At 45.4% G+C, this 72,089-nt stretch overlaps 1 protein-coding gene across 1 annotated transcript; it reads right to left on the minus strand.

Annotated features, from left to right (window-relative positions):
- Nucleotides 1-34,506: 34,506 nt before the first annotated feature.
- Nucleotides 34,507-49,967, minus strand: LOC142195689 (glycoprotein-N-acetylgalactosamine 3-beta-galactosyltransferase 1-like). Its single transcript, XM_075265685.1, has 3 exons — nt 49,760-49,967; nt 43,243-43,901; nt 34,507-34,736 (listed from the first exon to the last, which is right to left on the minus strand). The coding sequence occupies exons 1-3, from the start codon at nt 49,965-49,967 to the stop codon at nt 34,575-34,577; spliced, it is 1,029 nt and encodes a 342-aa protein (XP_075121786.1). The 3' UTR covers nt 34,507-34,574.
- Between the last annotated feature and the right edge of the window lie 22,122 nt (nt 49,968-72,089).

A 72,089-nucleotide genomic window follows, 5' to 3' on the forward strand; every position in this document is an offset into this window, starting at 1 on the left:
AGAAAAGCTGTGAAAAATGCAACATTTTTAGCTGCTTATTTTTGTGCTGTTTTCACTGTGTTCTTGTCCAAGGCATTTTTTAGCTGCAGTTTACTATGTGTGGCCTTAGCCTAAAGCTACATTCACACCACTCGGTACACAGCTGTCTGATGGATATGTTTTTTTTAACGGCTGTCAAACAGCTGCATTAAAATCCATTCATGGCTATTCACATGACTGTTTTTCATGAAAGTTTGTGTCCTATTTTTACCCATTTTCATGAATCCCTGAGTAGTGTCAAATCTACAAGGAGTCTGTAAAAACAGGTGTCTCAGGAGCAAAACATTAGACTACAGGGACACATTCTGGGTATGTACAGTGGGTTTGTTGCTGAAAAATAAGTGGTCACTAACTTGCTCCAAAGTACAGTAGTAGTGTAGAGGATGAGACGTAAAGAAATCCCATCCAGGCACTGCAGAAACAAACCTACTGCAAATTATGGATCTCAATCATGATCATGTTACTTATTGCTGAGTGTTCGCCTGTGGTTGCTAACAGTGGCGTAATTAAAGTCTTGTGGGCCCCGATGCAATCTTTTGTCTGGGGCCCCTACTTCATCTCCACAGAGAATTCTTGATAGTGATGGTTACAGGTGCTAAGGAGTTTAATCACCCTTGGTGTGGTTAGGGTAATCTGTGGGTCTCCTTGGTTTATTGGCCAGATGGAAGCTGCAATCTCAATACTGATGCTGGTGCTTATGGGCCCCCTAAGGCCAGGGCCGCTGATAGGCCAGTACTACTGCTACTGGCGTCAGGGGCCCGGCCAAATTGAAAAATGGGGGGGCCCGGTTATGGCCCGCCACTGTGTGCCGGCCCCCTGGCGCCCGTAGCAGTCATTGTATGTCCTATTTCAACTCAGATCTGCATCCAGAGGATGCAGATCTGAGTTGAAGACATACGCGGCTGAAGCAAGGAGCTGACACAGGTCAGCTCCTCGCTTCGCGCCTCTCTCGCGCCTCTCTCGCTGACACATATGCGGCTGAAGCGAGGAGCTGACCTGGGGGCAGATGTGATGACGTCACATCGCGTCTACAACTGTGCGCCAGTGAGAGAGAGGCGCGCAGAGAGCAGCGTGGGAACGAGGAAAAGGTAAGTGTAATGTCGTGTACACTGAGGTGGAACGTGAAACTGGGAGCAGATGAAGGAGAGGACGGCATGACACTGGGGGCAGAGATGGAGAGGACGGCATGACACTGGGGGCAGAGATAGAGAGGACGGCATGACACTGGGGGCAGAGATGGAGAGGACGGCATGACACTGGGGGCAGAGATAGAGAGGACGGCATGACACTGGGGGCAGAGATGGGGGGATATGACACTGGGGGCAGAGATGTGGGGACGTGAATCTGAGGGCAGAGATGTGGAGACATGAATCTGGGGGCAGAGATGTGGAGACATTAATCTGGGGGCAGAGATGGAGAGGACGGCATGACACTGGGGGCAGAGATGGAGGGGACATGAATCTGGGGGCAGAGATGGAGGGGACATGGATCTGGGGGCAGAGATGGAGGGGACATGAATCTGGGGGCAGAGATGGAGGGGACATGAATCTGGGGGCAGAGATGGAGGGACATGACACTAGGGGCAGAGATGGAGGGACATGAATCTGGGGGCAGAGATGGAGGGACATGACACTGGGGGCAGAGATGGAGGGACATGACACTGGGGGCAGAGATGGAGGGGACATGAATCTGGGGGCAGAGATGGTAGGGACATGAATCTGGGGGAAGAGATGGAGGGAACATGAAACTGGGGGCAGAGATGGAGGGGGGGACATGAAACTGGGGGCAGACATGAATCTGGGGGCAGAGATGGAGGGGGAGACATGAAACTGGGGGCAGATGAAGGGTGTATATGAAGCTGGGGGAGAGATAGAGGGGGGACATATAATGTACGGGTGTAATAGGTATATATTTATCCAGCTCACCATCAAATATACTTGAAATCCCTCCAGGAAGCACGGAAAAACCTCATAGGACTCAAAGGTTGTTGAATAGTAGATGTATTTGAATAAAATTCCAGCTTCATCCGAAGTTCAAATCGTACGGGTGACTGTAGGAGGATTATACTGTGTGCGGACACATGAAAAATTAATGAGAATGGGCGGAGTCAACATAACAGTGGGTGGGGCTAAATTTGCCGCGGCGCGCAAAGCGCGCCGCACATTTTGTCCCTCTTTCAGTTCTTCAAAAATTGGGAGGCATGGGTACAGGGGGCAATGGAAAGATGTTAGAAGGTGGACGGGGGGGGGGGGATTGTTGGGGCATCGGGTGTGCGGCACTGCGGAGAGGGAACTGGCGCAATAATATATAAGTTTTTAGCTGGAGAACTACAAAGCACACAATCCCTCCAAAGGTGTGTGTGCTTTGTATTAATAATGATGTAGGCTGCTATGTTACTAGCATAGCAGCCTGTTTGGGGGTGGGACTTTCACTTTAAAGGAGTGTTCACATTGTGTTTTTGGCCTCCCTTGCCGGGATACGTTGGTAACCAGTCACAATCAGCTTCCCACTTAAACCTGCACGGAGAACTGCAGGCCCCCCCTTTTTTTTTAATGGCCAGTTCTTCGTGCAGGGATAAGTTGACAGCTGATTCTGACTGGTTACCAACATATCCCGGCAAGGGAGGCCAAAAACGCAATGTGAAAAAGCCCTGAGAATTTATTAGGAGGGCTCTTATAGATGGTGTTGACTCTCTTTAGGCGCTGTCACACGTAGCAGATTTTACCTGCAAATAGAATCTGATTAAGCCTTGTAATGCTGCTAAATAAAGGTAAATGTAATACGTAATGGGTATGTCGCAAAATAAAGTAGTTTTAAAATGGCGGGGAGGGGGGGGCAGACACTTAGGCTGTATGGGGCCCAAAAATTCCTGATGGCGGCCCTGCCTAAGGCTCCTGGGCCCCGGTGAGACTGCACCCTCTACACCCCCTCAAGTTAAGCCCCTGGTTACTAAGGTTGAAAGCCAGAGCCAGCCACCCAGAAGCTGCGACTGAAAGTCCAAAATACAAAATGCCATACATTATTTGGTTCTCGATGTGCCCCTAATCAATTTAGTGCTTTTAAAATTTGTCTACCCATTCAAATTGCATTTTTCTGTACTTTTTATTTCACCTATTCAAAGTATAGAGAAAATGTTTGCGATTCCACAGCTAACATTAACATGCTATGCTTTTGAAATCGCAGCACTTCCATAGCTGTTTTTTTACGCAATGTGTGATCGAGGTTAAACAATATTTCCTTCACTTTGCTGGTACTGTAAAACAGCATTTTTTTTCCGCTACATTTCCGCAGCTACATTTTACAATATCTGCAAAGTGAATGAGATTCTGACTAATCCATTCTACACATTGCAGAAAAGCTGTGATTTGTAAAAGTATTTGTCCTATAGATCCGCTTCAGGAATTAGGAAATGGTATCAAAACATTACAAATACTACATAAATTTGGTATTGTCGTGTTCATACTGACCTACAGAATACAGGTAACATCATTTTTACCACACAGTGAACGCAGTAAAAATTAAACCCATATGAAATAGGTGCAAATGCATTTTTTTCTCCAATTGCAACTCATTCTGAATTTTTTTCCAGCTTCCCAGTTCATTGCACAGGATATTGAATGGGGCCATTACAAAGTACAATTTGTTTCACAATCAGTAAGCCATCATGTGAAAAATGAAAAAGTTAATGCTTTTGGAATGTGGGGAGGGAAAAAATGAAAATGCAAAAACAAAAATTGGATTGGTCTTTAAGCGGTCAATTAATTAAGTTTAAGAGTCTGCATAAAATGTCAGATTCTCATATTGTATACTGTGTGTGTATACAAATATATATATATATATATATATATATATATATATATATATATATACACTCACCGGCCACTTTATTAGGTACACCATGCTAGTAACGGGTTGGACCCCCTTTTGCCTTCAGAACTGCCTCAATTCTTCGTGGCATAGATACAACAAGGTGCTGGAAGCATTCCTCAGAGATTTTGGTCCATATTGACATGATGGCATCACACAGTTGCCGCAGATTTGTCGGCTGCACATCCATGATGCGAATCTCCCGTTCCACCACATCCCAAAGATGCTCTATTGGATTGAGATCTGGTGACTGTGGAGGCCATTGGAGTACAGTGAACTCATTGTCATGTTCAAGAAACCAGTCTGAGATGATTCCAGCTTTATGACATGGCGCATTATCCTGCTGAAAGTAGCCATCAGATGTTGGGTACATTGTGGTCATAAAGGGATGGACATGGTCAGCAACAATACTCAGGTAGGCTTTGGCGTTGCAACGATGCTCAACTGGTACCAAGTGGCCCAAAGAGTGCCAAGAAAATATTCCCCACACCATGACACCACCACCACCAGCCTGAACCGTTGATACAAGGCAGGATGGATCCTTGCTTTCATGTTGTTGACGCCAAATTCTGACCCTACCATCCGAATGTCGCAGCAGAAATCGAGACTCATCAGACCAGGCAACGTTTTTCCAATCTTCAATTGTCCAATTTCGATGAGCTTGTGCAAATTGTAGCCTCAGTTTCCTGTTCTTAGCTGAAAGGAGTGGCACCCGGTGTGGTCTTCTGCTGCTGTAGCCCATCTGCCTCAAAGTTCGACGTACTGTGCATTCAGAGATGCTCTTCTGGCTACCTTGGTTGTAACGGGTGGCTATTTGAGTCACTGTTGCCTTTCTATCAGCTCGAACCAGTCTGGCCATTCTCCTCTGACCTCTGGCATCAACAACGCATTTCCGCCCACAGAACTGCCGCTCACTGGATGTTTTTTCTTTTTCGGACCATTCTCTGTAAACCCTAGAGATGGTTGTGTGTGAAAATCCCAGTAGATCAGCAGTTTCTGAAATACTCAGACCAGCCCTTCTGGCACCAACAACCTTGCCACGTTCAAAGGCACTCAAATCACCTTTCTTCCCCATACTGATGCTCGGTTTGAACTGCAGGAAATTGTCTTGACCACGTCTACATGCCTAAATGCACTGAGTTGCCGCCATGTGATTGGCTGATTAGAAATTAAGTGTTAACAAGCAGTTGGACAGGTGTACCTAATAAAGTGGCCGGTGAGTGTATATATATATATATATATATATATATATATATATATATATATATATATATATATATAATCCGGCATGTGGAACTGTGTATAGACACGCGTATCTAATCCTGTGATCTGTGTAAATGTGTGCAGACACGCATATTTAATCCTCTGCCGTGTGGTACTGTCTGCGGATGCGCATATTTAATCCTCTGCCATGTGGTACTGTCTGCGGATGCGCATATTTAATCTCTGCTGTGTGGTACTGTCTGCAGATGCACGTATTTAATCCTCCAGCATGTGGGACTGTGTGCAGATACGGGTATCTAATCCTCTGGCGTGTGGTACTGTGTGCAGACATGCATATCTAATCTTCCGGCATGTGGTACGGTCTGCAGATGCATGCATCTAATCCTCAGGCATGTCGAACTGTGTGCAGATGTGCGTATCTAATACTCCGGCGTGTGAGTACTGTGCACAGAGGTGCGTATCTAATCCTTCCCATGTGGTATTGTGTGCAGTGGCACGTATCTAATCCTCCGGCGTGTGCTATTGTTTGAAGACGCGCATATGTAATCCTCCTGTGTGTGGTACTGTGTGCAGATTTATGTATCTGATCCCCCGACATGTGGTACTGTCTGCAGACGCACGTATATAATCCTCTGGCGTGTGGTACTGTGTGAAGATGCGCATATCTAATCTTCCAGTGTGTGGTACTGTGTTATGATACGCGTATCTAATCCTCTGGCATGTGGAACTGTGTGTAGACGCAGGTATCTAATCCTCCAGCGTGTAGAACTGTGTGCAGATGCGCTTATCTAATCCTTCAGTGTGTGGAATGGTGTGCAGACGTGCGTATCTAATCCTTTGGCATGTGGAACTGTGTGCAGATGCGCGTATTTAATCCTCTGACGTGTGGAACTGTGTACAGACGTGCGTATCTAATTCTCCTTTTGTGTGCTGACCTGTGTACCTAATCCTTTGATGTGTGTATCTGAATTTGGATATCAGTGTTGGATTGTACATGTGGAGTGACCATGTGTATGGTAGTTTGAATATGAGTAAAAGACTTGCAAGTTTGTATTGGCTAAGGGGGTCATTGTTTTGGGAAAGTTGTATCTCAGCAACGGTACGTCTGAGTGAATTGCGGCCTTGTCTTAAACCTTCCCGGACACCTGACGTATCTGTGTGCCAAATTTGGTGAAGATTGGTCCAGTCGTTTGGTCATGCATAAAGAACAGACAGACAGAATATATATACACACACATATATACATAAATACATACATAACCCAACACACCCTCACTTGCTTCTAGAGGAATAACCTTTAAAAAGAAAATAAACAGATTTTTAGTAACAGAAGCATTTAGCAAATAAATTCTGCCCATTATCAATGATCACACTTTCAGTATAAGATCATTGTGAATAGATCTACTTGATGCTCTGTTGCTTCATTACTGTAATTTGGCTCCATCTGCTGGTTATAATGTAAAAAATCTCCATGTGATCCTAAGGCTTGTCAGTACTATTTGTAAATTACTGTTATGTTGCCATGCAATAAAAATTTCAACCGTTATATTTTCTGTATCAGTAAAGCTTCATACAACTGGCTGTTTTACAGCTCTGTTTTATACTGGACTATAAAAAGGCATTAATGGATGTGCCTGAGACATCTGTGTTGTAGCCTAGAAACATTGTTGTGATCAAGAACTATAACATGCCACAGTGCACACATCTCCTGTAATTATTCTTTTATGTCTCTCATGACTGCTGCTAGAGATGAGCGATAATTCTGGTAAGTTAAGACATTACCTTAGAGCAGGGGTGCCCAATACGTCAATCGCTATCTACCGGTCGATCGCAATGGACGTATGGGTCGATCGCGGGATGCAGCCAGGGATCCCCGGTGTCTGCTTGTTCACAGCGCAGGCTGAGAGTTATCTCTGGACACTGGCAGGCTGGGGCTGCGGCAGCCCCGCCTGCCTGTGTCCGTAGATGACTCTCAGCCTGCGCTGTGAACAAGCACTCCGGACACTTGCAGGCCGCTCTTAGGGATGGAGGGGGCTGGGGTGCTGCTTGTTCACAGCGCAGGCTGAGAGTCATCTACGGACACAGGCAGGCGGGGCTGCCGCAGCCCCAGCCTGCCAGTGTCCAGAGATAACTCTCAGCCTGCGCTGTGAACAAGCAGACACTGGGGATCCCTGGGCGGCCACAGAACGCCGCTGTCTCCTGCTCTCATGCTCCGCCCGGCCCTGCCCACATACCTGGCCCTGCCCACAGGCCCGTCCTGGCCCATCCCCCACAAGAAGTGGGTAGTAGATCTTTCGACTTGGTCATGTTATTAAGTAGCTCACATGCTGACAAAGTGTGAGCACCCGTGCCTTAGAGTATGCTTGTAGCTGCTGTGGGAGGATAGGCTCAGTGGTAGCAGCAGCAGACCCAGACAGTCAGAGACAGACACAAAAAGTCAGGTACAAACAGGTTTTACCCTGTACGTTTATTTTGCAAAAACGGCAACACAAAATAAGCCTTATCTTCAGGCAAAAAAATAACAGAAATCCTGCTTATCTGAGCTACTACCTATACAGAAAATGCCCTACAGACTGGAAAACACATACTTTTCAGTTTCAGTTTTGTTTTTACTGAACACTTCAGAACTGAATCTGGTATTATACTCTGGGTCGCTTCAGACCCCAGAGGTGATCAAGCATGTTACTCACCTCTCTTGCGCTCCATTGCGACTCTTTGTTCTCTTCTGATGTCAGGCTGAATTCCAATCACAGGCAATCACGTGGCATTGTGACGCATGGATGAAAGCATCGCAACAATGGGTGACCCACATGATCACTGCGGCACAATCACAGTTCTCATCAGTTCCTGATGTCATTCTGAAGACCCAAAGAGAACAGAGAGTCACACTGGAGCACAGGAGAGGTGAGTAACATTGTTTTTTTGTTTGTTCTTTCCCCCCCTCCGGGACTGAAGAGACCCCAAAAGTGTAATAATACCAGTTTCAATTCAGATGTGTTCCATTTGATCAAAACTGCAGGTGGAACTTCACAAATATTATAATAACCAAACTAAAATAACTGGCATGTACAAAATCATCTTGGTTATTGGGTTGACACTTGGTTTTGGATATTTTTCATTGAATTACCCAGCCCTAGTTCCATTATATGCTTATTATTATTGCTTATCCCAGAAGTTCTTTTTTTTCTTCATGTAAAGTGGTGATCCTCTCAAGCTTTGTATAGTTTTGGGCTCTGCCAGTTTGAAATCTGAGTTTAAAGTGTAACTTTTTTTTTTTTTTTTTTGGGAGGGGGGGGGGGGGGGTTGGTGACCATTTTTTAATATACTTTATTACCTTATCTAAATTCCTATTTATTATAAAACAGGCTGTAATATTATCCTTAGCCACTCTCTAACTGAGCTGTTAATAGGGAAAGTCTGTACACAGTTACTTTGTAAATATACAGAGCTGAAGCATTTACCAAAGGGGGAGATGGTCACTTCAAATTGTGATATCTTCAGTTTTTACCAATTAGAAAAATCGTTCTGGTACCATAAGAAAACAGAGATACTCTGCATATATTGAAGTACTAGATGTATATAAAGTCACACTCTCTAATTCTTTTACAGCTTGGTGGTATAAAGCCAGAGATATATCCAATTTGAACTGACCATTCCTTTTTGGTAAATGCTTCATCTCTATGTACTACATTGAGTACATGTGTACAGACATTGCTTAGTTAGATCATTGCTAATCGTTGATTATGTAGATAATCTGTTTTCCTTTAGTCCAAACAGCAGCACAACAGATGGGGTATTCGGGCATACAGTTGACAAAATTGACCATCCAAAGGCAGTCGCCTCTAAACCTTGTAAATCTAGCCTGTAGTGTTTAACAAAGGTAGAATGGGAGCGCCAGGCGGCAGCTGAGCAGATCTGTTCTAAGGATACTGACCGTTTTTCCACCCAGGATGCTGACATTGCCCTAGTAGAATGGACTTTCACAAATTCTGGAGGAAAGACCCAGAGAAAGAAAGGAGAGCCTTATTGCCTCCTTGATCCAACTGCCCAGTGTGGGCTTAGAAGCCTCCAAGCCCTTGGATATATCTAGAAAGGAAATCAACAATTTCTCCTTTCTAAACCCTTTAGTGCGGTCAAGGGATATACGCAAACATCTAAAGAATGCCACCTCTCCTCCTCTGAAGAGGAAGGAGAAAGGAAAATGACCAATAAGGAAATAACTTGATTGATGTTAGAATAGGAGGGAACTTTGGGTAGAAATCCAAGCAAAAATCTCATTTGCACTCTGTCTGGAAAAAAAAAACACATAACGCTCCGCAGAGGAGAGAGCCTGTTACCTCTTATTCGTTTTGGCTGAGGTTATTGCCAAAAGAAAAGCCATCCTGAAAGAAAGATATTTCAAATCCATTATTCAGTGGTTCAAAGCGGAGACTGCAAAGGCCCGCTAAAACTGTGGAAAGGTCCCATTGGGGGACCGACGAGCATATGGTCGGTCTTATACTAGGTCCCTCTTTAAGGAACCGGGCTATGAGAATATTTTGAGACAGACGCCCGTCTAGGCAGGCGGATAGGGCAGCCACGTGTACCTTAAGAGTGGCGAGCGTAAGCCCCTTGTCCAGGCCATCCTGCAAAATCTCCAGAATTGAAGATATGGAGGGATTCTCATAGGGCATCTGCTTGTCTGTACATCAGAACTTGAAAACCCGGTCATAGACCTTGGTTGTAGAAGGAGCCCTGGCACTGGCAATGGTTTTTTGGATGGCCACGGACAAACTTTCTAGTCCAGGTAAGGACTGGTCAACTGTCAAGTTGAACCTCTTGAGATCTTGGCAGAGTCTGGTACCCTGAGTAACCAGGTTGTGCACCGGGGGAAACCTCCAATACGTCCCTCGACTCATCTGAATGAGTTGGGTAAACCATGTCCTCTTTGGCCAAAATGGTATGATTGCTATTACCGATGATTGCTCCTGTCTGACTTTCATCAATACCCTTGGTATCATGGAAAGTGGAGGGAAGATGTATGCTAGCCTGAACCTACATGGAATTTACAGGGCATCTATCGCCAAGGGATTGACCTCCGGGTAGAAGGAACAAAATTTCTTCACCTTGGCGTTGTATTTCATGGCCATCAGGTCCAGGGCGCATATGCCATAGGGCTCAAGGGACTGCATCTGCAGACACTGATATGACACCAAGGACTTTCATGGCCGTCCGGATTGAGACTTGCCTTGTAAGGTATAGGTGCCTAGTAGAGATGAGCGAACACTAAAATGTTCGAGGTTCGAAATTCGATTCGAACAGCCGCTCAATGTTCGTGTGTTCGAACGGGTTTCGAACCCCATTATAGTCTATGGGGAACAGATACTCGTTAAGGGGGAAACCCAAATCCGTGTCTGGAGGGTCACCAAGTCCACTATGACACCCCAGGAAATGATGCCAACACCTCTGGAATGACACTGGGACAGCAGGGGAAGCATGTCTGGGGGCATCTAACACACCAAAGACCCTCTATTACCCCAACATCACAGCCTAACAACTACACACTTTACACACTCAATACCACCTCTCTGACAGTAGGAAAACACCTTGAAACATGTGTATTTGGCACTTGCAGTGAGGAGAGCTTGTCACCAGCAGTGAATTTGGCCCTTGTAGTAAGTTGAGGTTGGCACCAACATTTGTTTTGAAAATCAGGGTGGATTGAGCCTCTAACCAGCAGAGTTTGGGCAAATTCATGGTGGAGGGAGCCTCTAACCAGCCCAGTTTGGACCAATTCATGGTGGAGGGAGCCTCTAAACAGCCAAGTTTGGACCAATTCATGGTGGAGGGAGCCTCTAAAAACCCCAGTTTGGACCAATTCATGGTGGAGGGAGCCTCTAACCAGCCCAGTTTGGGCAAATTCATGGTGGAGGGAGCCTCTAAACAGGCCAGTTTGGGCAAATTCATGGTGGAGGGAGCCTCTAACCAGCCCAGTTTGGACCAATTAATGGTGGAGGGAGCCTCTAAACAGCCAAGTTTTGGGAAATTCATGGTGGAGGGAGCCTCTAACCAGCCCAGTTTGGACCAATTCATGGTGGAGGGAGCCTCTAAACAGCCCAGTTTGGGCAAATTCATGGTGGAGGGAGCCTCTAAAAAACCCAGTTTGGACCAATTCATGGTGGAGGGAGCCTCTAACCAGCCCAGTTTGGACCAATTAATGGTGGAGGGAGCCTCTAACCAGCCCAGTTTGGACCAATTCATGGTGGAGGGAGCCTCTAAAAACCCCAGTTTGGACCAATTCATGGTGGAGGGAGCCTCTAACCAGCCCAGTTTGGGCAAATTCATGGTGGAGGGAGCCTCTAAACAGCCCAGTTTGGGCAAATTCATGGTGGAGGGAGCCTCTAACCAGCCCAGTTTGGACCAATTAATGGTGGAGGGAGCCTCTAACCAGCCCAGTTTGGACCAATTAATGGTGGAGGGAGCCTCTAACCAGCCCAGTTTGGACCAATTAATGGTGGAGGGAGCCTCTAAACAGCCAAGTTTTGGGAAATTCATGGTGGAGGGAGCCTCTAACCAGCCCAGTTTGGACCAATTCATGGTGGAGGGAGCCTCTAAACAGCCCAGTTTGGGCAAATTCATGGTGGAGGGAGCCTCTAAAAAACCCAGTTTGGACCAATTCATGGTGGAGGGAGCCTCTAACCAGCCCAGTTTGGACCAATTAATGGTGGAGGGAGCCTCTAAACAGCCAAGTTTGGACCAATTCATGGTGGAGGGAGCCTCTAAAAACCCCAGTTTGGACCAATTCATGGTGGAGGGAGCCTCTAACCAGCCCAGTTTGGGCAAATTCATGGTGGAGGGAGCCTCTAAACAGCCCAGTTTGGGCAAATTCATGGTGGAGGGAGCCTCTAACCAGCCCAGTTTGGACCAATTAATGGTGGAGGGAGCCTCTAACCAGCCCAGTTTGGACCAATTAATGGTGGAGGGAGCCTCTAACCAGCCCAGTTTGGACCAATTAATGGTGGAGGGAGCCTCTAACCACCCCAGTTTGGACCAATTCATGGTGGAGGGAGCCTCTAACCAGCCCAGTTTGGACCAATTCATGGTGGAGGGAGCCTCTAAAAAACCCAGTTTGGACCAATTCATGGTGGAGGGAGCCTCTAAACAGCCCAGTTTGGGCAAATTCATGGTGGAGGGAGCCTCTAACCAGCCCAGTTTGGACCAATTAATGGTGGAGGGAGCCTCTAAACAGCCAAGTTTTGGGAAATTCATGGTGGAGGGAGCCTCTAACCAGCCCAGTTTGGACCAATTAATGGTGGAGGGAGCCTCTAAACAGCCAAGTTTTGGGAAATTCATGGTGGAGGGAGCCTCTAACCAGCCCAGTTTGGACCAATTCATGGTGGAGGGAGCCTCTAAACAGCCAAGTTTGGACCAATTCATGGTGGAGGGAGCCTCTAAAAACCCCAGTTTGGACCAATTCATGGTGGAGGGAGCCTCTAACCAGCCCAGTTTGGGCAAATTCATGGTGGAGGGAGCCTCTAAACAGCCCAGTTTGGGCAAATTCATGGTGGAGGGAGCCTCTAACCAGCCCAGTTTGGACCAATTAATGGTGGAGGGAGCCGCTAAACAGCCCAGTTTGGGCAAATTCATGGTGGAGGGAGCCTCTAAACAGCCCAGTTTGGACCAATTCATGGTGGAGGGAGCCTCTAAAAAACCCAGTTTGGACCAATTCATGGTGGAGGGAGCCTCTAAACAGCCCAGTTTGGGCAAATTCATGGTGGAGGGAGCCTCTAACCAGCAGAGTTGTGGGAAAGCAGGGTGGAGGGAGCCTCTAACCAGCAGAGTTGGTGGAAATCAGGGTGGAGGGAGCCTCTAACCAGCAGAGTTGGGGGAAATCATGTTGGAGGGAGCCTAGTATTAGCAGAATTGTGCAACGCTTATGGTGGATGAGTATGAGGATGCGGAGGAATTGGAGAGGTTGAGTACAGACATGGAGTTTCATGTTGGGGTGCTTTACACAGGTGGGCACAAAAATGAAGGCTCTATCCAGTGGTGGTTCATTTTTATCAAAGTGAGCCGGTCGGCACTCTCAGCTGACAGACGGGTGCGCTTGTCAGTGATGATGCCACCGGCTGCACTGAACACCCTCTCAGATAGGACGCTGGCGGCAGGACAGGACAGCACCTCCAAGGCATATAGGGCAAGTTCAAGCCACAGGTCCAACTTCGACACCCAATACGTGTAGGGCGCAGAGGGGTCGGAGAGGACAGGGCTGTGGTCGGAAAGGTATTCCCGCAACATGCGCCTATACTTCTCACGCCTGGTGACACTAGGACCCTCCGTGGCGGCACTTTGGCGAGGGGGTGCCATCAAGGTGTCCCAGACCTTAGACAGTGTGCCCCTCGTTTGTGTGGACCGGTGAGAACTTGGTTGCCTACTGGAGGAACTGCCCTCCCTGCCGCCAACGTCACATGCTGGAAACATCTCCATCATATTCTGCACCAATTGCCTGTGGCAAGCATTGATGCGATTGGCCCTCCCCTCTACCGGAATAAAAGACGAGATGTTGTTTTTATACCGGGGGTCAAGGATAGCAAAGATCCAGTACTGGTTGTCCTCCATGATTTTGACAATACGCTTGTCGGTTGTAAAGCACCCCAACATGAACTCAGCCATGTCTGCCACAGTGTTAGTTGGCATGACTCCTCTGGCCCCACCGGAAAGTTCAATCTCCATTTCCTCCTCATCCTCCATGTCTACCCATCCGCGCTGCAACAATGGGACGATTCGAAGTTGCCCGGAAGCCTCCTGTATCACCATCACATCATCGGACAACTCTTCTTCCTCCTCCTCCTCCTCCTCCTCCTCCTCCTCCTCCATTAAACGCAGTGAAGCGGACAGATGTGTGGACCTACTCTCCAGCTGTGACGGATCGGATGCTATCCCTAACTCCTCTGTGTGATCTGAGTTATCCCTGATGTCAATCAGGGATTCTCTCAGAACACACAAGAGCGGGATTGTAAGGCTCACCATCGCATCCTCAGAGCTCACCCTCCTTGTGGACTCCTCAAAGACCCGTAGGATGTCACAAAGGTCTCTCATCCATGGCCACTCATGGATGTGAAACTGAGGCAGCTGACTTTGTGGCACCCTAGGGTTTTGTAGCTGGTATTCCATCAAAGGTCTCTGCTGCTCAACCACTCTATTCAACATCTGAAACGTTGAGTTCCAGCGTGTGGGGACGTCGCACAAAAGCCGGTGTTGTGGCACATGCAGGCGTTGCTGGAGAGATTTTAAGCTAGCAGCGGCTACTGTCGACTTGCGAAAGTGGGCGCACATGCGCCGCACTTTCACCAGTAGCTCTGGAACATTGGGGTAGCTCTTTAGGAAACGTTGCACCACTAGGTTGAAGACGTGGGCCAGGCATGGAACATGTTGGAGTCCGGCAAGCTCCAGAGCTGCTACCAGGTTCCGGCCGTTATCACAAACGACCATGCCTGGGCCCAGGTGCAGCGGCTCAAACCATATTGCCGTCTCATCGAGGAGGGCATCCCTCACCTCGGAGGCAGTGTGCTGTCTGTCCCCCAAGCTGATCAGCTTCAGCACAGCCTGCTGACGTCTACCAACGCCAGTGCTGCAACGTTTCCAACTCGTAGCTGGGGTCAATCTAACAGCGGAGGAGGAGGCGGTGGCGGAGGAGGAGGCGGTGGCGGAGGAGGAGGCGGTAGAGGAGGAGGAGGAGGGGGGTGTTCTTCTCGTGTCCCTGCCAGGAATGTTAGGCGGGGAGACGAGGTACACCGGGCCAGTTTGGGAAGCAGTCCCAGCCTCAACTACATTCACCCAGTGTGCCGTCAGTGAAATGTAGCGTCCCTGTCCGCATGCACTTGTCCACGCGTCGGTGGTCAAGTGGACCTTTGTGCAAAGCGCGGAACTAAGGGCCCGCCTGATGTTGAGTGACACGTGCTGGTGCAAGGCGGGGACGGCACACCGGGAGAAGTAGTGACGGCTAGGGACGGCATAGCGAGGTGCCGCAGTTGCCATCAGGTCCAGGAAGGCGGGAGTTTCAACAAGCCGGAACGCCAACATCTCCTGGGCCAGCAGTTTAGCGATGTTGGCGTTCAAGGCTTGCGCGTGTGGGTGGTTAGCAGTGTATTTCTGCCGCCGCTCCAATGTCTGAGAGATGGTGGGTTGTTGTAAAGAAACGCCTGATGGTGCCTTTGATGGTGCAGGAGAAGGAGATAAGACAGGACCAGGGGAGGATGAGGTAGAAGTCAACAAAGTGGCGGAGGCAGATGAAGTGGTGTCCTGGCTCGTCCTCTGGAGTGCATCGCCAGCACAGTCAGCAGTGGCAGTGGCAGAGGCAGAGGCAGTGGCAGAGGCAGTGGCAGTGGCGTGAACGGCAGGCGGCCTTTGTCCTGCCGTTGCTGCCTGCCACTGATTCCAGTGCTTGGATTCCAAATGACGGCGCATTGAAGTGGTGGACAGGTTGCTCTTCTCAGAGCCCCTAATCAATTTCGAGAGGCAAATTGTGCAGACAACACTATATCTGTCCTCGGCGCATTCCTTGAAAAAACTCCACACCTTCGAGAAACGTGCCCTCGAGGTGGGAGTTTTTCGGGGCTGGGTACGAACTGGAACATCTTGGGAGATTCCGGGTGTGGCCTGGCTTCGCCTAAGCTGCTGACCTCTGCCTCTGCCTCTAGCTACCCTTTTTGGTGCTGCACCTGCCTCAACATCCACACTACTTTCCCCGCTTGACATCCCCCCTGTCCAGGTCGGGTCAGTGTCCTCATCATCCACCACTTCCTCTTCCAACTCCTGTCTCATCTCCTCCTCCCGCACAATGCGCTGGTCAACTGGATGCCCTGACGGCAACTGCGTCACATCATCGTCGATGAGGGTGGGTTGCTGGTCATCCACCACCAAATCGAACGGAGATGGAGGAGACTCTAGTGTTTGAGCATCTGGACACAGATGCTCCTCTGTTAGGTTCGTGGAATCGTGACGTGGAGAGGCAGGTTGAGGGACAATGAAAGGAGCGGAGAACAGCTCTGGGGAGCAGGGACAGTTTGGGTTATTGTTCTGTAAAGCTTCGGAATTTTGGGAGGAAGGAAGACAAGACTGTTGGGTAATAGGAGGAGAGGAGGCAGAGTCTGACTGGCTGCTGGACAATGTGCTGTAAGCGTTCTCTGACAGCCATTGCAAGACCTGTTCCTGGTTCTCGGGCCTACTAAGGTTTGTACCCTGCAGTTTAGTTAATGTGGCAAGCAACCCTGGCACTGTGGAGTGGCGCAATGCTTGCTGCCCCACAGGAGTAGGCACGGGACGCCCTGTGGCTTCACTGCTACCTTGCTCCCCAGAACCATTCCCCCGACCTCGCCCACGGCCTCGTCCACGTCCCTTTCCGGGAGCCTTGCGCATTTTGAATTCCTAGTTAGAAATTGGCACTGTATACCAGTAGTAAAAATTGTGGGTGCACGTAACCCCAATATATTCTTTGAATTCCCAGTCAGACACTGGCACTATATGGCAGTAGCAAGAAATGAGGGTATTTGTATTCCCAATATACTCTTTGAATTCCCAGTCAGACAATGGCACTGTATACCAGTAGTAAAAATTGTGGGTGCACGTAACCCCAATATATTCTTTGAATTACCAGTCAGAAACTGGCACTATATGGCAGTAGCAAGAAATGAGGGTATTTGTATTCCCAATATACTCTTTGAATTCCCAGTCAGACAATGGCACTGTATACCAGTAGTAAAAATTGTGGGTGCACGTAACCCCAATATATTCTTTGAATTCCCAGTCAGAAACTGGCACTATATGGCAGTAGCAAGAAATGAGGGTATTTGTATTCCCAATATACTCTTTGAATTCCCAGTCAGACAATGGCACTGTATACCAGTAGTAAAAATTGTGGGTGCACGTAACCCCAATATATTCTTTGAATTCCCAGTCAGAAACTGGCACTATATGGCAGTAGCAAGAAATGAGGGTATTTATAACCCCAATATATTCTTTGAATTCCCAGTCAGACAATGGCACTGTATACCAGTAGTAAAAATTGTGGGTGCACGTAACCCCAATATATTCTTTGAATTCCCAGTCAGAAACTGGCACTATATGGCAGTAGCAAGAAATGAGGGTATTTGTATTCCCAATATACTCTTTGAATTCCCAGTCAGACAATGGCACTGTATACCAGTAGTAAAAATTGTGGGTGCACGTAACCCCAATATATTCTTTGAATTACCAGTCAGAAACTGGCACTATATGGCAGTAGCAAGAAATGAGGGTATTTATAACCCCAATATATTCTTTGAATTCCCAGTCAGACAATGGCACTGTATACCAGTAGTAAAAATTGTGGGTGCACGTAACCCCAATATATTCTTTGAATTACCAGTCAGAAACTGGCACTATATGGCAGTAGCAAGAAATGAGGGTATTTGTATTCCCAATATACTCTTTGAATTCCCAGTCAGACAATGGCACTGTATACCAGTAGTAAAAATTGTGGGTGCACGTAACCCCAATATATTCTTTGAATTACCAGTCAGAAACTGGCACTATATGGCAGTAGCAAGAAATGAGGGTATTTATAACCCCAATATATTCTTTGAATTCCCAGTCAGACAATGGCACTGTATACCAGTAGTAAAAATTGTGGGTGCACGTAACCCCAATATATTCTTTGAATTACCAGTCAGAAACTGGCACTATATGGCAGTAGCAAGAAATGAGGGTATTTGTATTCCCAATATACTCTTTGAATTCCCAGTCAGACAATGGCACTGTATACCAGTAGTAAAAATTGTGGGTGCACGTAACCCCAATATATTCTTTGAATTCCCAGTCAGAAACTGGCACTATATGGCAGTAGCAAGAAATGAGGGTATTTGTATTCCCAATATACTCTTTGAATTCCCAGTCAGACAATGGCACTGTATACCAGTAGTAAAAATTGTGGGTGCACGTAACCCCAATATATTCTTTGAATTACCAGTCAGAAACTGGCACTATATGGCAGTAGCAAGAAATGAGGGTATTTATAACCCCAATATATTCTTTGAATTCCCAGTCAGACAATGGCACTGTATACCAGTAGTAAAAATTGTGGGTGCACGTAACCCCAATATATTCTTTGAATTCCCAGTCAGAAACTGGCACTATATGGCAGTAGCAAGAAATGAGGGTATTTGTATTCCCAATATACTCTTTGAATTCCCAGTCAGACAATGGCACTGTATACCAGTAGTAAAAATTGTGGGTGCACGTAACCCCAATATATTCTTTGAATTACCAGTCAGAAACTGGCACTATATGGCAGTAGCAAGAAATGAGGGTATTTATAACCCCAATATATTCTTTGAATTCCCAGTCAGACAATGGCACTGTATACCAGTAGTAAAAATTGTGGGTGCACGTAACCCCAATATATTCTTTGAATTACCAGTCAGAAACTGGCACTATATGGCAGTAGCAAGAAATGAGGGTATTTATAACCCCAATATATTCTTTGAATTCCCAGTCAGACAATGGCACTGTATACCAGAAGTAAAAATTGTGGGTGCACGTAACCCCAATATATTCTTTGAATTACCAGTCAGAAACTGGCACTATATGGCAGTAGCAAGAAATGAGGGTATTTGTATTTCCAATATACTCTTTGAATTCCCAGTCAGACAATGGCACTGTATACCAGTAGTAAAAATTGTGGGTGCACGTAACCCCAATATATTCTTTGAATTACCAGTCAGAAACTGGCACTATATGGCAGTAGCAAGAAATGAGGGTATTTATAACCCCAATATATTCTTTGAATTCCCAGTCAGACAATGGCACTGTATACCAGTAGTAAAAATTGTGGGTGCACGTAACCCCAATATATTCTTTGAATTCCCAGTCAGAAACTGGCACTATATGGCAGTAGCAAGAAATGAGGGTATTTGTATTCCCAATATACTCTTTGAATTCCCAGTCAGACAATGGCACTGTATACCAGTAGTAAAAATTGTGGGTGCACGTAACCCCAATATATTCTTTGAATTCCCAGTCAGAAACTGGCACTATATGGCAGTAGCAAGAAATGAGGGTATTTGTATTCCCAATATACTCTTTGAATTCCCAGTCAGACAATGGCACTGTATACCAGTAGTAAAAATTGTGGGTGCACGTAACCCCAATATATTCTTTGAATTACCAGTCAGAAACTGGCACTATATGGCAGTAGCAAGAAATGAGGGTATTTATAACCCCAATATATTCTTTGAATTCCCAGTCAGACAATGGCACTGTATACCAGTAGTAAAAATTGTGGGTGCACGTAACCCCAATATATTCTTTGAATTCCCAGTCAGAAACTGGCACTATATGGCAGTAGCAAGAAATGAGGGTATTTGTATTCCCAATATACTCTTTGAATTCCCAGTCAGACAATGGCACTGTATACCAGTAGTAAAAATTGTGGGTGCACGTAACCCCAATATATTCTTTGAATTACCAGTCAGAAACTGGCACTATATGGCAGTAGCAAGAAATGAGGGTATTTATAACCCCAATATATTCTTTGAATTCCCAGTCAGACAATGGCACTGTATACCAGTAGTAAAAATTGTGGGTGCACGTAACCCCAATATATTCTTTGAATTACCAGTCAGAAACTGGCACTATATGGCAGTAGCAAGAAATGAGGGTATTTATAACCCCAATATATTCTTTGAATTCCCAGTCAGACAATGGCACTGTATACCAGTAGTAAAAAATGTGGGTGCACGTAACCCCAATATATTCTTTGAATTCCCAGTCAGAAACTGGCACTATATGGCAGTAGCAAGAAATGAGGGTATTTGTATTCCCAATATACTCTTTGAATTCCCAGTCAGACAATGGCACTGTATACCAGTAGTAAAAATTGTGGGTGCACGTAACCCCAATATATTCTTTGAATTACCAGTCAGAAACTGGCACTATATGGCAGTAGCAAGAAATGAGGGTATTTGTATTCCCAATATACTCTTTGAATTCCCAGTCAGACAATGGCACTGTATACCAGTAGTAAAAATTGTGGGTGCACGTAACCCCAATATATTCTTTGAATTACCAGTCAGAAACTGGCACTATATGGCAGTAGCAAGAAATGAGGGTATTTATAACCCCAATATATTCTTTGAATTCCCAGTCAGACAATGGCACTGTATACCAGTAGTAAAAATTGTGGGTGCACGTAACCCCAATATATTCTTTGAATTACCAGTCAGAAACTGGCACTATATGGCAGTAGCAAGAAATGAGGGTATTTGTATTCCCAATATACTCTTTGAATTCCCAGTCAGACAATGGCACTGTATACCAGTAGTAAAAATTGTGGGTGCACGTAACCCCAATATATTCTTTGAATTCCCAGTCAGACACTGGCACTATATGGCAGTAGCAAGAAATGAGGGTATTTGTATTCCCAATATATTCTTTGAATTCCCAGTCAGACAATGGCACTGTATACCAGTAGTAAAAATTGTGGGTGCACGTAACCCCAATATATTCTTTGAATTCCCAGTCAGACACTGGCACTATATGGCAGTAGCAAGAAATGAGGGTATTTGTATTCCCAATATATTCTTTGAATTCCCAGTCAGACAATGGCACTGTATACCAGTAGTAAAAATTGTGGGTGCACGTAACCCCAATATATTCTTTGAATTCCCAGTCAGACACTGGCACTATATGGCAGTAGCAAGAAATGAGGGTATTTGTATTCCCAATATATTCTTTGAATTCCCAGTCAGACAATGGCACTGTATACCAGTAGTAAAAATTGTGGGTGTATATAGCCCCAATTCTATTGCTAGGGGACTTGCAGGGTATTTCTGGGGTGAAGGTGGGGGGGCACACCGTTGGAACGGGTATCGGGGTATATATCGGGTATACGGGAATACACTGACAGTGTATTCCATTCAGGATCCTGGGAAAGCTGGGTTGCGGCGATTGAGCCCGTCAGTGCCACGTTACACTGACAAGCTTCTCCCTGGAATTTAGCTCTTATAAGAGCTGTTGGTTGTCTTCTCCTTCCTATCCTAGCCTGTCCCTGCCTACCCAGAATCTAACCCCTAGCTAACTGGACGGAAACCTCCGTCCCCGGTGAATTGCAAGCTCAGAATGACGCGAAGCTGGGCGTCGCTGTTCTTTTAAATTAGAGGTCACATGTTTTCGGCAGCCAATGGGTTTTGCCTACTTTTTTCAACGTCACCGGTGTCGTAGTTCCTGTCCCACCTACCCTGCGCTGTTATTGGAGCAAAAAAGGCGCCAGGGAAGGTGGGAGGGGAATCGAGTAATGGCGCACTTTACCACGCGGTGTTCGATTCGATTCGAACATGCCGAACAGCCTAATATCCGATCGAACATGAGTTCGATAGAACACTGTTCGCTCATCTCTAGTGCCTAGTTGCCATTTTGATCTTCTCCTTTCACAAAGGAGGGAGAGAAAACTGTCATCTGAACAGAGTCTAGTATGTAGCCTAGGAAAACCTTCCTTGTGGAGGGAACAATATCCAATTTGTCCCAATTGATCATCCATCCGAGATACTGGAGGAAGGGGATGGTCATATGAAGGTGACAGCGCAGGATCTCTTCTGAGTGGACTTTCAGCAACCAGTCATTCAGGTAAGGAACTATGAATAGCCCCTGGAGCCTGAGGACCGCTGTCAAGGGAGCCATTACTTTTTAAAAATGTAGGGCGCTGAAGAAATCCCAAACGGCAGAGCTATGAACTGAAGGTGACACAGGCACCCGTGTAGCAACACGGCTATTCTGAAGACACTCCTGTGAGGATGCGATATCGGGATGTGAAGGTAGACATCTTTCAAGTCCAGGGTGGTGAGAACTTCGCCGGGTTGAAGGAAGACGACCACCGACTTTATCGTCTCCAACCGGAAATGTACCTTGCGGATGAATCGGTTGAGGTATCTGAGATCTATTATCATGCGCCAAACACCTGATGCCTTTGGTACCAGAAATAACTGGAGAATGAATACCCGAGCCCCTTTCGCTCACAGGAACTGGTTCTAAAGCTGCCTTGTCCAAATATTCTTGGACCGACCTTTCTAAGCAAGCGTGCTTTGGAGTGGAAAAAGAGCGGGCTACAATAAATCTGTGGGTCAGAGGAGACTCGAAGTCTATCCGGTATCCATGTACATTAGTGGGAGGACCCAAGGGTCTTGGATGGATTGAAGAGAGGATCACGAGGGACACCCGAATCAATGACCCTTTGAAGTCTAGCTAGGTCTGACCGTAGCGTGTTCACCACCTCACTGGAGGCTATGCCGCTAGTACCCTGGGAGGCCACGGCTGAGTAGATCTCAAGACACATTCCACACGTCTGTCCATGGGATCATGGAGATTAGACCCAGCCTTAGCAGGGACCACAGAACACCGGGAGTTTCGTCACTGCTAAATCGACCTTAGGAAGAGGGACCCAACAGGTCTGCTGGTTTTCCTCGAGTAGAAACGAGGTTTTAAATCTTTTGGATTGAAATAAAGACCTATCAGGTCATTTCCATTCGGCCTCCATGGCCTTGGCCAGGGCTGGACAACTTGGAAGGCCCTAGACCTTCTATAGGTGGAACTTGAGGCTTCCCCATTATCAACATCACGCCAGCCTGGACGGATGGACTCAAGTAATTTTAAGTAATAAAATAGGTCTGGGAACCACTGATTCCTCATCTGAGGAGATATCACTTACAAACTGAGATTCCTCTTTGGATAGGTACATCTGGGACTGACTCCAGTCTAGACCTTTTGGTCAAGTGAGAAAGAGAGCACTTAATCTCTTGCACAGGGTCTTCCACGTATTCCTTGACCCATGATACCACATCCCGCAAGGAGGGCTCTAAATGACATGGCTTCATGACTGTTATGAATTTATGTTCACATACTATATTACACAGCAGCATCTCTCTATGTAAACACAGAGCTAACCCTCAGTCCATTGTGTACATGCATTTGCATATTATCTGATCTGCTCCAGGCAGTGCTGACACACTGGATGGGAAAACACCTTTAACCCCTTCCCGACATGCGCCGTAATAGTACGGCGCATGTCGGGTCTGTAACTATGGCGACCGCCCGGGAGCCGGGCGACCGCCATAGCCGCCGGCTGTCTACTGCTTTAAGCAGTAGACAACCGGCTCTAATGCCTCCGATCGGTCCCCGGACCGATCAGAGGCATTAACCCCTCCGGCGCAGTGGTCAAAGGCGCCGGAGGCGCCATTTTCCCAGCGGCGCATGGGCGCCGCCATTTTGGCCGGGATCGCCGGCTCCTGGAGCATGCTCCAGGGCTGACGTCCTGTTGCCATGACACCTGGGAGCCTTGTACAGGCTCCCAGGCTTGTCTGCAAAGCCTCTCTTTTGCAGGCTGGTCTATGCAGCCTGCAAAAGAAAGGATGCTTTTTTGCAATGCATTGCAATGCATTAGCATTGTAATGCATTGCATTAGTGATCAGACCCCCTGGGGTTCAACACCCCTAGGGGGTCTAATAAATGCAAAAAAAAATTTTTAAAAAAAAGTTAAAAAAAATATAAAAAAATATAAAAAGAATCAAAAGTTCAAATCACCCCCCTTTCCCTAGAACACATATAAAAGTAGTTAAAAACTGTGAAACATATACATGTTAGGTATCCCCACATCTGAAATCTCCCGCTCTACAAATCTATAAAAATATTTTTCCTGTTCGGTAAACGCCGTAGCGGGAAAAATAGTCGAAAGTGCCAAACCGCCGTTTTTTCACTGTTTTGATTCTGATAAAAATTTGAATAAAAAGTGATCAAAGCAATAACATTTCCCGAAAAAGGTAGAACTAAAAAGTACACCCGGCCCCGCAAAAAAAGACACCCTATGCATCCCCGTACACTTACGTATAAAAAAGTTACGGCCGTCGGAATATGGCAACTTTTAGAAAAAAAAATTTTTAACACAGTTTTGGAATTTTTTTTAGGGGTCAAAATGTAAATAAAACCATATAAATTTGGTATCCCTGGAACCGTACCGAAACACAGAATATAGAGGACATGTCATTTTGGCTGCACAGTGAACGCCGTAAAACCAAAGCCCGTAAGAAAGTCGCAGAAATGCATTTTTTCTTCAAATCCACCCCATTCTGAATTTTTTTCCTGCTTCCCAGTACATTATATAGAATAATTAATGGTGGCATCAGGAAGAAAAATTTGTCCCGCAAAAATTAAGACCTCATATGGCTCTGGGAGCGGAGAAATAAAAAAGTTATGGGGTTTAGAAGGAGGGGAGTCAAAAACGAAAAACGAAAATCAAAAAATGCCATCGGCGGGAAGGGGTTAATCCAAATTGGCAGTTTGCTAATTTTTAACATGGCGACAACACGCTCTTTATATGGCGTCCCAGCGAGCTGCTGAGATGTTGGAACAATCACAGGCACGGTGTGAGGAACAAGTTTATTAACAGGCCAGCTTGGGAGCTGCTGAAACACTGGAGCAGGCAAACTATCGACGGCAACAATATTGCTGAATATAGGCGGATCATTGATGCCAACAACAGGCACACAAAGTCATGGGCAGAAGCTAGTCTTACACAAAACATGATGGACCAAGCTGCAGTAGATGTCTGACTCAGTGGTGGAGGTGGTGGTAGATGTGACAACATGAGTGGCAGTATAGGATGGAATAGAATATGATGGACCAGGCAACAGGAGATGTCTGACTGAAGCTAGGTTCACACCTGTGTTCGGGTTTCCATTCAGGGGGGTCCCTGAATGGAAACCTAATCCGTTTAAAAAAGCGGTTACCCTTGGAAAAAAGTGGACTCGATAGACTATAAAGGAGCCCACTAGGTTTCCGCCCAAAAGGGACGGGAAAATGTGGCGAGAAAAGCGATTCTTGCAGGACTTTTCTTTCCCCATTTTTAAAACAGAATGAGGGACGGAATCCCCCAGCAAAGACCCAGCGCAGGTGTGAACCTAGCCTGAGTGGTGATAGCAGTTTCAGTACAGTATGGAACACAACATAAAAAAACATATTGCAGGAAATGACGATTGGCTTTGTAGGAGTCATATCAACAGTACAATGAATGGAACATGACAGACAGGGAAACAGCAGCAGTTTGGTTGGTGATAAGTAGTGAGTCCCGCCCCGCTGTCAGGAATGGCAGATGTATTCATTGGCATCAGGTAGATGTGTGTGAAAATCCTCCCAGATACGCATGTGATTCATTTTCACAAATGTAATCTTTTCCTCCTGCAGTATGTGTGACACCCCCTATATGCCATTACACTGGAGGCTGGACAAGACAGTACCTGTAAAGTAAAAGTTCCTGGTTCACGATGTTCCAGATACTATACTGGTTGCTTATTGTGCTGATTTTGTTTTCTGATACTTGTAACAATGTAGCTGCTAAATTTGCTAATGAATTCAGCTTAACCCCTTCCCGACATCCACCATACTATTAGAGGAAGAGGTAGGGGAAGAGCTAAAAGCAGAACGAACCTTCACCAGGGACGAGATAAATCATCCACTAGACCAAAAACAGATTATTTTTTTTTTTTATCAGAAGGTCCAAATATAGGACTATTTATCACTAATAACTGAAATTATTTTATGCTAATGCGGAGTTTATTGAGTAGAAATTTTTTTGCCAATGTTATCTCCATTGCTAATACTTAGAATTGCCTAATATAGATAGCGTGTAGTCCTAAGAAAAATCTACAGAGCAATCCTACTGATAATATTGCCTAATGCTATACATATATTTTGGATAGGAATGCTCAGACTTCTGGGAAGGCAATATCAATAACCATAAGGGCTTGCCTCAAGGAGCCAAGATTTAATAAGCTGTTCACTGAGACTGAATCATCTAAGATTGATCATTTAACATTAGATCCATATACCCTATAGCAGGTGAAGTTTGGCATCTAACTAAACTAATCAGCTGCAGTATAAGGCTGAGTTCACATGGGGTATTTTGGTCAGGATTTTGAGAACCATTTGAGACACTAGTTGCCACCGCCTAAAGTGTAGTTTAGCACGCGTATAGGAACTGGGCAAATGCAGTCTGAGATCCGATGCACCACTGTGCAGTATTGATGGATGCATGCAATCTAGGGACGGCTGTGCGCTCCAGCTCATGAATACCCTGAAATTGATTCACCGCAACTATGGTAAGATCTAACCAAACTTGTGATATGTTTTGTGGTTTTTCAAGGTGCATTAGTTCCTAAGTGGAGACCATATTCTGTGGACCTTGTGAATAAGGGTCTACGGATTCCTGTGTATTGTTATTGCCTAACAGGTGCATATTGGTTTATTGTTCACCTGGTGGTGTGTGGTACATGTTTTTACTAATCCTGGGACAATTGATCAGGATTTTTTAGGGGTGTTTAATAAACGCTACATTTTATTATTAGTGCATAGTGCTATACTTATATATTCTCATCTCTGATGTAGTTTGATGTGTGCTCTAAGTTATACCTACAGTCATGGCCAAAAGTTTTGAGAATGACACAAATCTTCTATTTTCACATGATCTGCTGCCCTCTGGTTTTTCTGTGTGTTTGTCAGATGTTTTTATCACATACAGAAATATAATTGCAATCATATTATGAGTAACAAAAGCTTATATTGACAGTTAGAATGAGTTAATGCCGCAAGACAATATTTGCAGTGTTGACCCTTCTTCTTCAGGACCTCTGCAATTCTCCCTGGCATGCTCTCAATTAAACTTCTGGACCAAATCCTGACTGATAGCAGTCCATTCTTGCACAATCAATGCTTGCATTTTGTCAGAATTTTTAGGTTTTTGTTTGTCCACCCGTCTCATGATGATTGACCACAAGTTCTCAATGGGATTAAGATCTGGGGAGTTTCCAGGCCATGGACCCAAAATCTCTGTTTTGTTCCCTGAGCCATTTAGTTATCACCTTTGCTTTATGGCAAGGTGCTCCATCATGCTGGAAAAGGCATTGTTGATCGCCAAACTGCTCTTGGACGGTTGGGAGAAGTTGGTCTTGGAGGACATTCTGGTACCATTCTTTATTCATGGCTGTGTTTTTAGGCAAGACTGTGAGAGAGCCGATTCCCTTGGCTGAGAAGCAAACCCACACATGAATGGTTTCAGGATGCTTTACAGTTGGCATGAGACAAAAATGGTGGTAGCGCTCACCTCGTCTTCTCCGAATAAGCTGTTTTCCAGATGTCCCAAACAATCGAAAAGGGGATTCATCAGAGAAAATGACTTTACCCCAGTCCTCAGCAGTCCACTCCCTGTACCTTTTGCAGAATATCAGTCTGTCCCTGATGTTTTTTCTGGAGAGAAGTGGCTTCTTTGTTGCCCTCCTTGAGACCAGGCCTTGCTCCAAGAGTCTCCGCCTCACAGTGTGTACAGATGCACTCACACCTGCCTGCTACCATTCCTGAGCAAGCTCTGCACTGCTGGTAGCCAGATCCCGCAGCTGAAACACTTTTAAGAGACGGTCCTGGCGCTTGCTGGTCTTTCTTGGGCGCCCAGGAGCTTTTTTGCCAACAATGGAACCTCTCTCCTTGAAGTTCTTGATGATGCGATAGATTGTTGACTGAGGTGCAATCTTTCTAGCTGCGATACTCTTCCCTGTTAGGCCATTTTTGTGCAGTGCAATGATGACTGCACATGTTTCTTTAGAGATAACCATGGTTAACAGAAGAGAAACAATGATGCCAAGCACCAGCCTCCTTTTAAAGTGTCCAGTGGTGTCATTCTTACTTAATCATGACAGATTGATCTCCAGCCCTGTCCTCATCAACACCCACACCTGTGTTAATGGAGCAATCACTGAAACAATGTTAGCTGGTCCTTTTAAGGCAGGGCTGCAATGATGTTGAAATGTGTTTTGGGGGATAAAGTTCATTTTCTAGGCAAATATTGACTTTGCAAGTAATTGCTGTTAAGCTGATCACTCTTTATAACATTCTGGAGTATATGCAAATTGCCATTAGGAAAACTGAAGCAGTAGACTTTGTAAAAATTAATATTGGTATCATTCTCAAAACTTTTGGCCATGACTGTATTAGTGCCCATCTGAAAAGCCTGCTTTATTGTAAAAAATAAAAGGTACAAAAAGGATTCCAAACAGTTACACAGCGCATACCCAAATCAGTCTTTTTACACAGATTAGTCAATGGGTGTCCGTTTGCGTCCATGTTTGAGCAATCCTTTTTTTTATTCTTCTTCATTATGAGCATGCACAGAGGGAAAAACGGATTGCAAAACAGACAAACTGATTAGGGCGGGTTCACACCAGCGCCTGATCTGCGTTTTCAGGTTTCCGTCTTCATGTCCAACTTTGTGTCCGGTTAAAAAAAAACAAAAAAACTGTTTTGCCACGGAGAGCACAAAACGCTCACAGGCACTCACAGCTGGACACTTTCCAGACCCATTCAGATGAATGGGTTTGAAAAGTGACTGCAGGTTTCCGTCTCCTGTCCAGTTTTGGCCAGGAAACGGAAACCTGCAAAACTGACACCGGGGCGCAGGTGTGAACCCGCCCTTACTATCCATTGATAATCCGTTTATCATAGACCTCACTGTTATATATATTAAGAAAAAAGAAAAAAAAATGGATTGGTTGCTGTCCATCTGGTATCCTTATTTTTTGAATGGAGAAATGTGGTATCCCAGAGGATGCAGGTGTTATAGTAGGTCCTAATGGTGGTAGTAGTCCCTCTGATAGCTGAGCTATTGGAATGGTCACGGTAGCTGTAGTGGTGGTCCAAAACTGTGGGGCACTAGTGTTGAGCGAATAGTATTCGTCGAATACCTCGCCGCCAGCATAGGAATGTATGTAATCGGCTGAACACCAAGGGGTTAAACGCTTCGAAGATTCGATGCGTTTAACCCCTTGGTGTTCGGCTGATTACACGCATTCCTATGCCGGCGAGGTATTCAGCAAATACTATTTGCTCAACACTATGGGGCACCTCTCATGGAACACACAGGTAAATTTTTGAAAGTAGTATAGCAAAAGACACAATCCTTTGTTAACTGAAAGTTTCTTTACTGAGGAAAACTTCCATAAAGTGCAGCAAAACCTCACAGTGATACAGTCTCATGTACCATACAGCAGGGGGCATGTGAGGAGGATTCCCTTGTAAACTGTTTGATAAGGGCTGGTGCTGACAGATGACTTTTCTCAGATGTTGTAGTCTAGAGTTTACACAGTCCAGATTATAGCTACAGGAGAGGGATCTTCACCGGTTGGCTACCGGTAGGTGACTAATTTGGGGTATATGTAGTTACTCATAGTTACTGGGGCGCGGTATCTGATAGCCAGACGTGGACCTAATACACGTGGCCTGGAAACCACAGAGCACTCGACTTCACCGAAGGCCTACTTTAATGTAATGTTGCAGAAACGCAGCTTTTTTTTGCTGTGGTTTTTAGAGCCAAAGCCAAGAATGGCTACTAAAGGAATGGGCAGTATATTGGAAGTTCTTATACTTATACCTTCTTTTCAATCCACTGACTTTGACTCAATAAAACACAGCAAAATCTGTAACAAAAAAGCTGCATTTGCACAATGTGGGGCCTTAGCCTTAAAGGGGTATTCCCACGTCGCATACTCGCCAGTCTTCACTGCTGTAAAATCTTCTTTCTTCCTGGTTTCTTGCATCATTTGGTGGGCAGGGTTTCACATGCAACCTGCTGTTTAGCTCCGCCCTCAAATTAGTGTGTAGCTCCACCCATATTGGACTATGAAGTACAGGCAGCAGCAACTCCATTCTGTGTTACATACAGAGACTGCCTGTCTCTGTCATAATGAACACAAATGAGTTAGCTAGCCTGATAACTGGGAGAACAGAAGAAATGAAAGCAGCTCCTCTCCCCTTATCTGCTAACAGGAAGCTAGTCACGTGGTGTAGACACAGGAATAGCTAAATACACAGGCTCGCTCCCTGCACTTCGCCCCTCCTCCCTCCCCCCTGAGAGCAGCAGATACATCACTTGACTCAGGAGCAGCTAAGTCAGGGCTGTGGCCACAAAGAATTGAATAAAGTAAGATAGTGGACAAACAAAGCAGTTTTGCTGAAGCAGTGTATTTAGGAAAAGTCTTACATCCACATTAACAAGCAGTATATATAGGATCTTTGTGATGGGACAACCCCTTTAAGGTCCAGGAATGCAGAAAGGCTCTTTTAGGGCCCGTTCACATGGAGTAAACACGGGTTTATTTTGGCAAAATACACGTGTAAAAAATACACGTGTAAAAATAAGACTCCCATTGACTTCAATGACATTTTTTTACTCGTGTAAAAAAAACACGTCAAAATACACGTGTAAAATGTCATTGAAGTCAATGGGAGTCTTATTTTACACGTGTATTTTTTACACATGTAATTTTCCAAAATACACGCGCATTTACTCCGTGTGAACGAGCACTTATAGCTGCTCCTTTCTGTCAGGTTCTCTCCTTCTTGGAGGCCGTAGAAGTGTGCTTGTTATCTCCTCTGTATGGACTTGTGAATGGTCCTAGGAGACTCTGTATCTTACATGGGCCTTGAGGTTCACCAGGCAGCTCCTAGGTTTGGCAGGAATAAACTGAAAATCCTTCTTGGTGCTGGCCTAGAAGGAGGTCATGTTACCTCACACAATAGACTCTACAGCACATGGCTGCTCTGGTTTCTTGTCCCCTGCTAAGAGGAAGCCAGGGCTAAAGTCTCCACTCACAGCTTGCTAGAAGCTTCTGTGCAGAAAGCTCATGCTGCATATGGAGTGATTAGGATACTACCATCACATGCACCTACATAGAGTGACCCATAGGTGGCAGCAGAGTAGTACATGGCAATGAATATAGTGTATACGCATAGGAAATGCAGATACAACAGATATTGATACCCAGCATTGGTACATTGTGAGAAACATTATGCAATATGACAACTACTCCTATCATGGCAGGGAGAAGGGTACTGGAACACTAAAGAGTCCTGCAAGTCTGTTTTTTTTTTGTTTTTTTTCTCTGCTCAAAAGAGTGAATAGCAGACGGAAATGCTCCAAATGTAAACCTGCGGATGGTTTTTACAATACATTGAAATCAATGGATTTTAAATGCCAGTCATTCTCTATATACATTCTGCATAGTCCTAGAGCTGTCCTAGAGAGTGAGAGAGAGACACTTATGGAGCAGACGCTGATTTATTTTTTATGTGAAGTATATGTCAATTGGTCATACATAAAATGTATGCACTATATGGCAGCTAGTCTCCATCCACCAGCTCAGAGAGAAAGAGCCTGCAGAAGCGAAAAGTGCTGAAATGTAATTCATATAATCCCCATAAATTGTGTTACAGGGGTTGTAACTCCAGTTACTCCAGACGGTAACGGCCTATTAAAAAAAAAAAAACGCAGCGGCTGTCACCGGGCTCCCTAATGTCCCGGGCCCTGTGGCAGTCGCTACTGCTGCTACCCCAGTAGTTACACCCCTGAATGTGAGGCAAATGGAGTTACTAAAACTATAATAATAACCGAATACCTGACATTACTAGGAACAGAAACCCCAGCATGCACCTGGTGTTTTTTACTTTCACTTTGCAGACGGCGCTCTCCTCTCACCCGCTTCTTGGTGGAATCTTATCTCTGTAGCAGACAGAGTCCTATTGCTGTACAGTATAAGCTCCGCCTCCTGTGCTTTCCTCACCACTCTCTAGCAAGAGAAGAGGGAGCGTCCTATAACATTGCTGTAGCAGAACACTGAAGAACGCTCCCTCTTCTCTTAAAGAGGACCTTTCACCATATCCGGGCACAGGCAGTGTTATATACTGCCAGAAAGCTGACAGTGCGCTGAATTCAGCGCACTGTCGGCTTTCCCGATTTGTGCCCGGTGTAAAGCGCTATCGGTCCCGGTACCGTAGCGCTTTACAGTCAGAAGGGCGTTTCTGACCATTAGCCAGAGACGTCCTTCTGCCTCGCGGCGCCAATCGCGCTGTGCTGTGGAGCCGGGAGGAACGCCCCCTCCTGCTCCTGATAACACTCATCTATGGACGAGCTGTGTGAGCAGAGGGAGGGGGCGTTCCTCCCGGCTCCACAGCACAGCGCGATAGGCGCCGCGAGGCAGAAGGACGTCTCTGGCTAATGGTCAGAAACGCCCTTCTGACCATAGAAGAGCTACGGTACCGGACCGTAAGCTCTTCACACCGGGCACAGATCGGGAAAGCCGACAGTGCGCTGAATTCAGCGCACTGTCAGCTTTCTGGCAGTATATAGAACTGCCTGTGCCCGGATATGGTGAAAGGTCCTCTTTAATGTATGCAGGTCCTGCGATGCCTGCAGTGCCAGCAAGATATGCCACGCATGCCAAGAGTAGTAGGGGTTTGTGGTCCCTTGCCATACAGTATAGTATTCGATTTTGTTCTTTAGGTTTATAGAAATAAGAGAGAGTCCACAATAAGTAAATAAGCTGGTTATCTCCAATTGAAGTATATGCAGCGCCGCACCTCCCATGAGGTGACCTGAAGCGACCGCTTCAGGCGGCACTATGCCAGGTCCCCAGGGAGGGCGTCATTTTTCCTTACCTAAGCCAGTCCAGGACAAACTGTCCTGGAATGGCTTAGCACCGAGCTGTGGATTGGGGAGGCCACTGGAGCAGCGCTGCTCCAGCAGCCTCCCCTCACTCTCAGGCAGAGAGCAGGTCCTCTCCGTGCCTGCTCTCTGCCTGCGAACGCCGCTAAGCCCCGCCCCTCCGTTAGCCCCGCCCCCTTCTCCGGGGGGGGGGGGGGAGGGCTTTCTGTCGTTCGCCTCAGGCGGCGAAAGGGGCAGGTTCACCCCTGAGTATATGGCCCCGTTCTCACGGGACAAGAGGAGGCGGATTTTGGTGCGGAATCCACGTCATAATCCGTCCCCTCACAATGGTGATGTATGTAGACCACTAGCGCTCTTTTTTCCGTCAGCGACATGTTGCCGCTAGCAGAAAAAAGAAATGAGCTGCCCTTTCTTCAGGTGGAAGGCTGCTATATATACGGTGTTGTGAGAAACTTTACATAGTGACTTTGGGACAGAGGTATTTGAAGTTAACCCTTTCCCGCCGATGGCATTTTTTGATTTTCGTTTTTCATTCTTGACTCCTCTCTTTTTAAACCCCATAACTTTTTTATTTCTCTGCTCCCAGAGCCATATGAGGTCTTAATTTTTGCGGGGCAAATTTTTCTTCATGATGCTTCCATTATTTAGTCTATATAATGTACTGGGAAGCAGGGAAAAAAATCAGAATGGGGTGGATTTGAAGAAAAAATGCATTTCTGCAACATTCTTACGGGCTTTGGTTTTACGGCGTTCACTGTGCAACCAAAATGACATGTCCCTTGTATTCTGTGTTTCGTTATGATTCCGGGGATACTAAATTTATAGGGTTTTATTTACATTTTGACCCCTTAAAAAAAATCCAAAACTGTGTTAAAAAATTTTTTTTTTGAAAAGTTGCCATATTACGACAGCCGTAACTTTTTTATACGTGCGTGTACGGGGTTGTATAGGGCGCCTTTTTTTGCGGGGCCGGGTGTACTTTGTATTTCTACCATTTTCGGGAAATGTTATTGCTTTGATCACTTTTTATTCAAATTTTTATCAGAATCAAAACAGTGAAAAAACGGCGGTTTGGGACTTTTGACCATTTTTCCCGCTACGGCGTTTACCGAACAGGAAAAATATTTGTATAGCGTTGTAGAACGGGCGATTTCGGACGTGGGGATACCTAACATGTATGTGTTTCACAGTTTTTAACTACTTTTATATGTGTTCTAGGGAAAGGGGGGTGATTTGAATTTTTAATCCTTTTTATTTGTTTTTATATATTTTTTTACTTTTTTTAAACTTTTTTTTTTTGCATTTATTAGACCGCCTAGGGGTATTAACATGGGTGGGCGGTGTCACGGATTGTCAGAGCGGTGGGGGTCGGCAAACATGGCTGCTCCGGAGCGTTAAAGAGAGCCTCCTGGAGTATCGTTAAGGGGAGGGGCAAAGTGGTAAAGTATATGTATATGAGATTGTGTGGGGTTAGGGGCGAGGCTGTAGAGGGGAATATGAATTTTGTGGCTTGCTATGGTCCAAAGTGTGTGAGATTGCAGAGATGGTGGTGTGAGTTTGGGTTTTGTGGGGGTCCTGGCACAAATGTATGTGCGCTATTGTAACGAAAAGTAGCCTATTGCGCAATCGGGTGTAGTGACTATGTTTGTGGAAAATTTCAGCCAAATCGGTCGAGCGGGTTTTGCGTGATTGAGGAACAAACATCCGAACATCCAAACTCACAAACCCACAAACTTTCACATTTATAATATTAATAGGATGACGCTATGATTTATGAGATAAACATTATGCAGCCTTTATGACCTTGATGTTAAAACATTTGTGAAGCTGATTTGCGTATTGTCATTGTGATGTTGATTGTTGAGAAGGTCTATAGTACTTGAGCCACAGGTCTCTCCTCCTAGTGCATAGGCAGTCGATGTGCAGCCTCTGGTAATGGTGGCTGATAACGATACTCGTATCCATACGCCCTCAAGTGATATACAAAGTACTCTAGAGAGTACATTTCTGTTGGGTTAATATAATGAAATGATATGGCCAGATCTGAACAACATTGAGGACCCTGGGGAACAAAAATTGAAAAATAGGTTTTAAAATGACATAATTTCTGACTTCTGTTCTGTATTACTTGATATCAATAAAATATATACACAGTAAATATAAAATAGATATATAGATAGACAGATAGATAGATAGATAGATAGATAGATAGATAGATAGATAGATTCAAATTGCATATCCTGGCAATCACCACATGGTGGATACAGATTGGACACACCACCATAAAGCACCAATGAGCACCCTCACACATATCCACAGTCCCTGGGAAATCAGGACAACACTCATTGGGGGTCATTTATCATCTGCCCCTTTTTGGGTCATATTTTTCACATGTGCATCTTTCAGACTAGTTTTACCTTGGTGCCTATTTCTGATGCCTCTCCTTGTTAAATGTTGTGCATGTATTAGTTTAGATGCTCCTTTACAAGTTATGTGAACTTTTCTCCTTTTTTGTTCAATGGCGTAATTGCCCCTTTTTTGCTAAAAAAAAAGAAAAAAAAAATTGCCCGAAAAAATTGCGCAATTGCCCGTTTTACTGCTTTCTGACCTGATGGGCTCTTTTACGCTGCCCATGTGCTGGAGTGCATTGGCATCTTTTTTTACCCCTTTCAAAAAGGCATACCTCATAAATACAGTGTTAAAAGGATCTCAATTTAGGCCATGCCTTCTTTTCTCGGCAAGAAGCTAAAGTGGCGAGGGCACCTTAATTTCTGGCAAAAAGAGGCGCAACTGCTTCATAAATTAAGCACAGGGCAGAAAAAGACCACAAAAAGTTACACATTACACCAAAAAAGGGCGCAAGTAGCTTGACCCCTTCCCGTGGGTGACATTTTTCGATTTTCGTTCTTTAATGTTTGTGAGACAAATGTTCTTCATGATGCTACCAGTTATTATTTGTACAATGTGTTGGGAAGCTGGAAACAAATTCAGAATGGGGTGGAATTGTACAGTAGAAAAAGTGAATTTGTGCGATTTTCTTACGGGCTTTGTTTTTGCGGCGTTCACTCTGCAGCCAAATGGAAATGTCATCTGTATTCTATGTTTCGCTAAGATTCTGGGATACCAAATTTATATGGTTCTATTTACATTTTAGCCCCTTAACAAAAATCTAAAATTTTCCCCCAATTTTTTTTTCTAAAAGTCGCCATATTGACACCTGTAATTTTTTTTATATTTCCGTGTATGGGAATGCATAAGGTGTTTTTTTTTTTGTGGGACCAGGTGTACTTTTTAGTTATGCCATTTTGGGGAATTGCTATTGTTTTGATCACTTTTTATTTGAATTTTTATCAGAAGCAAAACAGTAAAATAATGAAGGTTTGGCTCCTGATTTTTTTATTTTTTTTTTCTTACTATGGGAAAAATATGTTTATAATTTTGCAGAGCGTGCGTTTTCGGACACAGGCATACCCAATGTGTATGTGTTTCACAGTAATATTTTACTTTTATATGTATTCTAGGAAAGGGAGGTGATTTGAACTGTTAGGATTTGGGGTTTAAAAAAAAAATAATCTACTATATTTTATTAGCACCCCTCTATGGAACTTGAACCTGCAATCATTTGATTGCAAGTCCCATAGACTGCAATGTAATTGGTGAGCATCCCAGAGCCCATTTTTTTGATTTTGGGGGGAAATCCTGCCCTGCAATGCCCACAATCTGAGTGAACTCCGATCGCAGACATTAGTACTGGGTCTCCGTGGTAAAATACTGCGGAGACCCAGTTCAGTTGCTATGGAGGCCATACAGCAGGAGAGCCGCCACCATCTTTAAAGACCCGGCATCCGCTCTATGAGGCTGCGTTCACATGGAGTCTTTTTGGTCAGGAAACCAGCCTAATGTTGGGACATGGTTAATAAATGTGCACCACTGAGTCTACCATATCCCACAAGTATATTCACAAAGCACATTACAGTGATAAACTTAATACCTTTGTTGCCTTTGTCATCTTTGTAGATTTGGAGAAAAGTAATTTTGAAGTCTTATGCAAATAAGGCAATTGATGCACTGGGGGTGGGCCTACAGCTCCTCGGAGCACTGTGTTTGTCATTTACACCCCTACTATCTTCTCCCACTGCTATATTTTCATTCATCCTACTTGAGCAGCATGAACACTGCTCCTAGGGCTGAAGGCCTGACTCCATTACAGCAACTGCCTTATTTCAAAGATTCAAAGGTGTTTTTTTCCTAAACTTATAAAGTGATGATACATATAAAAAGGTATGTTGTTTATCACTGTATTGTTCTATGTAACATAGTGACGGCAGTTGAATATGCTTGGCAGAAATGGTAGACTCCCTTTAATCACTACCAGAGGCTGAAAAGCTGTCCTGATCAAGTTCAGGTAAGGGCAGGTTCACACCAGCGCCCGGTCTCCGCTTTGCAGGTTTCTGTTTTCTGCCCGATAAACTGGATAGGAGACATAAATGAATGGGTTTGCAAAGTGTCTGCCTGTGAGCACCCGTTAGTGTCTTCTGGTCTCCGCGGCGAAACCGTTTTTTTTTTAACCAGACATAAAGTCGGACATGCGGAATATGATGGCGCTATACAAATAAGCATAAAATAAAATTGGTAAATAGCATAACCTTAATCAAATAGTGTTTTCCATCCATTGTCTAGGGAAAGGCAGCCATTGATTGGCAACTCCTCAGATCCTACAATCTCATCACAGAGAAACCAAGGGGTTGAAAGGAGGGGTGATCTCTTAATCACACAATTGACTGTGAATGATCATGACTGTGGAGGCTAGTATGGGTCCCAGCTGTGTAATACAATTGAGACCCAGAAGTCATACCGCAGGCACAGCTCCTAGCACCATGCTGTTACGACACTAAGTGGTAAGTATACGCTCGGTGTAACATATTACTATCATATATATCATAGCTCTCAACCATCCCGCATTCTGCTGGACAGTCCTGATTTTAGACTGCTGTCCCACGGTCCCGCACGGCTTGCCACATGTCCTGCTATCTGAAGTGAAGTGTTACTTATTAATAGAGATGAGCGAACACTGTTCGGATCAGCCGATCCGAACAGCACGCTCCCATAGAAATGAATGGAAGCACCTGTGACGCTGACTTTGCCGGCGGCCGGCCGGTCGGATCGGCTGATTCGAACAGTGTTCGCTCATCTCTACTTATTAATAAACTTTCCCCCGATCACCACCCACTCTTATAACAGTTAAAGGGTTGTAACTGGGATAAGAGTGGGTGGTGATCGGGGGAAAGTTTGACTACTGTACTCAGAAGGACCTGTGTGACATCAGACGGTCACATGACTAGGTAGACGTGTCTTTGTATTCCGGGCAGTGCAGGAAGAGATGGAGAGATATGTGGTCTACAGTACTGGGGGGGATGTGAGTTGCAGGGTGGACTATGTGTGAGAGAAATATGTTGGGTGCATGAGTGTACTGTGAGGTGCAGGGTGTACTGTGTGTGTGGGAGAGATGTGAGATTCAGGGTGGACTATGTATGAGGGGAAGATGTGGGGTGCAGGGTGTACTGTGTGTAGGGGAGGTGTGGGGTGCAGGGTGGACTGTGTGTAGGGGAGAGATGTGGGGTTCAGGGTGGACTGTGTGTGAGGGGGAGATGTGGGGTGCAGGGTGGACTGTGTGTGAGGGGGAGATGTGGGGTGCAGGGTGGACTGTGTGTGAGGGGGAGATGTGGGATGGGATGCAGGGTGTACTGCAGGGGGATGTGGGGTGCAAGGTTGACTTTGGGTGGGGGAGAGATGTGGGGTGCATGGGTGTACTGTGGGGGGAGAGATGTGGGTTGCGGTGTGTACTGTGTGGGTGGAGATGTGGGGTGCTTGGGTGTACTGTGGGGGGAGAGATGTGGGTTGCGGTGTGTACTGTGTGGGTGGAGATGTGGGGTGCTTGGGTGTACTGTGAGGGGAGAGATGTGGGGTGCAGAGTGTACCCAATGAGAAATGGATGGGAATGGGCAGAGTCAATTTATAAGTGGGTGGAGCTAAACTTGCCACGGCCCGCCCACATTTTGACCCTCTTTCTGTTCTTTAAAAGTTGGGAGGTATGTATATATAATACATCATACTAGCATATGATGACCTGTATACAAAAGAACAAAATATAGTCTATTCTATAACATAGTTAATGTATTTTCCTAAATTTCTAGCATGGGGACACAGTGAGTACCAGTGATACCAAGTATGCAAAGTAAATTGCCAGAGCTGAAATACAACATCAATGTAATAAAACTGGTTGAACTACAAGTGCAGATAAATTCAAATTACATATATAAAGAGGAGCTTACCCTGTCACATGTAACAGACCAGCACCTCTACCTGCATTTTTCTTTGTCTTGGTTAACACCCTTAAGGACACAGCCTAAAAGCACTTTAAGGACACAGCCTCATTCTTCAAGTCTGACATACGTCACATTATGTGGTAATAACTTTTGTAATGCTATAACTTATCGAAGTTATTTCGAGAATGTTGTTTTCGTGTCACATTGTATTTTGTGTTACTGATTAATTTTGGTTGATATATTTTGTCCTTAATTATGAAAAAAATAGGAAATTAGGTGACAATTTGGGAAAAAATGCAGTTTTCAAACTTAGATGTTACATGTCACCTTAATTAAATGAATTGCTCCCTTACATTGTGCCCCTCATTCCCCCTGACACAGCTAATTCATTCCTTTCCTGCCGCAGACCCTTTTGCCCAAAAGATATGGTGATTTGGGGGGGGGGGGGGTTGTCATCACATTGTACAAGCTATGTATTGTTTTACTTTTCTGGTGCTATAGCTATATGAGGACTTGTTTTTTGCGGTATGAGATGCATTTTGTAATTTCCCTATTTGGGGGTTTCTTATAACTTACTGACTAAATTTTATTAAATCTTTCTTGGCAGATTAAAAAAAAAAATTCTGGCATTGCTTTTTACCTTTTACATTTATTGCAGTGCAGCGTACAGCACAAATAACATGTTTCCTATGGGTCGGTCCAATAACAGTGATGCATAATTTATGTATACATATATTTTTTTTATCCTACTAATATTATAAATGTGAATTTTGTGTGTTTGAATCTTTGTGTGTCAATCACGCAAAAACAGCTGAACGGATTTGAATGTAATTTGGCACATAGACAGATTGTAACCTCGATTAAAATATAGGCTTCTTTCTATCTCAGTAAATGACATGGCTTCATGACTGTTATGAATTTATGTTCATATACTATATTACTCTGCTCTTATCTCAGCTTCTGAGAAAGCCAGGGCTGTTATCTCTCTGTGTAAACACACGCTAACCCTCAGTGTTCATGCATTTGCATATTATCTGATCTGCTGATGACAAACTGACATGGGCAAACACCTATAATCCAAATTGGCAGTTTGCCAATTTTCAACATGCCTGGAAAAAGAAAATCTCATTTGTCGCAGACAACGAGAGCTATGAAGGTAGCCAGAAGTCACAGAGTTCTCCTCAAGCGGAGCTGAAGGGGATCATCGACGCCAACAATAAACTCATTTATATGGTGTCGCAGTGAGCTGCTGAGATATCAGAACAATCACAGGCACAGCTCAAAGAATGAGTTCAGCGGCAGGCCAGCTTGACAGCTGCCAAAACGCAGCAGCAGACGGATCATCAACACCAACAACACGCTCATTATATGACGTTCCAGCGAGGTGCTGAGATGCCAGAACAATCACAGGTACAGTGCAAGAAACAAGGTCAGCAGCAGGACAGCTTGAGAGCTGCCAAAATGCTGGAGCAGGCAAACTATCGACTGCAGCAATTTGCTGAATATAGGCGGATCATCAATGTCAACAACCCGCAGACGAAGTCGCGGGCAAAAGCTAGTATGTTAATAATTTTACAGAACAATAGTCCATTTGGGGAAATAAATCAATTGTTTTGCATCATCATCATCTTCTGAAAGCTGTAACATTTTTAATTTTCTGCTGACAGAGCTGGTTGTGGGTTTATTTTTGCAGGACTAGCTGTATTTTTTATTGACATTGCTTTGGAGTAAATATGACTTTTTTTTTTTTTTTTTTTTTTTTTTTTTTTTTAATGTAGATTGTGAGCCCCATATAGGGCTCACAATCTACATTTTTCCCTATCAGTATGTCTTTGGACAATGGAAGGAAATCCATACAAACTCCTTGCAGATGTTGTCCTTGGCAGGTTTTGAACGCAGGACTCCAGTGCTGCAGTGCTAAAAACTGAGGGACTGTGTTGCCCCGCTCATATGACTTTTTTAACATTACAGATTGTTACAGATGCTACAATCCAAATATGTATCACTGTATTTTTTTTTTTTTATTTTTTTTTAAAAAACTTTTGATCTTTTGTTTTAACTTTTTTACATTAACTTTTTTTAAATGTAGATTGTGAGCCCCATATAGGGTTCACAATGTACTTTTTTCACTTAAGTATGTCTTTGTAGAATGGGAGGAAATCCATGCAAACACGGGGAGAACATACAAACACCTTGCAGATGTTGCTCCAGCTAGGATTCAAACCCAGGACTCCAGAGCTGCAAAACTGCAGTGCTAACCACTGAGTCACCGTGTTGCCACAACTTTTTTACATTATCTTGTTTTCCCACTAGGAGACTTGAACCAATGATCTTCTGATTGCTGGTTCCCTAGAATACACTGTAACTCACATGTTTTGCAATGAATACAGGAATTAAGCCCATACAGATGCACAGACTGGCTTCCTCTTTATGTGCAGGATCAACCAGGTATGTTGCACAGGCAGACCCGGGGTCACTGATCAGACCCTGGGCTGCTGAAAATAGATATCAGCACCCCCTAATACTATATGGGGCAGTATACATGTGTAAACCTCTTATTTGCATCTAAGGAGTTAACACCATGGATCGGAAGCTGCCCACTCATGAACTGAAATAGTATGTCAGTTTGTCATAAGGCATTGGAGGCTGTGATGTACTATTACATCCAATGGCGTCTGGTTTAAATATATCAATTTCTGACTACAGCTCTTACACAGACCGAGATATCTCCATGGTTACAGACTACAAACAATCCCTGACTGCAGCTTGATACTACAGATATTTGTCTAACTACTGTAGATGCTCCCTCTTCCTTGCTAGCAGACAGAACACTAAGCAGGTAGCTATATCTCCTGACTGCAGGGTCAGACTACACAATTGGTATCACAAATAGAGATGAGCGAACAGTGTTCTATCGAACACATGTTCAATCGGATATCAGGCTGTTCGAGATGTTCGATTCCATACGGACACCACGTGGCAAACTCCAAAGAAATTCGATTCCCCTCCCACCTTCCCTGGCGCTTTTTTGCACCAATAACAGCGCAGGGGAGGTGGGACAGGAACTACGACACCGGGGGCATTGAAAAAAATCGGAAAAAGTCATTGGCTGCCGAAATCAGGTGACCTCCATTTTAGACGAATAGTGGATTTCAAATCCGGGTCATAGGAAACTGTGAACTTTGTGACTATGAGACAGGGATAGCTGTACAGGCAGGGATAGCTAGGGATAACCTTTATTTATGTGGGAATGTTATTAAAAATAACTTTTTGGGGCTCTATCGGGTGTGTAATTGTGTTTTTTGTGAGATAAACTTTTTCCCCATAGAAATGCATTGAGCAGCGTTGATTGGCCGAATGAGATACAGAAGATGTGCAGAGACTCAGCAGTGTTGAGCCAGTTCTGCTCAACTACACCGTGTGCCGGTCGGCTCTGCTGTGCGAGCTCGGCACACACTCAGCTCTGCATCACCGCTGGCATTGGCCAGCGTTGATTGGCCAGTATGCAGAATCAGCAGAGCTGAGTGTGTGCCGAGCTCGCACAGCAGAGCCGACCGGCACATGGTGTAGTTGAGCAGAACTGGCTCGACACTGCTGAGTCTCTGCACAGCAGAGGTGAGTGTGTGCACTCGCTCAGCACGGCTGCATCACTGCATACCCATAGGAATGCATTGGCCAGCGTTGATTGGCCAGTCTTCAGAATTCGGCCAATCAGCGCTGACTCTGCCAGAGGAGGCGGAGTCTAAGGTCAGACATGAATGGAGACTGGTGTGGAGCGATCTTAGACTCCGCCTCCTCCGGCAGAGCCAGCGCTGATTGGCCGAATTCTGAAGACTGGCCAATCAACGCTGGCCAATGCATTCCTATGGGAAAAAGTTAGCTTGAGAAAATCGCAAGCTGACAGGGATTTCCATGTAATAAAGTGACTTATATGCCCCCAGACATGCTTCCCCTGCTGTCCCAGTGTCATTCCAGGGTGTTGGTATCATTTCCTGGGGTGTCATAGTGGACTTGGTGACCCTCCAGAGACAGATTTGGGTTTCCCCCTTAACGAGTATATGTTCCCCATAGACTATAATGGGGTTCGAAACCCGTTCAAACAGTCGAACAGTGAGCGGCTGTTCGAATCGGATTTCGAACTTCGAACATTTGGGTGTTCGCTCATCTCTAATCACAACTTAATTGTATATGTTCAGTGACATAATAACATATTCGTCATCTAAAAATAGCATGTGCTCTTACCTCAACAAGTGGGTAGAAACAATACTTCGGATACCAAAAGTTTGGATCAAAATGTGTTGTCAGGTGGGATTCAGGTGAAAGTGGGTGGAAGGTTTCTCTTTCCTGGGTATCTCTTGAGTCTTCAGCTACAACCCCTATTTTCTCCATACACTGGCCTAGGCCTACGTCCTCCACAGATGTTGTGTGAGTGCAGTCACCAGTGCTGAAAGCTTTCACAAAGCGTCTCACAGCTTCCTTACTAAGTACATATCCAGCTCCACCACTCATGAATCCTTGCTTGACAAATGTCTTGAAACGCCTTCCAAAATAGAGCGGCTGATCTGAAGTATAATTCGAGAGCATCCAACGTAAATTTTCCAATATAACATATGTGTCATCATCTGCCTTAAGGAACCAATCCGCTTTGTCCAGGTAGTTCTGGTGTATATATTGAAAAGCTCGAATGGTCTTCCAATAAAGTTGATCCCGGCCTTCCTCAGTGCCCAAACCAATTGTTGGGAATGAGTCGCTGGTAGAACTCATGAAAAGGACAATATTGCAGTGACGGGTCCAAGACTGTTTTACATGAATGGTTTTTGTATGTAAATTCTTTGGTGCAGTCATAATCCAACAGAGTATCGTCACCTTCCTAGAAAGGTCATCACTCTCTATGTGGTTACCTGTAATATACAAATATACCATGAGATGTATAGAATGGCAGTAAGAATCACTATTTATTTCAGTATGGACATTACAATACAATACTGTATATGAATTAGACGTTGGTCCAGATATGACTATATCTAGTTTGTAACGGTGCAGTAATTTCCCATGTTAACTCCTATTTGATCTTCAATAAAGAAAACATCGAGGAAACAAAATGAACTGATAGACATTAAAATGGACATAAAAAAGTTTTCTAATATTAATCTTACTGATTAAACTCCCCTAGTATACTCACCCAGATATCCCATTGCTTCTACCAATATTAGGGTCCATTCACACGGAGTAACGTGCCGTGTGATGTGGCATGTGAGACTTTGAGCGCCGTAAAAGCTCCCATTGATTTCAATGGGAGCCTGGATCATATACGCCGCGTTATTTTGCAGAGTAAACTATCCAGGCCGCAAAATCACGGCCGCAAAATAACACGGCGTATACGATCCAGGCTCCGATTGAAATCAATGGGAGCTTTTACAGCGCTCAAAGTCTCACACGCCGTATACGTGCCATATCACGTGGCACGTTACTCCGTGTGAATGGACCCTTACAGCGTATTAATGGGTTTTCCCTACCTTTACAAACGCCAACTCTTTGCATTCTTTATGAGGCTTCCATTGGTTATGGCACAGCTGGATTTCTTTCTTTATCGCCCGCCATTCCAAAGCAATCAGTTTTGTTAGTTTCAGCATCCAATACGCTAATGCTCTATGTCGTCATGTGGGCAGTTCCTGTATATTCACTCCCATCTGACAGTTGAGAGCCTAATTCTCATATTGATGCTGAAAGTAGCAGATCTGATTGTTTAGAAATGCTTGGGGCTAGAGAAAAATTTCCAGGTCCACTGGAATCAGTAGAGTGGCACATCTTGAATGATGCAAAGAGTTGGAGGTTGTAAAAAGTCTTCTGTAAAGAGGACCTTTCATCAGATCGGGCACAGGCAGTTCCATAAACTGCTGGAAAGCCGACAGTGTGCTGAATTCAGTGCACTATCGGCTTTCCCGATCTGTGCCCCGGGTAAAGAGCCATCGGTCCCAGTACCGTAGCGCTTTACAGTCAGAAGGGCATTTCTGACAGTCAGTCAGGAACTTCCTTCTCCACAGCAGCGCCAATCGCTCTGTAGAGTGTGAGCGGGAAGGAAGCCCCCTCCCCTCCTGATAATACTCGTCTATGGACGAGCACTGTGAGCAGAGGGAGGGGGCATTCCTCCTAGGGTCTGACTGTACAGCGCCGGGTACCGGGACCGATAGCGCTTTACCCGGGGCACAGATCAAGAAAGTCAATAGTGCGCTGAATTCAGCACACTGTCGGCTTTCCAGCAGTATATGGAACTGCCTGTGCCCAATCTCATGAAAGGTCCTCTTTAATAAGTACAGGGCACAGAATAATTTTCACTTTGCACAGTACCCTACACATGACATGTTCAGAGTACCAGCTTAGGGGACATCCACACTTGCGCCAGTGTCTGCCCGCTGGGTCTCCGTCCGATTCCCCAGGAAAACTGGATAGGGGACGGTTTCCCGGCAGTGAGTTTTAAAACCCATTCAAAACACTGGTGTCCATATGCGGCCTCTCTCTGCGGGGAATTAATTTTTTTTTTTTTTTTTTGTCTGACTTACACTTTAGTGGAGAAAGTAATGTACACTGTTGGCAGTAGTATTTTTTCAAGCATTTTGCTGTATTATTTATTGTGACATTTGCTAATGGTATTATTTTTAATATTAAATTAAAATTGCAAAAACATCTACATTTCGGGGGGGGGGGGGGGGTTCTGTCAAGATGGGGATCTGAGTGTACATTAATGAGAAATAAAATGAACCTTTTTGATTTTAGCAGATGGCTTCAATGAAACAAAGAGTGAAGAATTTAAAGGGGTCTGAATACTTTCCGTACCCACTGTAGGTTGGGTTTTGATCTAGAGAGTATGTTATGGCAACGAGGATTGGATAAATAATATAATGTATATATTACTGTTTTATTGAGCTGTTCTATTTCTGCCAATATGTTAAATATGTGGTGGTTTTATATAGTTGCGTGGAAATTAATGGCCTCCAATTTGGCATCAGAATGACATTGGGGAAGATAAGTTCCACTATGTTGGGTCGATCAAATTTAATTGTTTCAAGGCCTTCCTGATAATAGTTTTACATGAGAATACAGTGGCATAAGGATGGTCCACTAGGTGTTCCCAAGAGGATGTTGGGCATAGCCTGTAAGGGCTAGTTTACACAGAGTTTTTGGGCAGCCTCAAAATCCACTGCCTAAAACAGCTCCCATTGACTTCAATGAGAGCAACTCGCTTCTTTTTTCTACTAGCTAGTAGTGGAAAAAAAGAAGCGACATGCCCTATCTTGCCGCGGACTCCACACCTGAATTAGCCGTGGACTCCGCGGCTTGAGATGCCACAACAGAATGCTGATGCTGCGTCGCCATTCTGTCGCGGCGAGCGGCGCGGATTTTCACACGGCGGAAAAGGTTTCTGTGACCTTTTCCTTCATGTGAACATACCCTAAAGGTGGAAAGGTCCAACACTAGGAAGGACAAACCATGTTATGCAAATTGATGAAGTAGAAAGTACAAATTACCAGATTTTCAAGCACCTAGCACCAATCTGTGGCATGTGGGAGGGGCATAAAAGCCAGATTGAAAGCAAAATTTTTAACCACATGAAACCTGAACAATCAGACCAAGTGGTGTGGGACAATTGTGCCTCTTGTTTGTCAGAGGGCCAGCTGTTACCACTTATCGCCAATTGAGAGGGACAGAATCCTTGAAATGAGATCCCTTGGTTTATCACTCCAACACAATGCTACACACCTAGGCTGATGTTTGATGTTGTATGTCCTGATGTTTGGGAGAACGACGATGAACTGGAGTGACAGCAAAAGGTGTCCTGAACCTGCTACCATCTTCAGAGGCGTCTCCCATCAGGCACATCTGAGACATCATTGCTCAGTAATTTCAAAGGGAGTTGTCAACAACAATGTAGATTTGCTTGCTCAAGGCCATTCATCATGGTATAACAATTCCTCAGACAATAAGTAATAACCTCACTGATGTCATTTCTGTATTTGATACAAGATGTTTTGAATACTTTGTTTTAATTGTTTTTATCAAATCACAAGATTTGTATGTTGTGAAAGCAGACCTAGGTGTTAGCCCTTTGCGTGGATATTACTAGAGGGTGAGCCAGTCTCTTTCTCTGAGTTTTTGTATATGCCCCTTTGGTTTGGGTTGGTTGGCACCTGATAGTTATGTAATTTTATTTATTATTTATTATAAGTTAAGCTTTATACATTAGTCCCCTTTAGGATGCCTTTTGTGATTTGTCCTAGATACTTATGGTCTCCTCCTTTTGTTTAGCCATTTCTTTATCGTTTGTATATCATTACCCTTTCTCTTGATACTATGGTTTCTGTATTTCTTTCTTCGTTTTGCAATTTCAATGTTGAGGACTGTATGTTAGAATATTTGACACCAACTAGAATTGGAATAGTACATTGATGTATACTGGAATGGTGCAGCTATAGATATATTATTATTTTTAACATCTCTATAATTGTGGATATTGATGCTTTATACGTATGTTCTTGATATGTGTATGGGATGCTATTTCATTTTTCAGAAGATCAATGAAATATAATGTATTGATATGAATGTAATGTATAATGTATAGCGAAGGGGCTCTATTAGGGATTAATACCCACGCTGTTGAGATATAGGTCCACCGCACCTATGTTGGCCCTGTGCCTTCATCTAGCATAGGGCACAAGTTTTCACTAGGGACCAATTGGGTAGATTAATATCTGTCTTTCCACATACGTCTACTGGTCCTGTGTCTTTAAGACACAGGGATACAACCACTCTGTCTGTTTGGCAATTTCTGCAGCAATTATACCTACGCTTACCATATGGGTTCATATTTGAAACCAATGGCTCATATGCATCCTCTGTCTGTATTTAATTGAGGATTACATGGTGTTCCATTAACATGCTTTATTTGGAACAACATAAGGTGCCATACCTCTGACTGTTTGTAAATGTGGAGGCATATTTTGTGAATTCTCTTAGATTCCAATTTAGTCCTAGATACATCACGGGACTATACATATAAGGATTCACTAAAAATTGAGCCATAAGTGAACCTTTTCAAAATAGTGTTAGTTTCACTTTACAGCCAGAGGAGGCGCTCTTTTTTTTATCCTAAATTTTTTCTACCCTGTTTTTTGTATTTTTAATGAATATCAATAAAGTATTGTTTTTATTTTTGGCCATTACTTGAGAATTCGTTGTTGGAAATTTGGTAGTTCCCCTTTGGAATTTGAATGTATTGATTGTTGCCATAAAATAGAGATACAAACGGCATTACTTCTATTGTTAAAATCAATTTATATGATCTATAAGCTGCAGATATAAATTAGAGGTTCTACATTATATACATTTGATCAAATAGTATGAAGCCCACCTGCCACAACAAGGCTACTTCATTTAGATGGGACCCTACACTAGAAAAACATACCTCTCTTAGATCCAGAATAGGTCTAAAATGTGAATACAGGGCAAGAAGGATCTACAACTATAATCCGTTTAAAATGGCCTAAGGGGAGCAGTACACGACCGTGTTTCACCCATGAAACATGATCTGTATGTCAGCCAGATTTACAGGCTTGAACTTCGTGCTGGGAGTGGGACTCCTAGCGGTATAGTCATCTATGATGGTAGGAGTTCCTGCCTCCCAGTAACATACTGTCACGTATCAATTACAGTACAGGATAGTATGTCGCTGGGAAGCAGGAACTCCTACTATCATAGATGACTATACTGCTAGGAGTCCATCTCCCAGCACAAAGTTCAAGCCAGTAAATCTGGCTGACACACAGACCATGTTTCATGGGTAAAACACGGACGTGTGATGCTCCCCTTAGGCAGATGGGGGACTGCAAAATATATATATTCTATTTCAATATTCAATATACTTCTATATTCTATATTCTATCATTAGAATCCCGTTTTTATCTAAACCCACATCGGAATAGCCTAAAGAAAGGCTATTCTTCTCCTACCTTTAGATGTCTTCTACGCGCCGCCGTTCCTTAGATATTCCTGTTTTCGTCCATATGCTAATTAGTTTTCGTGCAGCACTGGGGGTGGTCCCCAGCGCTCAAACAGCACTGTGGCGTCCCCTGTGCTGCGAAAAAACTAGCCAGCACCGCTCTCTTCAGTTTGCTGCCTCCACCACAGGAAACAGTTTTTTGTTTTTTTTTTGAAGAAGAAGATGTGATGGGAAAAGGAAGAAGAGGCGGGGGCGGTGAACAAGAAGAACGCAGCGCTGCATAGTTTTCTCGCAGCACAGGGGACACTTCCAGTGCTGTTTCAGTGCTTGGGACCGCCCCCCAGTGCTGCGAGAAAACGAATTAGCATATAGATGAAAACTAGAATATCTAAGAAATGGTGGTGTGGAGAAGACATCTAAAGGTGGGAAAGAATGGCCTTTCTTAAGGCTATTCCGACGTGGATTTAGGTTAAAACAGGATTCTAATGAAACAATCACTTTAAGTAAACCTGTGCAATTAAAGGGGGTGGTAGTCCAGCTATGGAGGGAGCCACATACTCCTTGTAGTACACAATAGAAAATTCAAACAGCATGTGTGAACAGGTGCAATCTCCCATGGCAATATACAAACGCAAAAATTGCAGCAGCATTCTGTTCACAGCACTATGACATATGCATAAATTCTTCTTTGCTAGATAGATAGATAGATAGATAGATAGATAGATAGATAGATAGATCTACAAACTTACAGCATGAGATAATTACCTGTGTTATTAGTTAATATAAGTTGTACAGGTGTCTTGGATAAACTCTCTGTATTCTTCTCTGGTATTATAGCATCAGTGTGCTGCATTTTAATAGATTGTAGCGAATAGAAGACAACTAAGTATAGACTGAACCCAGTGAGGAAACCAAAGAGAAACCTCTTCTCCAGCAAATTGGTGCAAGTTTCTGTACGTGATGTGTGGATCATTTCTATAAGAGAAACAGCAATAAAGCTACTGTAACAGAAGAACTGAATTTGAGACAATGACATTCTAGACACAACAATTACAGTCAGTACCTCTCACATTCTGAGAATAAGAATAGTAACATTGCTACGATTCCTCCATGCATAACTACTAGCATTTTTACGTAAACCTCACCAGTAATATGAGAGATCGAGTCATTCTTTGCAGTACCTTGTTTCGTTGACATGTTTCGTTGAACTCTTGTAAAAATTATACCCAGCTTTCCCAGGATTCTGGATGTTAAATCTTCCTAACCTGGCAGTAGTGTATGGCATTGGCAGTTTTCAACAGCTGAACACTCACTCTTCACAAACAATAAAGGTGGACCTACGGAGGATTTTACTTTTCCTCTTCCTTTTGGCAGAAAGCTTGAACATGAACGGCCAGCTTTACTGGCCAAGCAAGAATACCACACATAGTGTTTATATAAGGAATAAGGAAAGATCTGTTCCTAGCAAAGAACAAAAGCCATTCAGAGACAGATATTGACAAAACATAGCAACTCTGAAAGCTGAAGACGTTAAATGAGAAAAGAGTGAATCCTTTTTATTTCCACCAAGATCTGTTTCTTATATTTTTGATAAATCAACGTCTTCCCAAGTTTATCATATTGAGGTTCATATATATATATATATATATATATATATATATATATATATATATATATATATATACCAGTATTTTGGAATTATTTTTAGCTTGAGTTTCTAATGAAATTATTCTGACAGAATATGCCAACAAGTGGACAACTTTCCAGACTTTTTATGATGCCAGAGAAATTTGATCTGCCAATCCCCATTAAGTGGCATCCTATTAACCATACTTAGGGCGGGTTCACACCTGCGCCTGGTCTCCGCTTTCAGGTTTCTGTCTTCTGCCAACAGGAGACGGAAACCCGGGAGACTGTGTCCACCCGTGAGCATTTTGTGGTCTTCGCAGCGAAACCGTTTTTTTGTAACCGGACACAAAGTCCTGCATGTCCGACTTTGTGTCCAGTTAAAAAAAAAAAAAAATGGTTTCGCCGCGAGACCACAAAATGCTTATGGGTGGACACTTTGCAAACCCATTCAAATGAGTGGGTTTGAATAGTGACTGCCAGTTTCCGTCTCCTGTCCAGTTTCTCGGGCAGAAGACGGAAACCTGAAAGCAGAGACTAGGGCGCAAATGTGAACCTGCCCTTACTGCATTTTTTTTTTTACCCCTATCAGTATGTCTTTGGAGTGTGGGAGGAAACCCACGCAAACAACATACAAACTCCTTGCAGATGTTGCCCTAGGCAGGATTCAAACCCAGGACTCCAGCATTGCAAGGCTGCAGTGCTAACCACTGAGCCACCGTGCTGCCAGCTTACTGCATTTCTTAAAGGGACCCTAAGCCCATCAAAAGAAAGAGATAGAAGTAATAAAAGGTAAGTAACATTTTTTAAAGCTGTAAGTGTACAGGCTGTTCATACCTTATTATGGCATACTGGAACTACAAGTTCCTCAGATAACCAGAGAGTATGAGAATGGTGGCTGTTACGTCGCTTTGTGTAGGATACATGACTTTTTTCTGTTGGTTCAATCCTCAACAAACAAAGCAACAGGGTAAAACAAATTGCCTAGTAACTAATTCAGAGACCAAGGTCAAGTATACTGTTTTTTACAAAGACTTATATAAACTTTTTACAAGCAGTTTTTAAAGGTATGTTCACATTTGCACTGATGACTCTGTTAGGGAGCCTTCACACGGAGTAACGCCGGGCTCAATGTTTGCTTATTTTTACTGCCGTAGAAATGTGAGGGCAGCGTTTACGTCACGTTTACGCAGCATTTTTTTTTTTTACTACGAGCGTATATGCGGCGTTTGCGGCAAGTGCCGCGTATAAGCTCATAGTAAAAAAAAAAACACTGCCCTCGCATTTCTATGGCAGTAAAAATAAGCACACATTGAGCCTGGCGTTACTCCATGTGAAGGCTCCCTTAGGGCAACCTCGTTAAATACAGCAGCCAGGGGGCAGCTACTCCTGGATTTGCCTCAAATAGCTGCAGCAAAATCATCAACAAAAAGAGTAGCTTTGCCGTAACATGGGGTCTTAAGCAGGGTTCACACTAGCGTCGGTGTCCGACAGCTAATGTCCGCGGAAGATTTTAGCATCGGACACTAGCTGTATACGCTCACAATTTGCATTGTTTCAAATGGGAGACCATGTTGTGTCCGTGGGTGTCCTTAAGGCTAAGGCCCCACTGGGTGGAAACACAACGTTTTTGGGCATTGCGGAAACGCAGCGGAAAAAACGCTGCATTTTACAATACCAGCATGGTGAATGCAATTTTGTCTAATCCAATTTTTGCTGCATTTCCACCCAGTGGGGCCTTAGCCTAAGTGTTCGTTTGCAAAGATGTCCGATTTTTCAAGCGGACAGCAAAATCCTACATGCAGGGGCGTAACTACCGTAGAGGCAGCGGAGGCGGCTGCCACAGGGCCCGGGCCATTAGGGGGCCCGGAGACAGCCGCTACCGCTGCGTTTTTTTTTTTGTTTTTTTTTAATCGACCGTTACGGGCCCCACATATACTATCATTATACTCGGGGGTCTTTGCAGACCCCCGAGTATAATGATCGGCAGACCAGGAGAGGTAATAAACATAAAAAAACACAGTTACTTACCTCTCCACGATCCTGCCAGGCCTCCGTCCAGACGTCCTTTCTGACGTCCCGGGTCATGTGACGTCTGACGTCATTTCAGAAGACAGTGGAGAAGACAGCGTGGGAGCCAGGGACAGGTAAGAAACAGTAATTTTTAATGTTTTTATTCCCCCGGGTCTCCGATTATTATACTCTGGGATCTGAAAAGACCCCAGAGTATAATAATTGTATATGGGTGTCCACTATGTGGATAATACTGTGTGCAGGGGCCACTATGGGGCATAATACTGTGTGCAGGGGCCAGTAAGGGACATAGTAGTGTGTGCAGGGGCCGCTATGGGGGATAATACTGTATGCAGGGGCCACTATCGGGCATAATACTGTGTGCCGGGGCCACTAAGGGACATAATAGGGTGCGGTGGAGGGGGCCGGTCGAGGTCTTCGACATCGGTGTCAGTTGCGGGGGTGCCTCATGTCAAAAGTTCGCCACGGGGCCCCGCCATTCCTAGTTACGCCACTGCCTACATGTACTACACTACATGGTGTCCCATGTATTACACTACATTGTGTGAACGCCCCCTTAAGACGTAGGCCAGGGCCCCACATACCATAAACGCTGTGCTAAAAACTGCAGCACTTTACATTACCTGCAAAGTGGATGGGATTCTGCCTAATCCTATCCACACACTGCAGAAAAATATCTGCAGTGGACATGCTGTGTTTTTGTAAATTGGAATATGTCAGTTATACCTATGAAAATGCTGGAGTTTTCCATATGGGAATAAGTGAAGCAAAAAGTCCGCAAGGAAAACTCTGCGGACTTACTCTGAAAAGTGCAATACATTTCCGCTGCGGTTTTTCGCAGTTTTTTTGATGCAGCGCTCTACATGGGGCCTTAACCTTAATCCGTTTTTCAATATAAGGTATGTTCATACAGTGGAAAATAAAAAGGAATTTCTCTTCATTTTCTGCCACCGGCATTTTCGCCACTGTCTTGTCACAACAGGATTCCGATGCAGTGCATCAGCATTTCGTTGCGGAATCCCACTACTGATTAGGCCCGCATGAATGGACCTAATCAGCAGGGAGTCTCAATCCGCAGATACCGCAGCATCTGCGGCAAGATCGAGCAAAACCCTTTTTTTCGTGTCCTGCTGCGATCTCTGCCTCCCATTGAAAACAATGGGAGATGGATTCCGGGAGGAATCTGCTCCGGATTCGGGGGTGAAATCTGCCCCCAAATCCGTGGCAAATTCCTCCACATGAACACAGCCTAAAATTACACTTGAATACAGAGTACATTTATGATGTTGGGGGACATGTTGATAGGTACCCTTTAACACACATAGGGCCTGTATCCTTTTAATACATGTTATAACATAGGTGGCATCGGACCACTAAACTGCCAGCATGTCATTGGGGTCCCAAATCTGTGTGAATTACTTCTGCCTATCCCTGGTATGTGTAGTAAATTTAGTTATAACTCACAGTAGTTAGCCTTGTGGTCTGTATCAGTTCATGCACATTGTCCTGGGTGAGGTGGAGGTCAATGTACCTCACTTCATTGTGCATGTCCTTCAACATGCAAAATATAGAGGGCTCCTGGACTCATCTATAAGTGAGTTATAACTTCATTTTCAACACATTTCAGGGACAGGCAGCAGTAATTTCCAAAAGTTTGGGACCCCAAACTGTAGCTACATACACGTATTCTGTTGTTTAAAGAGAAAATGTCGCCAGGAAATTACCTATCATTGAAATAATTTTTTAAGATTTTTTTGGTGATGTCATTAAAAAACATAAGACATTCTTTGGATGTGCATTGCTTTTAAGTGGTCAAACTACTTCACGGGTTCCTTTTAACCCCAGAGCTTGGATAGGCAGAGATAGTCATCCCTGAACTGCTGAAAATGGTCTACACTCATCTCTGTATGTAAGGAACATGGTTAGGGTTGAGCGATCGGGATCAGAAAAGATCAGATTCCGATCGCGATTGAATAAATTTCGCGATCGGAATTCCGATTCCAATCTTTTCCGGCGGGATCGAGGTCGGAGCTTAGTTCCCAGAATGCTTTGCTACTGGCCAATCATTGTGGGAAAAGCTAACATTAGGATTGAGTGATCGAGATCAGGAAAGATCACATCCCGATCGGTGATCGAGCAAATTTCACGATTGGGATCGGGATTGGCTGAAAAATGAACGAAAATCGGATTTTAAAAACGATCCTGAAATCTCAAGGTCGGCTCAACCCTAAATATGGTACATTCTGGGACGGAACTACTTCCTTAGTGGCTGTAGCCTGAACACCTGCGCCGGAGCCCACCTTCTTTGAGGGGGAAAGGTTTTTCCCTGTTTTTGCTTTTTTTTACATATGTGGTGGTTATATTGCAAAAAACAATGGTTTTGTAGAAAAGTTAGTCCATTTTGATGGTTTGTAAGTACTTCTTGTTATTTGAGAGACAAATTTGTGACTAGGAAAAAAAAAATCCACCAAAATTATCCCATGATGGGAGCAGATGTCAAATCAATTTTTTTTGTACCAACAGTGTTGAATGTGATAGTGGAGCAGGCCACAGGACACGTCAGACTTAGTAGTGACAGTGGTAGTAGCTGTGACAGCATGTGTGTCAGTGCAGCAGGGCATAAGATAATGGACCAGGCTGCAGGACATATCTGCATAAGTGGTGGCAATGGTGGTAGCTGTTTAGGAGTAGCAGCCAGCATCAGCAGCAGTGCAGTAAGTGGAACATGATGATAAAGGGAGACGTGACAAGAGTGACAATTAACATGATTTCCAGAAAAATTTGGGATGCGCTATCAACATGCCTGAAAAAGAGGACTATCTCCCAAAAGCGATCACTGTGTCCGTGGTTTGCTGCTGCTATTCATACATGTGCAGAACTAACTAGTGTAGTGGCTATTGACATAATTTCAAGAAAAATTTGGGGCACCCTATCAGTGTACCTACTACCTAGCTTACCAGTTGAAAACTGGAAACCAATGCAGTGTGAAGGTGAATGGGAAAAGGACAGCATACTTCCAACAGGCCCAAGGGGTCAGACAAGGCTGTAGCCTGAGCCCAACGCTCTTCAACATCTACATCAATGAACTGGCTGCAGCCCTAAAGGCCTCACCAACCCCAGGCCTCACCCTGAACGACCATAAGGTGAAGTTCCTTCTATATGCCGACGACCTCCTACTCCTGTCCCCCACCGAGAAAGACCTCCAAGAAAGCCTGTCATTGCTGGAAAAATTCAGCACCACATGGGCTCTACCCATCAACCACAAGAAAACCAAAGTTATGGTATTTCAGAAGAAGGGCCACAACAAAGCCCCCACCCCACAATTCACACTGAACGGCTCCACACTGGAGAAAACCAACAGCTACACCTACCTGGGGCTGGAGCTCAGCCAATCAGGAAGCTTCAAAGCAGCAATAGAAACCCTGAAAGTATTCAGCTATTTGGAAATCTATGCTTTATATAGCGGAACCAATATGGATGTTATAACATATGTTTATCTGTAGTGGCTAAATTCACACTATGCGTTATCCATTAGGTGGTGAAAGAGAATGTCATACTGTGCATTATGGGTTTTGATAGAACCGTATAATTATATATATTATAATGGTATGGTAATTGATTGGCAGTTTGGATTTTTAACATCAATGTATTTGCTGCGAGCTAATAACCTCGGGTGTTTAATTATACCGATATTGCAACGTATATTGTTTTGATCAGTGTGGGTGCACACATAAAGATTAATAATTAACTCTCACTTTCATTCCACAAAGATTTATAATTAGTAGTTTAGTATAAATCCATTGAAATGTCGGCATGGGTATCCATGATATCTGGAAATTATAGGGTTTCTAATCGAAATTAAGGATTGGGTCACGTTTAAATTTAAACTTTATTAACACAAACACAACTAATGCAATAAAACGTACTCCTTATCCCATGATGTTATACACCTGAGCTTAGGCTTAAAATGAAGAGATCTGACATTTTAGTTTCAGTTGCAACATAGATGCCGATACAACTATGAATAAGGGATCATAGAATCCCAAAACGCGTCAGTTACGGCGAAAATTTTTTTTTTTTTTTTTATTCACAATTTTTTCTCTCTTTTCACGATGTTGCGTTTATTTATTTGTTGTTTTGTTTGCCATCTGGGCAGTTTTTAAAGCATAAATTAAAAGTTAATTTTTAAAAGTTTACCCAAGTGCTGCAGATTCTTCTATCTCTTTTGGAAACACCTGAAAGTAAAAGCCTGCAGAACCTTCTATGCCATCAGAAGACAACTGTACCACCTCAAACCACCAGTGAGGGTCTGGCTGAAGATATTTGATGCAGTCATCGCTCTGATCTTTCTCTATGGCAGTGAGTTTTAGTTCCCAGCCACCTACCCAGACCAGTTAAAGTGGGATTCCAGCCCAACAGAGACCTTCCACCTTGAGTTCTGCAAGTACCTCCTCCATGTCCATCGCAGCACCTCCAACATGGCCTGCAGGGCAGAGCTAGGCAGGCTCCCCCTATGGCTCACCATGAAGAAGAGGACGCTATCATTCTGGACAAACATACAGGGCAGCGGCCCCGGCTCTTACCACCACCAAGCCTGGCTAAACCACAGAGCCCTGAGCAAACCCGACACCCCCCAACCAAACATCATCCACCTGCCAAGCCAAAACCCCCAACATGCCCTGAACAAGGCTCAAATAAAAGGAGCCATTGAGAGAGACAAAGAGCGGTACATCGAGGAATGGAGAAGCACAATAAATAACTCCAAGAAACTCACTGTGTACCAATCCCTGCAAAGGGACTACACTATGGCCACCTACCTGGAGAGGATATACCACCCCAAACACAGACAGACCCTGAGCCGGTACAGACAGAGCGCCCACAGCCTGGAGATGGAGACGGGGTGACACAGGCAGACGTACAAGCCACGGGAGAACAGACTGTGCCAGCACTGTGACCAGGGGGCCCTAGAAGACGAGACCCACTTCCTGCTACACTGCACCAAATACTCAGCTGTGAGGGCTGTCTACTTCCAAAGACTCTCTGCCCACATCCCAGACTTCACATCTGCAGATGAGAAGAGGAAACTCTACATCCTACTGGGAAAGGAGGAGGCCACTGTGGAGATCGCTGCCCAATATGTATCCAGCTGCCACCAAGAGGAAGATGAGACCCCACGTACTGTTATACCCCTATTCACCCCCCCCCCCAATACAGCTGTCACTAACTAAGAGGAAGATGAGACCCCAAGAAATGTTATACCCCAAATCACCCACCCCCCATACAGTCATCACCAACTAAGAGTAAGATGAGACCCCACGGACTGTTATACCCCAAATCACCCACCCCACCCACCCATACCCACCACTCTCCCCCAAACCCCAACTCTTCCCCGCCCACTTTACTAGCTTTGGCAATGCCAAATATCTATTCGGACATGCCAATAAAGCTTGTTTGATTTGATTTCATTTGAACTGCTGGACTATGTTCCAAAAGTGATCATTGTGTCTGTGGTTTGCTGCATGCAGTTATCGCTCAATGTATACAGCTGCTCAAACTGACACTCCAGCATGTGCAACAAAGTCACTCACTGTGCACCTCAGCATCCAAGCAAGTAGAGTATTAGTGAGCGAATGAGTGACAAAAGTTGGAGCAGGAAATAGCATCTTTATCTTGACCCTAGAAACGCCCCTACAAGCTGTCAGATGCCACAAAGACTTTGCCGGACTTCATATACGTTTTTCTTCACTCAAATATATGGCTTTTGCAGACAACGTCTTATTCCTCGTTTCCAACCCAGAAATCGGTCTGCCGACGTTGACGTCCCTTCTAGAAGAATACAGCTCACTATCAGATTACAAAATCAATACTTCTAAATCAGAGGTCTTAAATATCTCGTTGCCATTATCTCGCATGACATCACTAAAAAAGAACTCGCCTTTCTCTCGGCGTTCGGACTACATTCAGTATTTGGGGATAAAGCTGACACCCCGAATCTCAGACATCTTTACTACAATCTTTTTGCCCCTGCTTCAAGACCTTCGAAACCTGTTGCAGTCCTATGACTTACCGTTTATCTCATGGATGGGGAGAAAGAATTTGCTAGACATTTGTGGTCCCTAAACTGAACTATACCCTTCAACTGCTCCCATTTCCACTCCCTACGGCGTTTCTGAGGTCTATTCATTCCTTGTTCAGCAAATTTGTCTGGAAAGAAAAAGGGGCCCGAATCGCCCAGAAACTTTTGATAAGAAAACGAGAACTTGGGGGCATATCCCTACTGGACCCTACATCACTCTATAAAGCAAATCTGTTGGCCGCTTGGCAGACATTGGTTTCCCTGCTGAAATGTCAAATCATCAAACAAATGGCGGAACTCCGTTATGGATTGAAGCTTAATCAACTCTTGTGGCTCCCAACCTTGGACTCGCTTAAGCAATGTTCACTGAGCTTGTTACTTCTAGGACCATGTACAGTCTGGAAAGAAGTGGGATGTTCTCTGGCACCATTGCCCTCGAAGATTCTTCCTGCTGATCTTCTCCCTCATCTCTCAGTGCGAAATGTAGAAATGTACGAAGACTTCTGGTTCCTCCTCCACCACAGGACGCTCCACGACCTCTGTCAGAACAGGAAACCTCTTTCTAATGATTGGCTACGGGCGTTCCTTCCTAATCACGACATCACATTTCTGCACTACCTACACTATAGCTGGTGCGCGTCCTCCTTGACCACAGCTCCTAAATTATATAGAGACCTCACTACTTTTGAGAAGACGCTAGTGTCCAGCACTGGACTAAATAGGAAGCTGTCTAGTTGCAGATCCCATCTTGACTCACTCTCCCCTACTTCTCCCCCTGGATATAGTCAATCGTGGGAGAAGGAACTGAAGGTGTCCTTTACGGCATCCGACACTGCTTTTATCCTCAAACACTCACAAGGCTTCTCGACCTGTGTCCGCCTACAAGAAATGCACTACAAACTCATGATGGTACAAAACCCCAGAATGGCTCTTGGCATACAATTTATCACCTTCTGATGACTGCTGGAGATGTGGGAAGTCAAAAGGTTCATTTCTACATATCTGGTGGTACTGCGAGCTGATTCAGCCCTACTGGAGAGAAGTTCAGAGAATTATTAGATCGGTCACCTTTCAACAAATTACACTCACACCATCTTTGATCTGCTTATCAGCTCCCAGCCAGGATTTAAACCATTCAAAAATAATTTGGCAGCATATTTGCTGGAGACTGCCAAGACTCTTATTCCACTGCATTGGCGTCAATTGTCCCCTATTTCGATTTCGGAATGGCTAAACAAAACCAACTAAATTGCGAGGTTTGAGGAGTTACTGAGTTGGAGCAAGTTTACTCATGAGAAATTCCTTACAACATGGAGTCCCTGGATCCGTTTACGCAAGTCCCAAATTGCCTCCGACAACAAACCTTGACCTCTTCCTCTCTCTTTAATGCTCTGTAATGCTCCTGAATGCCCTAGACTTGAGACAGATGACATCTACCGCTCTCAAAACCCAGTCCACCCACGTCCCGTCTTCCATTCCTTTCCATACCCTCACCTATCTCCCTGCTGCCTCCCCTTCTGTTCTTACTCACCTTTTTCTACATCTTACCCCTCCCTGAGATTTATTATCTTCTTTCAACGAATTGTTTATCCTGCTCAGTCGTGACTGTAACAAAAGCATAGCACATAAAGGTCAAAAAACATCCAATATACATAAATGACCTCAAAAAATCAGCCCAATCAAGGATATGTCTTAATCGAATAGCACACAATACAGACAGAGAGGACTGGAAAGTCCAAGTAATTAAGACATTCACCGTTATAATATTTCTAAAAATATAGTTTTATTGATACAAAAACATGTAAAACAATGCACATTATATATAAATATAACACACTAAGACTAACAATACTGTAGAAACAAGGCCACCCACAGGGCAGAGACCTGTGTCACAAATCACCATAAAAATGGATCAGACAGAGAAAAGCAGCATCGACGCCCTAAAGGTATCTTAATCACACATGTGTAAATTTCCAAGTCCCTATGTAGCAGGGTAAAGGAAAAAATAGGTAGAGAAAAAACAGTGTCTCTAATGTAACAAGGAAAGAGTAAAACTCATAAACACAAGAACATGTCAGAAATCAGGTAAAAGAAAAATGCTGCACTGTCATTCAAGTGTTAAATACAAGGAACATTCATCACTTCAAGTCTGTCCACACTATGTCTCTAGGTCTAACAAAAAGCGTTTTTTACCCATAAATATTGGTGATTCTAAGTGAAAACACAGGATCCCGCCATGCAGGTGTAGCCCACCCAATGTACGTTTCAGCGTTTCAGCCTTCTTCCAACATGTAGGGTTTTTCTGTCCGCTTGAAAAGTCGGACATCTTTACAAGCGGACAGTGAAGGACAGGCACGGAGTGCAAAAGAACGCACCCGATCGCCATTTAAATGAATGACAAGTGTCACGGACACAGCTAGTGTCCGCTCCTAATGTCCGTGCGAGATTTAGAACGGACACTAGGAGCGGACACTGTAGCGAAGCATTTTCTGCCATAGACTATAATGGGGTTTGATATTCGTTCGAATAGTCGAATATTGAGATGCTATTCGTAACGAATATCAAATCTCGAACATTTTACTGTTCGCTCATCTCTAGTCTTTAAACTAACAAAATAAATCCTTCAAAAGTAGAGGGTGATGCAATGTAATCCTCTGCTTACCTCAAATACGTAGGACACCCAACGTGCTTCAGGCCCCTCTCTGGGTTAATATTCTTAGGGTGCACCCCGACAAGGGAACAAGTCAGAAAAAACATGTTCTTAAAGGACTTGTATCTATCACCTATTTAAATAACTGTGGGAACTAGGAGTACAGTGTTGGTTTACTGTAATACTCTGTTTCATAGAGCAGCCCAGCACAGCACAAGCCTCTACAGTCCAAAAACTAATGCTTCACACAGACCCCACTTCTTTTTTCCTGCTGAGCGATCATGCAATTCCCTATCTCTAGTGAGAGGTATCAAATTGTCCCAGTAATTACCTATGCATAGCTCCCAACCGTCCCACATTTAGCGGGAAAGTCCCGTTTTTATACTCCTGTCCCGCGCGGCTCCCTGCATGTTCCGCTATGTCCCTGAGGTGTTTTACTTAACAAACTTTCCTCCGATCACCGCCCTGCTCTTATAACAGCGATAAAAGTGGTGGGTGATCAGGGGAAAGCTTGTACTATTGTAATCTGAAGGACATGTGTGACGTTAGACGTTATGTGACTAGGGAGGCATGTCTTAGTGTGCCGGCCGGAGGATGTAGAGATGTGCCGTCGCTCCTCTTCATACTGACGAAAACCAGGATTTCTACAGAATGGCAGCGCAGAGAAAACATCTAAAGGTAAGAGAAGAATAGCCTTTCTTAAAGCTATTCCTACGTGTCAATGAGAAAAATAATGTGTTTTAATGGTAGAATCACTTTAATGCTTCTAGCTGCCCGAGTTTAATGACCCCCCCCCTCTAGTTGCCCCCAGTTTAATGTCCCACTTAAGCTGCCAATAATTTATTGCCCCCCTCCAACTACCCCCACTGTTTACTCTCACCCTCCAGCTGCTCCAGTTTCATGTCCCCACTAGTTTCCCCTAGTTTAAACTGGGGCATCAGGACCGGGATTTAGTACTGTGGAGCAGTTGGAAGGGAACATTATAATATGGGGGCATATAATGTACGGGAGGCTGTAAGAGGATTATACTGTGTGGGGGCACATGAAAAATGAATGTGAATGGGCGGAGTCAATATAGAAGTGGGTGGAGCTAAATTTGCCATAGCACGCATAGCGCGCCGCACATTTTGTCCCTTCTGTTCTTCAAAAGTTGGGAGGTATGCAAACTAGAACAATATTTACATTCATATGCATTAATACATATATTTATGTATAATCGGGTCTTATTGAGGTTTTACATAACAAGAGGATAAAACACAGAAAACAAGGGTCATCAGGTCAGGCGCGCAGGCCTCAAACAGCATGAATAGGCAAGGGAGATCCCCCACTGCCCAGCAACGCAAAGAACCACATGGGCTGCACAAATACAAAAATAAAGGTAAAGGTACAACAGAAACGGGCCAGAACCAGGCCGTAAACAGGAAAACAAAAAGAAGGGAGGTAGGGGAGGGTACAACGACAACGACTGCACAGGAACAAAAACGACCAACATGATGAAGAGACAAGACCACAGATGGAAGGAAAAAGGAAGGCACGGAGGGAAGGGGGAGCAGTCAAGAAGAAGGAAGGAGAGGGAAATGAAGGAGCAGCCAGAGACTGGTCAGAGAAAGGAAGACGAGAAAGCAGAAGATTCCTGAAAGATCACCAAGGGCTGGTCAGAGAAAGGAAGACGAGAAAGCAGAAGATTCCTGAAAGATCACCAAGGGCTGTCAGAGCCGGTCAAACCGGGAGGAGTCAGGAGAGTCCTCCGCAATCAGAGCCTCCATTCTCTGCATGAAGAGAAATTCCTGTAGGAACTCAAGCATTGAAGGCGGCGTAGAGCTCCGCCAATGTCGCAGAATGACAGCCCTGGCGGCCATGAGGAAATGACCCAAAAGATTCTTTTTAATCCGGGAAAGCTTACCAGGTATGACTGACAGCAAGGCCAGCTGAGGGGGAGGAACGACAGAGTAATCATATATCTTAGCGTAAAGCGAGAAGACCGCATCCCAAAAAGGTCGGAGGATGTCACAATCCCACCAAATATGAAGCATGGTGCCCCTCTCGGTACCACAGTGACAACACCGGTCAGAAACAGCAGGGAAGATCCTGTGAAGAAGGTCGGGACACCTATACCAACAGGTTAAAATTTTAAAGTTCCTTTCCTGCGCACTACAAGGTAAAGTCAATCTATGGGACAATGTGAAAGATTTACTCCAATTGGCAGGCAGCAGACTCGAAGGGAGATCAGAATTCCAAGACTCTACAAAAGAGGGAAGCCCTGGAGTGGCGTCGCAAAGGAGAAAATCATAGAGGGCTGAAAGGGCGCGCGGGAGGGGAGCCGAACCCGCAGCATAGGATTCCAGCGCGGTCAGGGGTGTGGAGAGCAAGGGAGGAAGAGAAAACTTCCTCAGGAAGGACGACAACTGACCATATTCCAGCCAGGAGAGGCGGAGATCGGGATGGGAGAGGCATAACTGAGCAAAGGGGAGGAGTGAGGAGTCGCCAACAACCTGACGAAGGCGAACATCATCCCCTCTATGCCAACAGAGGAATCGAGTTATGGACTGGCCCAGAGGAAACATGGGGTTGCTGAACAAAAAGAGTCAAGGGTCCTGGAACCCAAGCCAGTCTCCCAGTAGAACACACCAGATCCCAGACTTTAAGAAAGTGTAAGGAGAGAATGGAGTGGCCCGAGGATGCGACGGCATCCATGGCAGGGAAGAAAGTGAGGAGGAGATCAAGTGTCCCTCTATGGAGACCCACTGCTTGTCATTATGGCAAAATTGCCAGTCAAAGAAGCGGAGCAGCACCAAGGCACTATAATACAAATGAACGTCAGGCAAGCCCGCCCCCCCCCCCTCTGTTTACGCCGAGTAAGAGTGCGGTAATTAAGCCTACTCCACGATGCTCCCCAAACAAATCTCCCAAACAACGATCGAACCCAGCTAAGGTAATCTCGGGACAGTGGAATGGGGAGGGTTTGAAACAAGTACAAGAAACGTGGGAGAATGTCCATTTTAAGAGCGTGAATGTGGCCAAACCAGTTCAAAGACTTAGCACCGTAGGCGCGCAGTTCCGACGAGACCTTGTCAAGAAACGGAAGGTAGTTGAGTTGAAATAGGTGGGAAGGGCCCAGGGGGATATGGATCCCGAGGTATTTGAATGACGTCGACTGCCAGCGGAACGAGAAATCATGCGCCAGATGAGTGACCTCTGCCGAGGGAAGGGAGACATTGAGAGCGTCCGTCTTCGATAGATTATCCTTGAAGTTGCTAAGGTGCCCAAAGCAAGAAAACTCCCGGAGAATGGCTGGGAACGACACTCGCAGTTGCGAAATATACAGAAGGAGATCGTCTGCATACAACGCTGTCTTATCCACATGGGAACCCAGTTGCAGGCCATGAATCTCCAGGCAACACCGTATCGCCACAGCCAGATGCTCCATGATCAAGGCATAAAGCAATGGCGATAGGGGGCAACCCTGACGAGTGCCGTTCCAAACTGAAAAGGAGTCCGAAAGGACCCCGTTCGCCCTGACCTGAGCCGAAGTGTCCCCGTAGAGGGCGAATACCTTACCTAAAAAACCGGGGCCCACCCCCACCTGACAAGGGGTTTCACGAAGAAAACCCCAGTGGACTCGATCGAAAGCCTTTTTGGCGTCGAATGAGAGCAAACACAAGGGGAAGTTGGAGGAATGAGCCGCCAAGACTGCTAAGAATGTTTTGCACACATTATCACGGGCTTCGCGACCGAGAATCAAACCGACTTGATCATTATGGATCAAGGCTGGCAATAGGCCGATTCACGAGTAGTTTGGCGAAGATCTTGACGTCTACGTTAATAAGGGATATTGGACGATAGCTGGCCGGGAAGGCAGGATCCTTACCCGGGAGCAAGTGAAGAACAGAGTCCTGGAACATGACCTGAGGGGACTCCCGGGCTTTACACATAATGGCCTCTTTCAATTGGTATCCGGGGACCCTGCAAATAACGTCTCTTGGATTCAGGGAGTCAGGCGGATGTGGCCCCAGGGAACGATGGGCATGGTCTAGTTCAATAGGGGAGTCCGGAGGGGCCCCCAGCAGCGAGTTGAAAATAAGGCGCAGAGTAGAATCCAGTTGCTGAGGATCAATAGACTCCGGGAGGCCCCACACCCTGATATTATTCCGCCATTTGCGGTTCTCTAGGTCGTCGAGATGATCCGTGAGATACTGTAACTGCTGAGTGTGGGTAGCAACCGTGGAGTCCAGAGCAGTAAGGCGGGTAACATGGGAGGCCTCAGAGGCAGTCAACCCTCACCTCAAGCTGTTGGACTGCAGAGCGAACTGCGGTAAGTTCAGACTTATAAGACTGTTCCAAGCATGACACGTACTCCATCATGTCAGACTTCGTAGGGACCGCCGCCATGTGGGCACTGAGGCGGCGGAGTTCAGCCAGGGTATCAGTCAGGGAGGTGGCTGGGGCAGCATCCCCCCAAGAAGCGCTGCCATGTGGAGCAGCAGCAGCAGGGAGGGAACTAGCACCAGGAGCAGGTATCATCGCCAGAGGCCACAACTGCAGACCATGGGGCAGCCAAGGGATTAAGTCCAGCTGTTCCAGGTGAGGGTAATAAGGCTGGGGTCCCGAAGCCACACTTAGGGCCAGAGGCAGGGTCTACAGCGCCAGGATGAGCAGGAGGAGGCACATGCAGAATAGAATCAATATGTAAGTGTGCAGCAGGGGCCTGCCAGGGGGAGGGGGAGCCCAGCGGTGGATGAGAGGGCTTACCTCCAATGGTTATCAGCTGCTGTGAGGCCGGTGCAGAGTAGAGGAGAGGCGACACTGCAGGAGCCGTGGGAGAGACAGCCAGGATGGATCAGAACTAGAGATGAGCGAACACTAAAATGTTCGAGGTTCGAAATTCGATTCGAACAGCCGCTCAATGTTCGTGTGTTCGAACGGGTTTCGAACCCCATTATAGTCTATGGGGAACAGATACTCGTTAAGGGGGAAACCCAAATCCGTGTCTGGAGGGTCACCAAGTCCACTATGACACCCCAGGAAATGATGCCAACACCTCTGGAATGACACTGGGACAGCAGGGGAAGCATGTCTGGGGGCATCTAACACACCAAAGACCCTCTATTACCCCAACATCACAGCCTAACAACTACACACTTTACACACTCAATACCACCTCTCTGACAGTAGGAAAACACCTTGAAACATGTGTATTTGGCACTTGCAGTGAGGAGAGCATGTCACCAGCAGTGAATTTGGCCCTTGTAGTAAGTTGAGGTTGGCACCAACATTTGTTTTGAAAATCAGGGTGGATTGAGCCTCTAACCAGCAGAGTTTGGGCAAATTCATGGTGGAGGGAGCCTCTAAACACCCCAGTTTGGGCAAATTCATGGTGGAGGGAGCCTCTAAAAACCCCAGTTTGGACCAATTCATGGTGGAGGGAGCCTCTAACCAGCCCAGTTTGGGCAAATTCATGGTGGAGGGAGCCTCTAACCAGCCCAGTTTGGACCAATTAATGGTGGAGGGAGCCTCTAACCAGCCCAGTTTGGACCAATTAATGGTGGAGGGAGCCTCTAACCAGCCCAGTTTGGACCAATTAATGGTGGAGGGAGCCTCTAACCAGCCCAGTTTGGACCAATTCATGGTGGAGGGAGCCTCTAAAAAACCCAGTTTGGACCAATTCATGGTGGAGGGAGCCTCTAAACAGCCCAGTTTGGGCAAATTCATGGTGGAGGGAGCCTCTAAACAGCCCAGTTTGGGCAAATTCATGGTGGAGGGAGCCTCTAACCAGCCCAGTTTGGACCAATTAATGGTGGAGGGAGCCTCTAAACAGCCAAGTTTTGGGAAATTCATGGTGGAGGGAGCCTCTAACCAGCCCAGTTTGGACCAATTAATGGTGGAGGGAGCCTCTAACCACCCCAGTTTGGACCAATTCATGGTGGAGGGAGCCTCTAAACAGCCAAGTTTGGACCAATTCATGGTGGAGGGAGCCTCTAACCACCCCAGTTTGGACCAATTCATGGTGGAGGGAGCCTCTAACCAGCCCAGTTTGGGCAAATTCATGGTGGAGGGAGCCTCTAAACAGCCCAGTTTGGGCAAATTCATGGTGGAGGGAGCCTCTAACCAGCCCAGTTTGGACCAATTAATGGTGGAGGGAGCCGCTAAACAGCCCAGTTTGGGCAAATTCATGGTGGAGGGAGCCTCTAAACAGCCCAGTTTGGGCAAATTCATGGTGGAGGGAGCCTCTAAACAGCCCAGTTTGGGCAAATTCATGGTGGAGGGAGCCTCTAACCAGCCCAGTTTGGACCAATTAATGGTGGAGGGAGCCTCTAAACAGCCAAGTTTTGGGAAATTCATGGTGGAGGGAGCCTCTAACCAGCCCAGTTTGGACCAATTCATGGTGGAGGGAGCCTCTAAACAGCCCAGTTTGGGCAAATTCATGGTGGAGGGAGCCTCTAAAAAACCCAGTTTGGACCAATTCATGGTGGAGGGAGCCTCTAACCAGCCCAGTTTGGGCAAATTCATGGTGGAGGGAGCCTCTAACCAGCCCAGTTTGGACCAATTAATGGTGGAGGGAGCCGCTAAACAGCCCAGTTTGGACCAATTCATGGTGGAGGGAGCCTCTAAAAACCCGAGTTTGGACCAATTCATGGTGGAGGGAGCCTCTAAAAAACCCAGTTTGGACCAATTCATGGTGGAGGGAGCCTCTAACCAGCCCAGTTTGGACCAATTAATGGTGGAGGGAGCCTCTAAAAAACCCAGTTTGGACCAATTCATGGTGGAGGGAGCCTCTAACCAGCCCAGTTTGGGCAAATTCATGGTGGAGGGAGCCTCTAACCAGCCCAGTTTGGGCAAATTCATGGTGGAGGGAGCCTCTAACCAGCCCAGTTTGGACCAATTAATGGTGGAGGGAGCCGCTAAACAGCCCAGTTTGGACCAATTCATGGTGGAGGGAGCCTCTAAAAACCCCAGTTTGGACCAATTCATGGTGGAGGGAGCCTCTAAAAAACCCAGTTTGGACCAATTCATGGTGGAGGGAGCCTCTAACCAGCCCAGTTTGGGCAAATTCATGGTGGAGGGAGCCTCTAAACAGCCCAGTTTGGACCAATTCATGGTGGAGGGAGCCTCTAAAAAACCCAGTTTGGACCAATTCATGGTGGAGGGAGCCTCTAAACAGCCCAGTTTGGGCAAATTCATGGTGGAGGGAGCCTCTAACCAGCCCAGTTTGGACCAATTAATGGTGGAGGGAGCCTCTAACCAGCCAAGTTTGGGCAAATTCATGGTGGAGGGAGCCTCTAACCAGCCCAGTTTGGGCAAATTCATGGTGGAGGGAGCCTCTAAACAGCCCAGTTTGGGCAAATTCATGGTGGAGGGAGCCTCTAACCAGCCCAGTTTGGACCAATTAATGGTGGAGGGAGCCGCTAAACAGCCCAGTTTGGGCAAATTCATGGTGGAGGGAGCCTCTAAACAGCCCAGTTTGGACCAATTCATGGTGGAGGGAGCCTCTAAAAAACCCAGTTTGGACCAATTCATGGTGGAGGGAGCCTCTAAACAGCCCAGTTTGGGCAAATTCATGGTGGAGGGAGCCTCTAACCAGCCCAGTTTGGACCAATTAATGGTGGAGGGAGCCTCTAACCAGCCAAGTTTGGGCAAATTCATGGTGGAGGGAGCCTCTAACCAGCCCAGTTTGGACCAATTAATGGTGGAGGGAGCCTCTAACCAGCCCAGTTTGGACCAATTAATGGTGGAGGGAGCCTCTAACCAGCCCAGTTTGGACCAATTAATGGTGGAGGGAGCCTCTAAACAGCCCAGTTTGGGCAAATTCATGGTGGAGGGAGCCTCTAAACAGCCCAGTTTGGGCAAATTCATGGTGGAGGGAGCCTCTAAACAGCCCAGTTTGGACCAATTAATGGTGGAGGGAGCCTCTAAACAGCCAAGTTTTGGGAAATTCATGGTGGAGGGAGCCTCTAACCAGCCCAGTTTGGACCAATTCATGGTGGAGGGAGCCTCTAAACAGCCCAGTTTGGGCAAATTCATGGTGGAGGGAGCCTCTAAAAAACCCAGTTTGGACCAATTCATGGTGGAGGGAGCCTCTAACCAGCCCAGTTTGGACCAATTAATGGTGGAGGGAGCCTCTAACCAGCCCAGTTTGGACCAATTAATGGTGGAGGGAGCCTCTAACCAGCCCAGTTTGGACCAATTCATGGTGGAGGGAGCCTCTAAACAGCCCAGTTTGGGCAAATTCATGGTGGAGGGAGCCTCTAAACAGCCCAGTTTGGGCAAATTCATGGTGGAGGGAGCCTCTAACCAGCCCAGTTTGGACCAATTAATGGTGGAGGGAGCCTCTAAACAGCCAAGTTTTGGGAAATTCATGGTGGAGGGAGCCTCTAACCAGCCCAGTTTGGACCAATTCATGGTGGAGGGAGCCTCTAAACAGCCCAGTTTGGGCAAATTCATGGTGGAGGGAGCCTCTAAAAAACCCAGTTTGGACCAATTCATGGTGGAGGGAGCCTCTAACCAGCCCAGTTTGGACCAATTAATGGTGGAGGGAGCCTCTAAACAGCCAAGTTTGGACCAATTCATGGTGGAGGGAGCCTCTAAAAACCCCAGTTTGGACCAATTCATGGTGGAGGGAGCCTCTAACCAGCCCAGTTTGGGCAAATTCATGGTGGAGGGAGCCTCTAACCAGCCCAGTTTGGACCAATTAATGGTGGAGGGAGCCGCTAAACAGCCCAGTTTGGACCAATTCATGGTGGAGGGAGCCTCTAAACAGCCCAGTTTGGACCAATTCATGGTGGAGGGAGCCTCTAAAAAACCCAGTTTGGACCAATTCATGGTGGAGGGAGCCTCTAACCAGCCCAGTTTGGACCAATTAATGGTGGAGGGAGCCTCTAAAAAACCCAGTTTGGACCAATTCATGGTGGAGGGAGCCTCTAACCAGCCCAGTTTGGGCAAATTCATGGTGGAGGGAGCCTCTAACCAGCCCAGTTTGGGCAAATTCATGGTGGAGGGAGCCTCTAACCAGCCCAGTTTGGACCAATTAATGGTGGAGGGAGCCGCTAAACAGCCCAGTTTGGACCAATTCATGGTGGAGGGAGCCTCTAAAAACCCCAGTTTGGACCAATTCATGGTGGAGGGAGCCTCTAAAAAACCCAGTTTGGACCAATTCATGGTGGAGGGAGCCTCTAACCAGCCCAGTTTGGACCAATTAATGGTGGAGGGAGCCTCTAAACAGCCAAGTTTGGACCAATTCATGGTGGAGGGAGCCTCTAAAAACCCCAGTTTGGACCAATTCATGGTGGAGGGAGCCTCTAACCAGCCCAGTTTGGACCAATTAATGGTGGAGGGAGCCTCTAACCAGCCCAGTTTGGACCAATTAATGGTGGAGGGAGCCTCTAACCACCCCAGTTTGGACCAATTCATGGTGGAGGGAGCCTCTAAACAGCCAAGTTTGGACCAATTCATGGTGGAGGGAGCCTCTAAACAGCCCAGTTTGGGCAAATTCATGGTGGAGGGAGCCTCTAACCAGCCCAGTTTGGACCAATTAATGGTGGAGGGAGCCGCTAAACAGCCCAGTTTGGGCAAATTCATGGTGGAGGGAGCCTCTAAACAGCCCAGTTTGGACCAATTCATGGTGGAGGGAGCCTCTAAAAAACCCAGTTTGGACCAATTCATGGTGGAGGGAGCCTCTAAACAGCCCAGTTTGGGCAAATTCATGGTGGAGGGAGCCTCTAACCAGCAGAGTTGTGGGAAAGCAGGGTGGAGGGAGCCTCTAACCAGCAGAGTTGGTGGAAATCAGGGTGGAGGGAGCCTCTAACCAGCAGAGTTGGGGGAAATCATGTTGGAGGGAGCCTAGTATTAGCAGAATTGTGCAACGCTTATGGTGGATGAGTATGAGGATGCGGAGGAATTGGAGAGGTTGAGTACAGACATGGAGTTTCATGTTGGGGTGCTTTACACAGGTGGGCACAAAAATGAAGGCTCTATCCAGTGGTGGTTCATTTTTATCAAAGTGAGCCGGTCGGCACTCTCAGCTGACAGACGGGTGCGCTTGTCAGTGATGATGCCACCGGCTGCACTGAACACCCTCTCAGATAGGACGCTGGCGGCAGGACAGGACAGCACCTCCAAGGCATATAGGGCAAGTTCAAGCCACAGGTCCAACTTCGACACCCAATACGTGTAGGGCGCAGAGGGGTCGGAGAGGACAGGGCTGTGGTCGGAAAGGTATTCCCGCAACATGCGCCTATACTTCTCACGCCTGGTGACACTAGGACCCTCCGTGGCGGCACTTTGGCGAGGGGGTGCCATCAAGGTGTCCCAGACCTTAGACAGTGTGCCCCTCGTTTGTGTGGACCGGTGAGAACTTGGTTGCCTACTGGAGGAACTGCCCTCCCTGCCGCCAACGTCACATGCTGGAAACATCTCCATCATATTCTGCACCAATTGCCTGTGGCAAGCATTGATGCGATTGGCCCTCCCCTCTACCGGAATAAAAGACGAGATGTTGTTTTTATACCGGGGGTCAAGGATAGCAAAGATCCAGTACTGGTTGTCCTCCATGATTTTGACAATACGCTTGTCGGTTGTAAAGCACCCCAACATGAACTCAGCCATGTCTGCCACAGTGTTAGTTGGCATGACTCCTCTGGCCCCACCGGAAAGTTCAATCTCCATTTCCTCCTCATCCTCCATGTCTACCCATCCGCGCTGCAACAATGGGACGA

Source organism: Leptodactylus fuscus, chromosome 2 (genome assembly GCF_031893055.1).
Source record: "Leptodactylus fuscus isolate aLepFus1 chromosome 2, aLepFus1.hap2, whole genome shotgun sequence".
Taxonomy (NCBI): Eukaryota; Metazoa; Chordata; class Amphibia; order Anura; family Leptodactylidae; genus Leptodactylus; species Leptodactylus fuscus.

Bases quoted from the DNA above. Each gene is read 5' to 3' on its own strand.
- LOC142195689 (XM_075265685.1), bottom strand. From the start codon at position 49,967: ATGATCCACACATCACGTACAGAAACTTGCACCAATTTGCTGGAGAAG. The intron at 43,902-49,759 runs GTAATTATCTCA...TGTATATTACAG, and splicing joins TATATTAACTAATAACACAG to GTAACCACATAGAGAGTGAT. The intron at 34,737-43,242 runs GTAAGAGCACAT...TTTGTTCCCCAG, and splicing joins GTTTCTACCCACTTGTTGAG to GGTCCTCAATGTTGTTCAGA.